Source organism: Balaenoptera physalus (assembly GCF_965194825.1).
Source record: "Balaenoptera physalus genome assembly, chromosome: 14".
In the NCBI taxonomy this organism is placed as follows: Eukaryota; Metazoa; Chordata; class Mammalia; order Artiodactyla; family Balaenopteridae; genus Balaenoptera; species Balaenoptera physalus.
In genome coordinates this window covers 91,674,588-91,746,676 of record NC_138893.1, presented here as the reverse complement: position 1 = coordinate 91,746,676, position 72,089 = coordinate 91,674,588, and the positions used below count along the sequence as shown (strand labels likewise).

The 72,089-nt window shown below is 37.6% G+C and overlaps 1 long non-coding RNA gene across 1 annotated transcript; it reads left to right on the top strand.

The window, feature by feature from the left end:
• The first annotated feature begins 13,526 nt into the window (after positions 1-13,526).
• LOC309642756 lies at positions 13,527-37,840 on the top strand. Its single transcript, XR_014253361.1, has 2 exons — positions 13,527-27,581; positions 27,618-37,840. It is a non-coding gene; the product is annotated as an uncharacterized lncRNA (long non-coding RNA).
• The last annotated feature ends 34,249 nt before the right edge of the window (positions 37,841-72,089 follow it).

The following is a 72,089-nucleotide window of genomic DNA, read 5'->3' as shown; positions in this document are numbered from 1 at the left end:
TAAACTTTAATATTTTGGTGCAATTTTAAATTTACAGAAAAATTTCAAGTATAATGCAAAGATTTCTCATTTATCCCTTTATCTAGATTCTCTACTAATATTTTTCCATATTTGCTTTATCTCTCTCATTTAATACATGTATAGATTACATGTATATTCATATGTATGATATATATATCTTCCCAATTCTGCATTCAGTGAATTCCCATTGGTAGCCTGAAATTGGCCATGGTGAGAACATTTATACCACAGAAATAAGCAAACACTACAAACCAGTGTTTTGATTTTTTTTCTCCAGAAATCTCATTTACCTGCAATACGACTAAATATTTCATGCCTCTAAGAATGATATTCTCTTACCCAACTACGGTAAAAAGACCAAGATGAGAAAATTTAACACTGATATAATGCCATTATGTAATCCAAGTCTATATTAAATTTCATCAGTGGCTCCAATAAAGTCCTTTATAGCTATTGCCCATCCCGATCCAGGATCCAATCCAGGCTTACACATTATATTTAGTTGCCATGCCTCTTTGGTTTTTAAAAAAAATTGGAATAGTTCCTCTTCCATTCTTTGTCTTTATGACTTTGATATTTTTGAAGAGCACAGGCCAGTTTTAGTTTTCCTGATACTTTATGCTTTGTTTGGCAGGAATATAATTTAAGGGACGGTGTGTCCTCAGTGCATGATATCAGGAGGCAAATGGTGTTTGTCCCAATATTGGTATGTTAACTTGGATCACTTGGTTAAGGGAATGTACACCAGGTTTCTTCACAGTAAAGTTGAATATGTTTCCATTTGTAATTAATCACTTACTTGTGGGGAAGTATTATCAACTAAAATTTGATAGGACGTGAAACATTACAGTGCATGACATAAGTAACAAATTATGAAAGATAAGTTTTATTTGTTCTGTAACAGTTGAAATGTTACAGGTTTTTGTTATTAAAACAGAAAAAAAAATTAAAATACCCATTGTGAGCAGGGTGTCCTGGAGAGAGTCTTCATGTTGTAATCAGAGGCTTCTACCTGTGAGGTGTGTAGGTATATGAAAGAGAAGAGCCGAGAAGAAAGCGAGAGAGACCGCATTGTGGTGTGCTGGGGAGGGGTGGTTGAGGAATGCCAACTCCCTACAGCATCCCCGGTCTACTCTGAAGTTGTTGCTGCTGCCAGTTTTACAACACATTCTCTGAGCTTCATTTAACTCATCTATAAAACTAGGATACTAGCTCTTCTCTCCGAGGAAGGTGGGGGAGATGAAGTTGGACAGTCATCGTAGCTAAATGCTATGTATGTGCCAGGCATTTGGAATGGGGTAGGTCATTTAATCCTCCTATGAGGAAGGCACTATTATTACCCTTATTTTACAGATGAAAAAAGTGAGGGAAAGCTCTGAGATGAGTAAGGGAAAGTAATTTGCTCAAGTTAGCACATGGTAGAGCCAGAATTTAAACCTATGGAATCTGACTGCAGAGTCCATGTCCTTCCTACTATGCTCTTGCCTGATTGTCCCCCAAATATGTATTCTCTTCCATTAATTTTACTTTACACACTTGCTAAGTGTAGAATAATAGAAAGTCATGTATTAGAGATCAAGCGATTGGGACGGATTAAGACTTTTATAGGCTCATTTATCACATCCTGCAGCCCTTTCCACCCCTCCAAAAAAGTAATTTTTGATGTTCCTTCTTGCCTGGTTTTCTAGAATGGGGTCTTTCAGCCTTGCACTGTTGGCTTTTTGAGCCTGTAATTCCTTGTTGTGGGGTTCTGTCTTGTGCATTATTGGATGGTCAGCAGCATCCCTGGCCATTACCCACTAGACACGAGTAACACCCTGCAGTTGTGATGACCACAGATGTCTCCAGAAATTGTAAAATGTCCCCTGGGAGGGCAAAATCATCTCCAGCTGAGAACCACAGCCCTAGGGCATTGCTGGTTATGCTTCTTGGGTCACCCAGTGCTGATGACAATTCAGTGGCTCTGCCCTTGGTGGCTGTGTGATCTTAAGCAAGTCACAGCCACCCTGGGCCTAATTTCCTTTGCAGTTAAATAAACCCTATTTTCTGACTCTCGTGTACATACCTCATGCGGACAAAGTTAGAGGGCAATTCAGAAGTTTTTAGCTCTTCTTCTCTAGCTGTTTGAAAAGCAAACTATTATTGTGTATTTGAAATAAGCAATAGTTAGACTAGAGTCCAACCCCTAGGCTCTGCTCTAATCCTCACTCTGCCTTGGTGCCCTCCAGGCCTCAGTTGTCACAGCCTTAAGGACGCTGTCCTACATTAGAAGTCACAAATGCAAATGTCGATGGGCAAGGCAGCAGTGTGGAATATGGAATCAGCTTGTGTAAGACAAGAAGTTCTGAGGCCCATGGAGAACCAAAAGTACAGACCCTGACTAGAGGCTTTCACATCACATTTTTAAAACACAAAGGTATATGTGGACCACATTTGGCTTGTGAACAGTGGGTTAGGGACTCCTGGACTAAAATTATCTTTACAATCTCTTTCAGGTGTAGAATCCCTTTTTATTTCTGCTAGTTGAAATATTCTTCAGTACTTTCCCCTATCAAGGCCTTCTAAAGTTTTAGATATCTAATCTGAAAAGGTGCAGATAGTTTACATATTTATTTATAATTCAGCACTCTAACAATCCAACCAAGGATATTCAAAGTTAAAGCTAAATGTGTTAATTTTATTGACCCACCAAATAGCTCTTGTTGTAGCCCCATGTGTGGTGAGTGTTTTGTACCATCACTTAAAATATGTCAATGAAAATACTCTCCTGTATTTATTCATTCATTTATCCCGTCAATAGATTTTTATGTAGCACCCATTCTTTGCTACTTTAACTGTGTGTGATTCGGTAGTATACGTGGAAGGAAAAAGATAAGTAGAATGTACAGCTAAATGGCATGTTTCAATTTTGTTCATGCAGTTTTATTTTTCTAGTAAACTCTGCATTATTATCAAGGACAAAGTATGAATCTTCATATTTGGTGAAAGGGCAAAAGAGGAGGGATCTGTAGCATTCCCCACACAGGCCTTCACTAGAGAATGATTTTTGTCTGTGCCAAAGTGGGAACCCAAGAGTTAATTTAAGAAAGCACTTAAAATCGGATACGAGAAATTTCTCTCTATAAAAAGAACAATATCCTGAGGCAGGCAATTATCTACTGAAATGAAAACAGAAAGACAAGCCTAGGATAACAGCTGAAACCACAAAACCCAGAACTATTTATCAGTGGTAATTTTAAAATAAAATACATAAAATTAATCTCAAGGTCCCCTAGAATTTTCTTTCAATTTATTTCTCTTTTTGGCAAAAATTCTGCCGGCCTGAGTAGTGGGCAATTTTATAAGTGATGTAGAAAACAAGGGCCCATCCTTTTTCCACTATTATAAGGGAAAACTGAGAGATATTTTCTATTGAAAGCCCAGATATATTTATTCTGATGCACACTGACTTTCTGAAACGACTGCCCTTTCTGAATGCTAAGATCTAGAGAGTAAAAGGATAAGGAAGCTATGACTAATCGTACGTAATTGCCATAAATTAGAACTGCACACCAGGGTAGCAGGAATAATTATTTCTGGAGAGTTTATCACCAGCAATTTTAAATCCAAGGGGACACCAGTGAGGTCAGTTTTCCATGTACAAGCACAATGACTGGTAACCAGGGTTAATAACCATTTGATGGCTACTGGATAAAGCGTGGGAGAGGGAGAACACTGTTTCAGTTCAGAAATTCATTGAACTGCAGCTTTGGAAGGATCCTTAGAGATCATATAATCCAAACTCTTCTTCGTATAGAAAAGGAAACCAAGGCTCCTAGCGGTAAAAAACACTTGGACAAGGCATAGAGCGTGGTCTTCCGTCTCCCTCCCAGTGTTCTTTCTTCTTCAGGTTGCTTCTCAAGATGGTCAGTTGCCTCTTAGGACAGATTCACAGTTGGAATTCAGAACCTAATTGGTTACTGACATTAATCTGGCATTCATAATGCTAAGACTGACATTCAGCCTGAATCCTTTCTAGGTCAGTTATCTGACTGCTAATTCATGTGGCTGCACCCCAATTGAAACATTCATTGGGTGGACTGGATTTTAAAATTTACTATAGCAGACAGAAACCTGAAGTTTATTTAAGTGTGATTTTTCTGTCTCAGAAACATTTAGATCATAGCCTTTGGAACGTCTGAAGATATTTATTTTACATTTTTGTATTTACTGAGTGCCTTGACATCTTCTAGACTGACTATGGAATTCAGCGGGGACTGATAACATTTACTTTTTCCATCTAATCTCTAAGAATCAAAGGTGCTCCCCTGATTAGTACTCAAAGCATCACAGCCCACTTGGACTACTGGATTTTTTTTTCATAGTAAAGTTTATCAATAGTATTCATAAAACAATGTCTAGGACTTAAAACATGCTTATAGAAACTGGAAGTTTGCAAGATAATGGTTCTACAAAATGATTGCAAAAATGATACATTTTTGATTTTAGTCTATTAAAATAAAAAACGTAGAATCTCAGGAACAATTTTTAGAATTGTTGGTTATTTATATTGAATCACTGGAAAGTATGATATGTTGAACACACTGGATAAATATATATTGAAATTTAAATGTCACATTTGATTTATTTTAATCTCCCCAAATCTGAATTGGGGATTTTTATGTTTTTATTGTATGATTATATAGTATAGACCTATTGTGAATGATTTTTCTGAATTTTTTTTACAAATTATAAGGTTGAAACATACTTACTAGAGAAATTTTGAAAATTCAGAAACATAAAGAAAGAAGTAACAAAAAATTACCCATAATATCACCACTTATAGCAAATCAGTTATAAAAGATATTTAAAAATTAATTCAGCACATTTTACTTAAGTTACTATCATAAGATTCCTGCTTGTATAGTTGTATAGGAGAGGAAACCATGTATACGAACTACAGATATACTATGTTAAGAAACTACTAGAAGTAAACCTATTTATATATGTCCTATTGTCTCATAGAGGATTTAGGATGTTAGAAGATTACATAAAAAGATAAGATAGCAAGTGGAATGAGTGGTTATAGAAGAATAAGGGTGGGATTATCAAGTGGAGGAGGAAGAGGACATCTGCCATCATGACCTCCGTGCTCGCCATGGATAAACACATATTTGGATATCAGAGTTCTAGCCAGTGAGCTGAAAAGAAACTTGGGTGATTGCATGATTCACAGAATCCATTATATACAAAATACATAAAGTATATATAACCTCCATGAACGTGTCCTGGACATTATTATGACATACGTGAGGATAAGCTTTTCTTTAAAATGATCCCTTGATAGACATCAGTGTTCTCTTAACAAGAATTAATTCATGAGAATCAGTTCTACTGCTGGTAGTGGTAGATGGTGGAGGCCAATGTAATTCAGTCTAGGTACCTTTCCCTCTGCTAGTTTGGCTTAAATCCTAAAGAGTGCTAGGTTATCCCATGGGGCAGACTAAGCTAGTGTTTAAGGCACCAACAAATTATATGTATATTAAAAAAGAAAAGGCAATTTCTGAAGAACTTATTTAATCAGAATATCAAGAAAAAAGGTTATTTTTAGTGTTCATTCATGTTTTATGTAATTTTGAAAATGATATATTTCAAATTGCATATGGCAGGAGGAGGCACCATAATCTTCTCAATTCTTATGGTCTTTAAAGTATTAACCTGGCCCTGATTCAGGAGCATATTTTAGACTATCTAGAGAAAGGTAAAATACTTGTTCTCCAAGCAATTGTGCTGAATGTTTTTTCTCTTGATAAAGTCTTAACAAATACTAAGTGGCCATGGGCTTGAGATCACACTTCCTGCCAAGAACCAGGAGGGTAGCTGTCATCAGACCTATATTCCTTAAAATACTTCAGAGCTTGGGACAGAACAGGTGACGAGAAGGCCTCTGACCCAGTCATGCCCAACCTCTGCACCAAGGAAACCAGAGGACAGTCTCAAGACCGACCAATATTCTCTTCAGACACTCTGAACTTACTCTGTAGCACAGACGTATGGATCTCTAGACACTCAAGTGTTACTGAATAGAACATGTCCACTGATATTTTGCACTAAAGATTTTATGGCATGTATAACTAACATCTCTGATGGTTAATTTCATGTGTCAACTTGACTGGGCCATGGGATGCCCAAATATCTGGTTAAATATTATTTCTGGAAGTGTCTGTGAGGATGTTTCTGGAAGACATCCAGAATGGAATAGCATTTGAATTGGTGGACTGAGTAAAGTAGCTTGCCCTCCCCAGTGTGGATGGGCAGTATCCAATCCATTGAGGGCCTGAATAGGACAAAAAAGTAGAGGAAGGTTGAATTCACTCTCTCCACCTGACTGTTTGAGCTGGGATATCAGTCTTCTCCTGCTCTTGGACTGAGTTACCAAAAGTGCTCCTCTTGGACTTAATACCATAAGTGCTCCTGGTTCTAAGACCTTCACATTTGGATTAGAATTTACACCACCAGCTTTCCTGGGTCTACAGCTTTAAGACAGTAGACGGTGGGACTTCTCAGCCCCCATGTTCACACAAGCCAGTCCCTTACAACAAGTCACATTTACGTTTACTTATACATATATAAATATAAAAAATATATTCATTTGTAAAATAAATCCTACTGGTTCTGTTCTCTGGAAAGCCCTAACATAATACCCTACCTTGTAACAGCCAAAAATATAATGCCATATAGCCCACAGAACTCAGCAGTAACTCCTAGCAGAGATGCCCACTGCTAAGTACTATCTACATAGGTGAGACAAAAGAGGGACAATGTATTTAATAAAAAGATAAAGAATATCTGAGAATAAATGAATCCTGCTGTTATCAGAGCTGGAAAGAATTAAGCTGAGAAGGCATCCTGAAGAATATAAGTCCATATATGTAGTATTATATTTAAAATGTGATATTGCATGCTGAATGACTAAATGGAAATCAAATGTCCAGAAAGTCTACTCTTCATTGAACGTTCAAATGTGAACCCACATAGGACTAGTACCAAACTAAAGAACAATTTCTGGATTAGTATTTTACAGATGTATGTTTGTAACTATCCTCTGATCATGCATAAAAAGCACATGTTACTAAAACCTGTTCTGAGAGAAAACTAAAAATATTAACTCATTTCCTAGAATTAAATTGTTTTTCAATTGTATTTCTGAAACCACCTCTTGTTATGTTGAAGTTAACATCATGTTGAAGTTTACTATCAGTATTCAACTAATGATGTAGGACCTTAAACAGTTATTTGGGAATGACTTTTTTCAGAGAAGCTGCCTGGAATATGTCCACAAAGATGGAAAATCCTTTCTTAGCAGAGAATGCTATATGAATGATTCCAAAACAAAAAGAGACACTATTTGCCAGAATATATCATGACACAATGCAGGCAAGTAAAGGAAAACAGACTCCATTAGTACTCAAATTAGTTGTGTAAATTTGATGCCACTTGTATTATGCATTGTCTTAACTGATTAGGATTCCTGCTGTCTGCTTAATAAGTTAAACTAGGATGGCAAAAGGGCACATATCTTTGGTCATTTGTCAGAATATTTTTTTTAAAAAAGCAACAGAACTGAGTGGTTAATTTGTTGTTATTTTGTCAAATCAATTAATCTGAAAAGATTCCATGGTCAAGGAATGACCTGTTTGCCGATTTAAAGGTCGCCATAGACAGCAGAGAAAAAGCAACTTCAATGGCGCAGTTCCGTGGGTCATTTTATATTTAGCACTGTAATTGGCTTTCTTCTTTCCCTTTATAAATGGTATGAAATTTGGGACGACTCAGGCTGCTGACTCCTTTGCATGCTGGTTTTAGAGATCAGAAATTCCCACTTAGGAGTGAAAATATTTTTGCTTAGCTTATTATACTTGTCTATGGGGTCAGTCTTACCTAATGGGTAAGCTGGAAGCTGCTGATACTGGTATGATTGAGGAGCAAAAAGAAAGCTCCATCATCCAGGGAGGAGGAAAGAACACAGTTTTTGTGTGATAATTAGCAGTTAAAAAGAGTCTCTGAATCTCATTTTCCTCACCTTTAAAATAGGGGTAAAGATCCCTAATTTTATGGTCATTTATGGATAAAATATAATAAATAAGACAACTGCTTGACATATAGTAGGTGCTCAGTAAAGACTAATAATTATATTGAAATAATTATCATCTCACTAACCTATGGCCAGTCCTTGAAAGGACTACTTCTGATTGAAATGCCTCTGGAAGGTATTTCACATTAAGTCTGTCTGAGAAGTCATTTACTTCTATGTGTCATTTACTTACGTGATCCCTTCAACTCAGCTGCAGAGAGGAGAATCCAAGGATGAAGTTAGTGGCCTCGGGGAGAGTTCAGTGTTTAATCACTGTCATAGCACTTGCTGACAAGAAAGAATAGAAAATCATGGGAAAGATAGACAGGCTAAAGAACCGACAGAAGCTTCCTTTGATTCTGGAAGCAGCAAGGCTGTCGCTAAGGAACAGGGACCAACCACTGTCAGTGGGTACCAGCTACTTCATAGGCAACGCCTTATGAGGCAGATGTTGCTCTTGGTCTTTAAAAGACCTCACCCTTGCAGTGCAGAAGAACAACTTAAACCTCAAGGCCAACTAAGTAAGGTCAGGATTTATTATGGAGAGAAAGTGGAAGGCACTGCTGCCTATGAGGAGTGGGGATTTAGCCACCTGCTAAGAGGGAAGGCAGGTGCCTTGTAAAGAGAATTTTCTCCCATCTGACAAATGGACACCAACTTTGTCCATAAACTCGTTGTTATCCAGTTCTCAGGAAGTATATCCAGGTTAAAATATTGTTTCCATTGTGTTCTCTAAACTAGAAATAGTTTGAACAATTCAGGTCAAATCAGCCATAGTTTTGTTCTTTGTTTACTCAAATTGAGGATACTTCTCCATGTCTTCATTTACAGATTTAGGAATCGATTTAAGTTTTTCAGCTTCCATAACCATTGGCTTTCATACAATGATTTGATTAGTAAAAATGTGATTTGATATGGGGACCTTGGTAACAATAATTGGAGGTGCTTATAGTCAATATGCTTCTTGGCATCCATCACATAGAAGGCTGGTCCAAGTGGTTAGTCGAGATATAAATCCACATTTATCATTGATTAAAGGCAAAAAAGGGTAGAAGCCAAAGGGAACAGATTGGTAATCTCAGATTATAAAATGTCAGGTATTGTTATAGCCTAAAATATGTGATATGTGTGTGTGTATGTATGTATACCAGATTATATGTTGTATATGTGTATGTGTTATACATATATGTATATATAATAACCTTTTTTATTGCAAGCACCTTGTGATCAGGACCAAAATCATCTTTTAGCTTTCAGTATAGTGTTGGCACATAACCAATTAGCAAATGTTTGTAGAATTAATTAATTTCATCCTTCTTTATAAGTAGTTAGTAAAAGTGAACACTCAGCCATAAAATGTTAACTGTGTGCCAGATACTATTCTAAGTACTTTACATATAGTAACCTGTTTTAGACTCACAAAAAAAGGCTGCAAAGTAGGCACTGTTACTATCATCCCATATAACAATTGAAGAAATTGAAGCACAGAGAGGTCAAGTAACTTGCTCAAATTTGCACAGACAGTTAAAGGCAGAAATGGAATTTCAGCCCAGGCAGTCTGGCTTTAGTGTTTGTGCTTTTAATTGTTTTGCCATGATGTAGAGATAAAGAATTTAATGCTACAGTGATGCTGAATTGGTCTGTAGGGGACCCCTGCAGTAGCCAAAGATAGCTTATGAGAAACCAAATGAATAAAAATAAGTTTCTGGCTGTCTATTACTTCCTCTTGTGAAAACATATAGATGCTAAGTATGGTCCAATTTAAAACACAACCTATAGGTCAGACACAAAATTCATTTAGGAGTCCTGGGTGGCACTTCAAAAATTGATAGTCAAGGGCAGGCAGCAGAAGCAAGAAGAATCCTGCAGCCTGTGGAACAAAAACCACATTCACAGAAAGATAGACAAGATGCAAAGGCAGAGGGCTATGTACCCGATGAAGGAATAAGATAAGACCACAGAAAAACTACTAAATGAAGTGGAGATAGGCAACCTTCCAGAAAAAGAATTCAGAATAATGATAGTGCAGATGACCCAGGACCTCAGAAAAAGAATGGAGGCAAAGATCAAGAAGATGCAAGAAATGTTTAACAAAGACCTAGAAGAATTAAAGAACAAACAAACAGAGATGAACAATAAAACAACTGAAATGAAAAATACACTAGAAGGAATCAATAACAGAATAACTGAGGCAGAAGAATGGAGAAGTAACCTGCAAGACAGAACGGTGGAATTCACTGCTGTGGAACAGAATAAAGAAAAAAGAATGAAAAGAAATGAAGACAGCCTAAGAGACCTCTGGGACAACATTAAATGCAAAAACATTCGCGTTATAGGGGTCCCAGAAGAAGAGAGAGAGAAAGGACCAGAGAAAATATTTGAAGAGATTATAGTCGAAAACTTCCCTAACATGGGAAAGGAAATAGCCACCCAACTCCAGGAAGCGCAGAGAGTCTCAGGCAGATAAACCCAAGGAGAAACACGCAAACACACATACTAATCAAATTGACAAAAATTAAAGACACAGAAAAATTATTGAAAGCAACAAGGGAAAAATGACAAATAACATACAAGGGAACTCCCATAAGGTTAACAGCTGATTTCTCAGCAGAAACTCTACAAGCCAGAAGGGAGTGGCATGACATATTTAAAGTGATGAAAGGGAAGAACCTACAACCAAGATTACTCTACCCAGCAAGGATCTCATTCAGATTCGATGGAGAAATCAAAAGCTTTACAGACAAGCAAAAGCTAAGAGAATTCAGCACCACCAAACCAGCTCTACAACAAATGCTAAAGGAACTTCTCTAAGTGGGAAACACAAGAGAAGAAAAGGACCTACAAAAACAAACCCAAAACAATTAAGAAAATGGTAATAGGAACATACATATCGATAATTACCTTAAACGTGAATGGATTAAATGCTCCAACGAAGACACAGGCTTGCTGAATGGCTACAAAAACAAGACCCATATATATGCTGCCTAAAAGAGACCCACTTCAGATCTAGGAACACATACAGACTGAAAGTGAGGAGATGGAAAAAGATATTCCATGCAAATGGAAATCAAAAGAAAGCTGGAGTAGCTATACTCATATCAGACAAAACAGACTTTAAAATAAAGAATGTTACAAGAGACAAGGAAGGACACTACATAATGATCAAGGGATCAATCCAAGAAGAAGATATAACAATTATAAATATATATGAACCAACATAGGAGCACCTCAATACATAAGGCAACTGCTAACAGCTCTAAAAGAGGAAATCGACAGTAACACAATAATAGTGGGGGACTTTAATACCTCACTTACAACAATGGACAGATCATCCAGACAGAAAACTAATAAGGAAACACAAGCTTTAAATGACACAATAGACCAGATAGCTTTAATTGATATTTATAGGACATTTCCTCCAAAAACAGCAGATTACACTTTCTTTTCAAGTGCACACGGAACATTCTCCAGGATAGATCACATCTTGGGTCACAAATCAAGCCTCAGTAAATTTAAGAAAATTGAAATCATATCAAGCATCTTTTCTGACCACAATGCTACGAGATTAGAAATCAGTTACATAGAAAGAAATGTAAAAAACAAATACATGGGGCTAAACAATACGTTACTAAATAACCAAGAGATCACTGAAGAAATCAAAGAGGAGTTCAAAAAAATACCTAGAGAAAAATGACAACGAAAACACGACGATCCAAAACCTATGGGATGCAGCAACAGCAGTTCTAAGAGGGAATTTTATAGCAATACAAGCTTACCTCAAGAAACAAGAAAAATCTCAAATAAACAATCTAACCTTACACCTAAGGAACTAGAAAAAGAAGAACAAACAAAACCCAAAGTTAGCAGAAGAAAAGAAATCATAACCATCAGAGCAGAAATAAATGAAACAGAAACAAAGAAAACAATAGCAAAGATCAATAAAACTAAAAGCTGGTTCTTGAAGAAGATAAACAAAATTGATAAACCATTAGCCAGACTCATCAAGAAAAAGAGGGAGAGGACTCAAATCAATAAAATTCAAAATGAAAAAGAAGTTACAACAGACACCGCTGAAATACAGAGCATCCTAAGAGACTACTATAAGCAGCTCTATGCCAATAAAATGGACAACTTGGAAGAAATGAACAAATTCTTAGAAAGGTATAACCTTCCAAGACTGAACCAGGAAGAAATAGGAAATATGAACAGACCAATCACAAGTAATGAAATTGAAGCTGTGATTAAAAATCTTCCAACAAAGAAAAGTCCAGGATGAGATGGCTTCACAGGTGAATTCTATCAAACATTTAGAGAAGAGCTAACACCCATCCTTATCAAACTCTTCCAAAAAATTGCAGAGGAAGGAACACCCCCAAACTCATTCTATGAGGCCAACATCACCCTGATACCAAAACCAGAAAAAGACACTACAAAAAAAGAAAATTACAGACCAATATCACTAATGAATATAGATGTAAAAATCCTCAACAAAATACTAGCAAACAGAATCCAACAACACATCAAAAGGATCATACACCATGATCAATTCGGATTTATCCCAGGGATGCAAGGATTCTTCAATACACACAAATCAATCACTGTGATACTCCATATTAACAAACTGGAGAAGGAAAACTATATGATCATCTCAATAGATGCAGAAAAAGCTTTTGACAAAATTCAACACCATTTGTGATAAAAACTCTCCAGAAGGTGGGCATAGAGGGAACCTACCTCAACATTATAAAGGCCATATATGAAAAACCCACAGCAAACATCATTTTCAATGGTGAAAAACTGAAAGCATTTCCTCTAAGATCAGGAACAAGACAAGGATGTCCACTCTCATCACTATTATTCAACATAGTTTTGGAAGTCCTAGCCACGGCAATCAGAGAAGAAAAAGAAATACAAATTGGAAAAGAAGAAGTAAAACTGTCACTGTTTGCAGATGACATGATATTATACATAGAGAATCCTAAAGATGCCACCAGAAAACTACTAGAGCTAATCAATGAATTTGGGAAAGTTGCAGGATACAAAATTAATGCACAGAAATCTCTTGCATTCCTATACACTAATGATGAAAAATCTGAAAGGGAAATTAAGGAAACACTCCCATTTACCACTGCAACAAAAAGAATAAAATACCTAGGAATAAACCTACCTAGGGAGACAAAAGACCTGTATGCAGAAAACTATAAGAGACTTATGAAAGAAATTAAAGATGATACCAACAGATGGAGAGATATACCATGTTCTTGGATTGGAAGAATCAATATTTTGAAAATGACTCTATTACCCAAAGCAATCTACAGATTCAATGCAATCCCTATCAAACTATCAATGACACTTTTCACAGAACTGTAACAAAAAATCTTAAAATTTGTATGGAGGCAAAATAGACCTCGAATAGCCAAAGCAGTCTTGAGGGAAAAAAACAGAGCTGGAGGAATCTGACTCCCTGACTTCAGACTATACTACAAAGCTACAGTAATCAAGACAGTATGGTACTGGCATAAAAACAGAAATATAGATCAATGGAACAGGATAGAAAGCCCAGAGATAAACCCATGCACCTATGGTCAACTAATCTATGACAAAGGAGGCAAGGATATACATTGGAGAAAAGACAGCCTCTTCAATAAGTTGTGCTGGGAAAACTGGACAGCTACATGTAAAAGAATGAAATTAGAACACTCCCTAACACCATACACAGAAATAAACTCAAAATGGATTAGAGACCTAAATGTAAGACTGGACACTATAAAACTCTTAGAGGAAAACATAGGAAGAACACTCTTTGACATAAATCACAGCAAGATCTTCTTTGATCCACCTCCTAGAGTAATGGAAATAAAAACAAAAATAAACAAATGAGGCGTAATGAAACTTCAAAGCTTTTGCAAAGCAAAGGAAACTGCAAACAAGACAAAAAGACAACCCTCAGAATGGAAGAAAACATTTGTAAATGAATCAACAGACAAAGGATTAATCTCCAAAATATATAAACAGCTCATGTAGCTCAGTATTAAGAAAACAAACAACCCAATTCAAAAATGGGCAGAAGACCTAAATAGACATTTCTCCAAAGATGACATACAGATGGCCAAGAAGCACATGAAAAGATGCTCAACATCACTAATTATTAGAGAAATGCAAATCAAAACTACTGTGAGGTATCACCTCATACCAGTTAGAATGGGCATTATCAGAAAATCTACAAACAACAAATGCTGGAGAGGGTGTGGAGAAAAGGGAACCCTCTTGCACTGTTGGTGGGAATGTAAATTGATACAGCCACTATGGAAAACAGTATGGAGGTTCCTTAAAAAACTAAAAATAGAATTACCATATGACCCAGCAATCCCACTACTGGGCATATACCCAGAGAATACCATAGTTCAAAAAGACACATGAACCCCAGTGTTCATTGCAGCACTATTTACAATAGCCAGGTCATGGAAGCAACCTAAATGCCCATTGACAGACAAATGGATAAAGAAGTTGTGGTACATATATACAATGGACTATTACTCAGCCATAAAAAGGAACAAAACTGCGTCATTTGTAGAGACGTGGATGGATCTAAAGACTGTCATACAGAGTGAAGTAAGTCAGAAAGAGAAAAACAAATATCATATATTAATGCATAAATGTGGAACCTAGAAAAATGGTACAGATGAACCAGTTTGCAGGGCAGAAATTGAGACACAGGTGTAGAGAGCAAATGTATGGACACCGAGGTGGGAAAGTGACAGGGGGTGGTGGTGGTGGTGTGATGAATTGGGAGATTGGGATTGACATATATGCACTAATATGTATAAAATGGATAACTAGTAAGAACCTGCTGTATATAAAAAATAAATTTAAAAAAAAATTGATAGCCTCCAGAAGAGCAAAAACTGTGGTATAAGGAGTGTTTGTGGGGAGGTTGATACATACCCACAAGGCATGTATAAAAGGACTCTGAGGCTGTATATTTTGGGAATAGTGCTATGTGATCTATATGCACTGTGTCATTTAATCATCACCAAAATATCAAGAAGTCAATGTCATTGCTTTTGTTTTTCAGATGGGGAAACTGAGACTCAGAGAGGTTAAATAACCTTCCCAAGGTCACAGTTAGTAATAGAGGCTGGATTCAAATCCAGTTATATCTGACTGTAAAGTTAAAGCTCTTAAACACTGTATCTCTCTCTCTCTCTCTCTCTCACACACACACACACACACACACACACACACACACACGCATTTTGATAAGTTTGGGAAGAAGTAGATTAGCAGAATAGAGAAGGAAGCAAATACAGATGGTAGTAATTTTTGATGACAGGTGAGACCTAGTAGAATTACTTCATTTTAAGATTTTAAATGAAAATTGGGTATGATTTTTAGAGTAGTCAATGAGAAGGTGGACTCTAGGATAATAACCTTCGGTGGTGGCTCATAGGTCTTTTGCCCATGAAGCCAAATCTTCTAGAACCATTTCAGTGGTTTGGGACTCAGGAGGCTGATGGAGGATAAGTGTTCTCAGTCTCCTGGCTCTCAGAAAAAAGGGGTAACATAGTAGCATCTCAATATGTTTTTTCCAATGGATAGTTTCTACTTCATTGGAAGAGAATCTGGTGTAATATTGGAGAGTAAGACCTAAACTTGGATCTGAACACAATTCAACTCCTTGACCCAAAAAAAACTATCCAGGAAAGTGTCCTAATCCCATATGCAGGTGAGGGTGTTTTCCTTTCAGAAACTGAAAGGTCTTTTCCAGGCAAGGTTGTCGCAACCAACCTAATCTAGGAAGAGGCTTTGCCTAGGCAACTGAGAACTGAGTTACCCTAACTCAGTTATTCATATTGAAAATAAAAAAGAAGGGATAACAGACTGTTGAGGGAAATCTAGGGAATGATTAGGACATATCTCTGATCCTTTGTAATGGCCACCATTACAAAATATTACAGGGCACTTTCTTCAGAGCTATGTATTTTGTATTTAATTCCCAAGAACTTTTTTTAGGTGCTTGTCAGGCACTGATTTAGGTGCTGAAAATATGACTCAGAATTCTTGGACTTAAATTCATATAATATTTTAGAGTTTATAGTGCATTAATATACATTATTTTATTGAACACTGTACCAATTCTGAGTTTAAAAGGGCACGTATGTTTGATCCTATTTTAAAAGTAAGGAAGGAGTGACTTTTTAGTATTGAAGTTTTTACCTGTGTTCTAGGCCTTGTCATCCTTCTCTTCAGTTTCCAAACTCTTAAAATTTGGTGATAATACCTCTTCTATCTATCTTATTGGATTCTTGTACCATTTAAAATCAGGTGACTGCTGTAAAACTAATTAATAAAAATAAAATTTATATACAAATCCAGCTCACTAATTAGACATAACTATTTTAAATTATTGATTTTAAAGCAATATCCTATTGCCTTTCATTTTCTATTTTTTCTCCTACAATAGAGAAGGCTGTACCAAAATAGTAGTTTTCCAATCCCACAGATGTAAGTAGTAAAAAGTTATGACCAAACCACAGTGTTTATATAGAGGTATCTGAGTATCATGTTTCTTTTCATCTAAATATTTAATTGGCCAACCTAATTTAAGAGGAACTGAAAAATGTGGGGCCACAGTATGGCGCTAATCTCTGGTATGGAACATCATGATAGCTGTGTCTACATAAAAGCAACATCTAACATGTTTAAATAGGCAATTTTGTTCCCCAACAATATACTAGAAACATAAACATTTATAATGAAAAATACATATGTTATGAGGGACGTGTGTTTACTCTAGAAACAGTGCAATTAGTGGATCCAACTCTCAAGCCTCTGAAAGTTTGTGGAGTCCCTAAATGGAGCTTAGGGTTTTAAATCCTACACTTTCTTCTAGCTACCACCATATTTAAAAGTTCCCATTTACTGCTACCTTTTTAAAAGAGAAATAGAAACTATGTATTTCCACTCCCTCATATTCCATTCATTCCTCAGTGAATTACAATCTGGTTTTCAACCCATTCACTGTCTTGCCAAGTTTATATATTAATTCTTAGATGGTAAAGCCAGTGGATTCTGTTGAATTCCTGTGTTTCTGATGTCCTGCAGTATTTGACACTATCTGTTCTTTTGAAACTCTTACCTTGGTATATGTGTTTCCCTTTTCTCCTGATTTCTCTTCTTTCTAGATGTGCTAATTTAATCTCATTAGTGAGCTCAGTTTACTTGGCCTACCTACTTTTTAAAAGTTGATGATGCAAGAGATTCTATTCTTGATCTTTACTTTTCTCATTCTAGTCACATTCTTATCTATTCCCATGCATTCATTATCACCTCTACATTCAGTGATTCCAAAACTTCTACATATCTGTATGTCTATATTCTAGACATCTCTCTTACATTACAGACCTCCATAGCTGTTTACTGAAACTGTGTAGTTCATTACTGAACATTTTCATATCAATAATTCCATTCATTCATCTATATGTCTATCCATTTATTCATGTACCATAGCTTTTTGTATATGTTCCATAAGCATCATAAACTAACATGTGAAAATCAAACTCTTCACATAGCATTTTTTTCTCCTTTATTTTCTATGTGGTGACTGGAAATGTCATCTACCCAGTTACAGAAGTTAAAAAACCTAGTGATGTATTTGATCCATTAAGCTGGAATCTCTAGAGTAGGAACCTTGCCTTGGTATTTTTTTTAACTCTCCTCAGGTTGAGAGCATCCAGGCTTGAGAGATATGAAGTAGATCAGTGCTTCACCAATTGCAGTGTGCAAAGAATCACCTAGGGATCTTGTTAAATTGCAGATTCTGATTGAGTAGATCTGGATCGTGGCCTGAGGTTCTGCATTTCTAATAAGCTCCCAGGCAATGACAGATGCTGTTTGTGGGCAAACGTTGAATATTAAGACTGTAGCTGATTATGTGATAATACCACCAGTCTACCTGCCCTCTCTTAGGGTTTCTTTGGTGGAATATGTGGAGCATTCCAAAGATAAAATGTGGGTTCTTTTACCCATGTTTCTAGCAGTGCACCTTTTGTGCCTCAATTTATTTATCAAGCTCTGAAGCTTCATGGATCTCTAGATATTTTTCCCACCATGAATTGGTTAGATTAAGCAGCAACATTAGAGTAAATTAGGATTAAAAGTGAATAGAGCAATACAATGGGTCTATTCCAATTATTATATTAGTTTATCCCTTGATGGCTCACAGGTCATCAACTCAAACACCTTTTTTTAATTTAAATTCTCAAACATTTTGAGGTTCCCTGGTAGACGAAGTTTAGAGCAAAAATATCATAGGAGCTTTGGAGTTTTCTAAGAAAAGAGGCTTAAAATAAAACAGAAGCTTTTATTTCAAAGATCATTCTTTTTTTTAACCAACAGAGAACAATCAGTGACTGCCTAGGGAATAAGAAAGTGGCTCACTCATGATGGCCAGTGGTGCCTCAGCTCCTGTCTTTATCCCAGAGATATTCTTAGTCACGACATCTGGCATTTGACACCATCCTGACATTGAACTTGGCCTGAGTGCCTCATCACATTTTGAACACTGCCGGTCACCATTAGCCTGAATAATTAAGAGTTGGATAAGTCTTCCCCTTCCAAGATGCTGTCACGAATTTGAAGGGTTTGGAAAGAATTTAAGTAATTTGGATAACTTGCCCACTCTTTATTGAGATTGATCAGATTAGACTCTAAACAAAGATGCTTTTAAAACAAAAGATTCACAGGCAAGCAAGTTTTCAAAATGGTTTCTTTCAGAAAAATCTTATAGTTAAACTTGTATCTAATCTTGATTTGTCTTATTCAAGAAATCTACAAATGAAATATACAGATTTTAAACTTCTATTCACCTCTCTCACCATAAGCTATTGACAATATACTTGCAGTCACTTAATATTATCAAAATCAATACCTTCAAACAAAAGGGACTATCTGTTTGCTAAAAGCCTAAGCAAAGCAAAGATCCGCTGAAAATGATACTTCATTTTAGGGGGATAAAATTTAATTGGCTTGAATAAAACTGAAATGTATCTGATCTTTGTGTTCATTTAAAAAAACTGAACCACTTGAACTGTGACTTTGACATGGTTTTATGGTTTATCAAGTTCAGGTAGTAACACTAATTTCAAAGCTTTAAAATTCCATTGACATGCAACCAACCAGTTTTCTAAATATTTAAGAAAATAAATGATGCTCCATCACTTCATAGGCTCTACAAGCTGCTGTACCCTGGGCTAGAAATGTTATCTTCTTTTTTTTTTTTTTAAGTTTTTTTTTTTTTTAATTTATTAATTTATTTATTTTTGGCTGTGTTGGGTATTCGTTTCTGTGCGAGGGCTTTCTCTAGCTGTGGCAAGCGGGGGCCACTCTTCATCGCGGTGTGCGGGCCTCTCACTATCGCGGTCTCTCGTTGCGGAGCACAGGCTCCAGATGCGCAGGCTCAGTAGTTGTGGCTCACGTGCCTAGTTGCTCCGTGGCATGTGGGATCCTCCCAGACCAGGCTCGAACCCGTGTCCCCTGCATTAGCAGGCAGACTCTCAACCACTGCGCCACCAGGGAAGCCCTAGAAATGTTATCTTCTATTGAGCCAATTCTTACTAAGAAAATAGCTGTGAACATCCTCTTTTCTGTTATGAGTATAACCTCCATGAAGATAGAGTCCTTAGACATTTTTGTTCACAGTTCTATTCCAGTTCAAGAATAATGCATGGCTCATACCAGACACTGAATAAATATTGAATGAATGTCAACTATGAGAGTGCCTCCTAGTTCCCACTCCAGGGTACTGTGGAAGTGCCAGTTGTCAATGAACTCTTTTAGAGTTCAGACTCCTACATGGAACCAGTTTATTGATTTAAAAATATGAAGCAGGGACTTCCCTGGAGGTCCAGTGGTTAAGACTTCGCCTTCCAATGCAGGGGTTGCGCGTTTGATCCCTGGTCGGGTAGCTAAGATCCCACATGCCCCGGGGCCAAAAAACCAAAACATAAAACAGAAGCAATATTGTAACAAATTCAATAAAGACTTTAAAATATGGTCCACATTAAAAATAAATCTTAAAAAAAAAAAAAAAGAAGCAGAAAGAGCTCCATTTTCTTTTCTATCTAGGGCTGGTGAAAAACCAATTTAAAAAGAACTGCATTTTCAACTCACCACAGTAGCAGTCCCCCACCATGCCCCCTTATTTTTCTTAATATTCATGGCTTCCCCAAAACTTTAGAGCTAAGTTCCAAACCATACCATGGTTTTCAAGTTCTTCCAGAAGTTACCTGTATAACTCTCTAGCCAAATGCAGCACAACTCTTCCCCATGTGCTCAGTGGTCCTTCCATACTAGTCTCCTTTCATCCACCAGTGTTTTCATTTCTCTAGATATTCTGTTTGGTTCTAGAAATATCTTCCATTTCTTCCTCACTCTGTTCACATTTTTTCCTTAAATACTTGGACATTTTTATAATAGCTGTTTCACATTCTTGCCTGCCAATTCCATTATCTTCATTATTTTTGAGTCTGTTTCTACTAATTTTTCTCCTGGTTTATGTGTCATATTTTCCAACATCTTTGCATTTTTTGATTGGGTGCTATACATTGTGAATTTTATGTTGTTGTGTGTCTAGATTCTGTTCTGTTAGGTGGTTAGGTTACTTGTGGTCCAGTTTGATCCTTTCCAGGCTTATTTTGAGTTCCATAAGGACAGATCTAGTATAATCTTTACTCTAGGGATTATTTAGCCCCATTACTAAGTTAGACCAGAAATATTGGTCTTCTTTCTCTTCTTCAGGTATGTTATACTCTTTCTTTCCTCTGGGTTTGGCACGTTCTGATCTAAGTTAAATTTGTCCTGTATTTGCCTCCATCAGACTCTGAACTTTCCATTTTGAAATTAAACCTGTGATTACATATATAATGAATGTAATTTCCTCTAGATTGTAAAGTCCATGACACAGGGGAAATTAGCAAAGGGAAGTCATCTTTTCCCATCAAACAAATGACATATTTCAGGACTAGTTTAGAGGTTATTTTCCTAATGAGAATTTGATCAGTGAAAAGATGAGTCAGTCAGGCACCAACACACTTACCAGGGAGAAGGTAGTAGAGATGCCAATTATTTCCTCTGTTAATAATTTCTTTTCTTTCCCCACACTTCCTTCTGAAATTTTTGCTCCCATGGATCCTGCTGAATGAGCAGTCATTCATTTGATTTCATCCTCCTGGTCATGACTGGCCAGACTGGGGATGGAAAAGTGTCATAAAGTAAGCCAACCATATTCTTTATTTCAGATATAATAATTAGGTTCTGTTTTTCTTCCTTGAGGCCAAACTATCTCCCCGGTGGGACTGAGCCACTGGGCAACAGGCCCAGTAGGAATCTTGGCTGTCTGTCAGAACATGATGCCCAGAGGGTATATTGATGTCAATGAGGCCCAGAATGGGCTAGCAGTTAGGTGTAGTGGAGGTAAGCAGGCCAAGTGTATGAGCAGAAAATATGAAGAGACACATGTACACTGTGATTATTATTAGGCAGCTCCTGGTATAAGGTACCATGTCCCAATTACAAAGTGAAGAGTTCATGGGAAAACTTAAGTGTTCCTTGTGATTGGTTATATTAATTTTCTAGGGCTTCCATAACAGATTACTACAAACATGGTGGCTTACAACAATAGAAATTTAATTGTTCAGGGTTCTGGAGGCCAGAAGTCTGAAATGAAGGTGTCAGTAGGATTGGTTGCTTTTGGAGGCTATGAGGAAAAACCTGCTCCATGACTCTCTCCTAGCTTCTGATGGCACTGGAAGTCCTTCACATTCCTTGGCTTGTAGGTGCATCATTCCAGTCTCTGCCTCTATCTTCACATTGTTTTTCTTGCTGTGTTTCTCCTGTGTCTCTCAAATCTTCTGCCCCTTTCTATAACAAGGACACCAGTCATTGGATTTAGGGCCCACCCTAAATCCAGAATTGTCTCATCTTGAGATCCTTAATTATACATCTACAAAGACACTAATCCCAAATGAATTCACATTCATAGGTATGGAAGTGGTTAGGACTTAGGCATATCTTTTTTGGTCCATAAGTGAACCCACTATATTTTTAAACGCAGGACTGAATTCTAACTTAGAAAAACAAGGGTCCAGATCAGGAACCAAGTCATAACTTTAGGCACAGAAAAAAGGAAACAGGAGTCTGATTGTGGGAACTCAACTTCAGGGTCAAAATAGGACCAGTAGTAAATGGAATGGAAGCCTAGTTACTGGTCTAGGAAGGCTCTTTTCACATTCTAACAGATTAGAAACAGACTTTGTCAAATTGCCTGGGACATGGAAAAAAAAAAAAAAATCCACCAGCTCCAGCAGGTGAGCCACATTATTAATCCCTAAATGAATGATCTGGGAGCTGTAGATTGAGTAAAATAAAGCAGACAAATTTTTTAACGGATTTAACAACTTGCTTACGGTTTAGCTAGTAGTCTGCACAGAAATTCTAACCGGCTCTTTGACGTTCTTCCTTTGTGTATTCCACAAATAATTTCCACCAAGTTAACACAAATTCTGACTTTCCTCTTTGCTCCAATCCCCAAAATAGGAAAATGGATATATAGCTTTTCAATTAGTCCCATTGGGGATTATGTAAAACAAAGCTAGAAATATCTTGATTAAACTTTAAAAATCTTCACAGATTTTCTTTTAAGCTTCCTTAGCATTTGAATCACTTAAAAAATCAAACTTCTTAGTACACAATTTTTAAAAATTTCTATCACAAATACCACCAATTCCTCATTTTCTCAGCAGACAGAAGTCTCCTGAACACTAAACTTCTTATTCCATTTTTAGGTAACTTCTTAAGCAATGATGTCCCACTTTTAAAGATATTAAAATATGCTCTAACAACACACTCAGAAACATATGTCTTATCATTCTAAATTGGGTCTTTTTTCCTACTGTCTCCCAAAAATGGAGAAAAAGAGTTGATGAAACTGAACAGCTTCATTTTTCTGTGAATGAGTAGTGCTGTTTGGAACAGACATGGGCATTAGTGATCACCTGAAGTCAAGGACTGGTGGGTCAGAGAAGCCTAATCACAGTTGCAAAAATCACTTACTTTAGGATATGATGACATTTCTTCCATATCCAAATAGTTTGTAACTTGGCATACAACATCTGTTCAAATGACAGGCAGCTTTCTGTCTTTAAGAGCAAATATATTTCCTCAGCTCGGAGTAATGGCTGTCATTGATTTGATGTTTGATGAACCAAGGTCTTTGGAGTCAGTGTGCACAGAATGCAGTCATGGCTGAGGTTTTGGCAAGATTCCCCACTGCCTCAGAAAATGACTAGCTGTCCCTTTAGGTAGCTTAAAGAAATAGCTCTCCGATGAGTCATCCGGAGGTTAACAACTCAAAGTGCTACATCTGAACAGGTTTTTGGTGTCATCACTGCCCATGAGAAGACACAGGCTTGAAACCCTGGCTACTGACAGCAAGTCAAAGGGTCACCTTCTCCCCTCCAGTCAGTTCACAAGAAAAGAACCCCAGATGACCACTTCACAGAAGCCCTTGCATAGAGCTTGCATTTTTTGATTTTCTCTCTCACTAGATACTTTAGAAAGCTTTTGGAAAATGCATTTAACATATTCCAAAGGTCACAGCGACAAAGGTTTCTGCTCCATTGCTATATCCATGCTTGGCCAGGCCTTAAAATTTCAATCTTTGTGGATATTTTTTTTGACATCAGCTGTACAGCAGTGAATGAACATTACTGGTGTTCAAGGCTGCAGATGAAACAGGACAGACTGTTGCTCTGTGTGTATTAGGCTGTATAGAAATAGAGTTCCCATATTTTCTGAACTGAAAGTCAATTCTGTTGTCTGACAAATATGAATGACCTCATGGGAACAATGGGACAGAATATTTGAAATCAAGAATGTTATGGACAATCTGGGATGTGTGGTTTCTGTACATACAAGGGACTTGACTTCATTCAAATTTGATGAAAGCTAAATGGCTCTTTGTATATGTTTAGGTTCAAAGCCTGGGTAGACTGTTAACTGCATGTTACTGCTCGCTTTCCTTCTCATCACCCTCTGAGCAATGTTAACAGTATATAGTAAAAGGCAGCTTTCAGAGGTGCCACATGTCCTCCACCAACCATTAATAATGGGGAAACGCAATGCCTATTTGCTAATCAAATGTAATGAGCAGGTTAATGAAAAACACATTCCAAGTTCCTCTAAGTAATGATCTTACCTCTGTCTCTCAAGTCATCAGGGATGGTTTGACAAGCAGGTGTCTTAGGGTACTCAGTGATATGAATTTAGTTAATTTGCTCGGTTTCCATCCTAAGGAAACTATGCAAACAGCACTTTTCATTTTAAATACTGGTCAGGTTTTTCAAAATCCCAATGTTATGACAATGGTGAGAAACAGAAATTGAGAGATAAAGAGTTGGTGAATGGCCTTAGCCCATCAGACTGATGAGAAAGCTAAAACACACTAGGGTTATGTGGTTGATCCATGCTGGGTACTGAGAACAGTCAGATATGCCTTGCTTTTGGTCAGGTAACAGTAACACTGACAATAATAATAATGTGTGCTAAGTGCTTTTCATTAATTATTGCAATCAATTCTCATAGTTACCCTGTGAGTTAGAATATAATGTTTTCCTCAGACTTAAGGCAATGAAGCTGGGGATCAGAAAGGTTAAATAGCTTCTTCATGGTCACATGATGTGTAATAAGTGGTGGAACCAGGATTTGATGTTGAAGCAGCTTGCACATGTTCTCTGAGCCTCTCTGGTACTTAGGCAGCCATTTCTTAACAACCAGTGTGAGGACTGCAAATAATTATAACTTCTCCCTGAAAGATTTTCGTCTTACTCCTGATTTACTCTACAGCAAGCACTGTATTTTGGTTTCTATTGTATAAAGTGCTTTGCACACAAAAGGAGCTCAATAAACATTAGCAGAATGAATTTAATTTTTTAATCTTGTTTTAAGACTTTACATTCCAATTGTGTGCTCAGAAAGATGCAGACAGATGCAAAGGGTGTGCATGGATTAGATAAAATCAGGCCCACTACTTTTGCTCTGGACCCTGGGATGATGGTGTAGGAAACCTGATGCCAAGTGCTAGTCTCAGAAAATGCTCAGATCAGGCAGTGCTCTCTAAATGTGGATCAGCTAAGCAGGTTAAGAGCTCTGTATGGTCAAGAGAAAGGTCAAATGCCTTCAGTTACAACTAACCTTCCACAGCAGCAGGTGAGGTCAAGAAGGCACAGTGAACATTGTTCTTAGCTGGAAGAAATCTCAAACAATCCTCTGAGAAAATTCCTGGCATCCCCCAAATCTAATTGTGCTCATTAAATTTGCCTTCAGTCAGAATTAGAGGTAAAAGAAGGTTAATTAGTTAATTTATTGCTATCTTCTCCAGAGGCAGCAAATACATTTTTATCTTCACAACAAACTCACTCCCGAAACCTACATGAGACCTTGAGATTCATCAGTAGCTCTCATGTTTGTCAAGAAATAAGAGCCTCAAATTCTGTCCATTAATCTCTCTCTTTCTGGACCTGGGGGCATGTTACCCTGTGGCCTGTTATCGGTCAAATGTGCCCTATGTCAGACGATTAGCTAAGCACTGCACTTGAGCTACAGTTTCTCCTCAGCCTAATGAAAAGACAGCCTCCTCTTAGAGATACAGAGTTAACCTTTCAGTCATTTTTTTCACCAGAGCTTTGGTAAATTTTCTGTTACAAGGGGATTTTAAAAAGTTGGTGTTAGTAGCCCTGAGAAGTGAAGTTGGGGCCATTACAAACTTACAGTGAAAAGAATGACATCCTTTTGGCATTTCAGTGACAAACTTGCTTTTCCTCAGGCGAAGGAGGTCCAGCAGGCTTGTCAATGGGTTTTTTTCTCAGAGAGTTCTAGTGTGAGCATTGCTGCCTGGGCAATTACATTGTGACTGTAAGATAGCTTCTATTTCCCAGTGGACCATAACTAGAAATGCAGTGCCCATATTTTTCAAGCAGGAAATCGTGACAGCTGGCATGGCATTTAAGAGGGTAACAGGACATAATTTTTTATATCAAAACTCTAGCAAAATCCACAAATTTCATAAACAAATATCTATATACTTTGCTTATGCAATCACAAAGAATAATATTTATTATACTAGCTAATCCTACTGAAAGTTTACTATATACGAAATACAAACCATTTGATCCTTACAATAGCACTAGACACTAAATGCTATTACTACTATTCACATTTGGATGATGGGGAAATTGAGATAGAGAGTGGGTAAGAATTTCACCAACTTCACATAACCAGTAAGTGGCCAAGTTAAGATTTCAACCTAAGAAATTTAGATGGAGGGAATATACTCTTAACCATTATGCTGTATTGCTTGTTTTAACTAGAGAACAAGGTTATGCAAACAAAAGACCTCAATAACAACAACTACAATTTACATTTATTTACTATTATAACATTCAAGGTACTTTTAAAATCTTGCTATGCACATTTTTGTATTTAATCCCCTCAACAATTCTATAGGTAGGTATTATTATTATCCTCATTTTGTAGATGGAAAAACAGAGGCACATGAAATATGAGTAACTTTACTCATGCCAGTTGGTACATAAGTGGTATAACTGGGATTCAAACCCAGGTAAAGCCATTCTGACCCATGTCTCTTAATTTATGTTTGTTGATGTTGAAGTAATATTTTGAAAAATGGATCCCAATTATTAGATTCTTAAATTCAATAAAAAAAGAATTTTCTTTACATTGGTCATTTATAATTCAAAACAACTCCAGAAACTTTCTTCTATAAATTAGGTATCCTCTAACATCAATTAAAATGACTAAACACAAAACTACATAAATAGAATCAAATTAATTGTCCAAGAAAGACAAGTGGACCACTGTCTTTCTTGTCTCTCTCTAGTAAAGTTATAAAAGCATAACTTCAAAAAGAGGGAAGTAATATAGTGACTGATTTTCTACTACCCACGGGAATGTTTTCAAACAGGTGACAATGTAGATAAACTTGCAACTTCATGCTTAATAGAATTTCTTTATTTTTTAATTTTTTATTGACTTACAATATTATAGTAGTTTCAGGTGTATGACATAGCAACTTGACATTTTTATATATTGCAAAATGATCATCATGATAATTCTAGTTACCATAAAAACTTATTAAAATATTATTGACCATATTCCCTATGCTGTACATTACATCCCCACAACTTATTTATTTTATAGCTAGAAGTTTTTACCTCTTAATCTCCTTAACCTACTTCACTCATCCCCCCACTTTCCTCCCCTCTGGCAACCACCCATTTGTTTTCTGTATCTGTGAATCTGTTTCTCTTTTGTTATGCTTGTTTGTTTGTTTGTTTTATTTTTTAGATTGCATATATAAGAGAAAAATACAGTATTTATCTTTCTCTGTCTGACTTATTTCGCTAAGCAGAATATCCTCAAGGTCCATCCGTGTTGTTGCAAATGACAAATTTTATTCTTTTTTTATGGCTGATTAATATTCTACTGTATATATACCACAATTCCTTTATCCATTCATCTGTTGATGGACACCTAGGTTGCTTCCATATCTTGGCTATAATAAATAATGATGCCATGAACGTTGGGATCCATATATCTTTTTGAATTAGTGTTTTCACTTCTTTGGATATATCAATATATGCAGAAGTGGAATTGCTGGATCATATGGTAATTCTATTTTTAATTTTTTGAGGAACATCCCTACTATTCCATAGTGGCTGTACCAATGTACATTCCCACCAACAGTATACTAGGGTTCCCTTTTCTCCACATCCTCACCAACACTTATTATTTGTTGACTATTTTATGACAGCCATTCTGACAGTTGTGAAGTGATGTCTCATTGTGGTTTTGATTTGCATTTCCCTGAGGATTAGTGATGATGAGCATCTTTTCATGTGTCTGTTGACCATCTGTATGTCTTCTTTGGAAAAAAGTCTATTCAGGGCCTCTGCCCATTTTTTAATAAAGTTTGTTTTATTTTTGATGTTGAGTTGTATGAATTCTTTGTATATTTTAGATATTAACTCCTTATTGGATATATCATTTGCAACTGTTTTGTCCCATTCAGTAGGCGGCCTTTTCATTTGTTCATAGTTTCTTTTGCTGTGCAAAGTTTTTTAGTTTGACGTAGTCCCATTTGTTTGTTTTTGCTTTTGTTTCCCTTGCCTGAGGGGACGTGTCAAAAAAATTATTGCTAAGACTGATACCAAAGAACATACTGCCTATGTTTTTTTCTAGGAGTTTTTATCATATGATTTTTATCTTTCATTGTATCAATATTAATGTGGTGTATAACATTTATTGATTTGCATATGTTGAGCCATTCTTGCATCCCAGGGATAAATTCTTTAAGTGTTTGGTAAAACTCAACTGTTAAGCCATCTGGTCCCGGACTTCTGTTTGTTGAGAGTTTTTTTAAAATTACTGATTCAACTTCATGACTCGTAATCAGTTTATTTATATTTTCTATTTCTTCCTGATTCAGTCTTGGGAGATTGTGTGTTTCTAGGAACGTATCCATTTCTTCTAGATTGTCCATCTTATTGTTTTATCATTGTTCATAGTAACCTCTTATGATCATTTGCATTTCTGTGGTGTCAGTTGTAACTTGTCTTCTTTCCCTTATGAATTTATTTACTTGAGCTTCCTCTCTTTTTTCCTTGTTGAGTCTGGCTAAGGGTTTATCAATTTTGTTTATCTTTTCAAAGAACCAGCTCTTAGTTTCATGGATCTTTTCTATTGTTTTTTTCAGTCTCTATTTCATTTATTTCTGCTTTGATCTTTATGGTTTCTTTCCTTGTACTAACTTTGAGTTTTGTTTGTTCTTTTTTTTCTAGTTACTTTTGGTGTGAGGTTAGATTGTTGCTTGAGATTTTTCTCATTTCCTGAGGTAGGTTTGTATCACTATAAACTTGCCTCTTGGAACTGCTTTGGCTGCATCCCTTAGATTTTGTACCATTGTGTTTCCCTTTTCATTTGTCCCTAGGTATTTTTAAATTTCCTCTTTGATTTCTTCAGTGACCCATTGGTTGTTTAATAGCATGTTGTTTAGCCTCCTTGTGTTTGTGTTTTTTGCAGTTTTTTTTCTTATAGTTGCTTTCTAGTCTCATACCATTGTTGTCAGAAAAGATCCTTGATATGACTTCAGTCTTCTTAAATGATTGAGACTTGTTTTGTGGCCTAGCATGTGATCTATCCTGGAGAATGTTTCACATGCACTTGAAAAGAATGTGTATTCTGCTGTTTTTGGATGGAATGTTCTATATATATCTATTAAGTTTATTTGATCTAATGTGTCATTTAAGGCTAGTGTTTTCCTATTGATTTTCTGTCTAGATGATCTGTCCATTGACGTAAGCGGGGTGTTAAAGTCCCCCACTATTATTGTGTTACTGTCAATTTCTTCCTTTATGTCTGTTATTATTTGCTTTATGTATTGAGGTGGTCCTATGTTGGGTGCATGTATATTTACAATTGTTATATCTTCTTGATGGATTGATCCCTTAATCATTATGAATGTCCTTCTTTGTTTCTGACTCCAGTCTTTGTTTTAAAGTCTATTTGTCTGACATAACTGTTGCTACCTCAGCTTTCTTTTTGTTTCCATTCACTTGGAGTAACTTTTTCTATCCTCTCAATTTGAGTCTGTGTGTGTCTTTAGATCTGATGTGAGTCTCTTGTAGGTAGCATATATATGGGTCTTGTTTTTTAATCCATTCAGCCACTCTGTGTCTTTTGATTGGAGCATTAATCTATTTACATTTAAAGTAATTATTGGTAGGTATGTACTTACTGCCATTTTCTTAATTCTTCTTTGGTTGTTTTTATAATTCTTTTTGTTCCTTTCTTCTTATTTTACTCTCTTCCCTTGTGATTTGATGACTTTCTTTAGTGTTATATTTGGATTCCTTTCTCTTTTTTGTCTATTTATTATTGATTTTTGGTTTGTGGTTACCATGAAGTTTATATATAGCAGTATATATATGATTATTTTTAGGTTGATGACCTCTTAAGTTTGAATGCATTCTAACAATTCTGCATTTTTACTCCCCCACATGTTGAATGTTTTTGACATCATGTCTTACATCTTTTTATTGTGTGTATTCCTTAATTACTTATTATGAATATAGATGATTTTACTACTTTCGTCTTTTAATCTTCCTACTAGCTTTATAAGTGGTTGAGCTATTACCTTTACTGTATGTTTGCCTTTACCAGTGTGATTTTTCCTTTCATAAGTTTCACATTTCTAGTTGTGGTCTTGTCTTTTCCACTTAGAGAAGTGCTTTTAACATTTCTTGTAAAGTTGCATTAGTGGTGTTGAACTCTTTTAGTTTTTACTACTTTGTAAGACTCTTTATCTCTCCTTCAAATCTGAATGATAACCTTGTTGTGTAGAGTATTCTTGGCCGTAGGTTTTTTCTTATTATCATTCTGAATATATTATGCCACTCCCTTCTGGCCTGCAAAGTTTCTGCTGAAAAGTCAGCTGATAGGCTTATGGGAGTTCCCTTGTACATAACTAGTTGCTTTTCCCTTGCTGGTTTTAAGATTTTTTCCTTATCTTTAATTTTTGCCATTTAATTACAATGTGTCTTGGGGTGGACCTGTTGGAGTTCATCTTGTTTGGGATTCTCTGTGCTTCCTGGATCTGGATGTCTGTTTCCTTTCCCAGGTTAGGGAATTTTACAGCTATTATTTTTTTCAAATAAGTTCTTTGCCTTTCTCTCTCTCTCTTCTCCTTCTGGGACCCCTATAATGTGAATATTAGTATGCTTGATGTTGTCCCAGAGGTCTCTTACACTGCTATCATTTTTTAAAGTGCTTTTTTCTGTTTAGCTTGGGTGATTTCCACTACTCTTTCAGTTCACTGATCTATTCCTCTGTATCATCTAATCTACTGTTGATTCCATATATTTTTTTATTTCAGTTATTGTATTTTTCAGCTCTCTTTGGTTCTTTTTTATATTTTCTAACTCTTTGTTAACTTCTCCCTGTGTTCATCCATTCTTTTCTCAAGTTTGTTGAGCATCTTTATGATCATTACCTTGAACTCTTTATCAGGTAGATTGTTGGTCTCCACTTCCCTTAGTTCTTCTTTGGGGTTTTGTCTTGTTCCCTCATTTGGAACATATTCCTGTCTCTTCATTTTGCCTAATTCTCTGTGTTTATTTCTGTGTTTTAGGTAAGTTTGTTATGTTTCCTGATCTTGGAGAAGTGGCATCATTTTGGAGATAGCTTATGGGGCCCAGTAGCATAGCCCCCTCTGGTCATCAGCACCGTATGCTCTAGGGCTGCCCTCTTTGTAGGCTGTGAGGGCCCTTCTGTTAAGGTGGGTAGACCACTGTGGTGACAGTGCTAGGCAAGCTAGCCCATGGCCTGGTTGGCTTCCAGGTCCTGCTGCTGTGCCGTGGCTCCAGCCTATTAGTGGGCAGGGTCGGATTCTGGCATGGCTGGTTGTGGGGCCTGCAGGGGTTGGGGCTGGTGCCAGCCTGCTGGCGGGGGACTGTGTCCCTGCATGGCTCCCTCTAAGGTGGAGTTCCTGGATCTGGTGCCAGCCCTCTGGTGGATGGGTAAGCCCCTTGCACTAATACGCTAGAGGGAGGACTCCAAAATGGTTTTTGCCAGCATCTATATGCCCAGGTGGAATTCCAGTTGCCTCCTGCCTGTCTGTGAGGCTCTCCAAGATGAGCAAGTGGATCTGACCCAGGTGCCTTTAAAAGTACTGCCTCTGTCTTGAACTCCAAGCAAGTAAGATTTTGTGAGTGCCCTTTAAGAGCTCTCTTGTACACAAGCCCTGCTGACCTTCAAAACCTGGTATTCTGGAGGGTTCATCTTCCCAGTGCAGGACCCACAGGCTAGGGAGCTTGATGTGGGGCTTGGATCCCTTGCTTTTTGAGGAGAACCTCTGCAGTTGTGATTACACTCCGTTTGTGGGTCACCTACCTGGGGGTGTGGGTCTTGACTATACCACATCTCCAGCCTTCCTACTCGTTTCATTGTAGTTCCTTCTTTATATCTTTAGTTGTAGAACATCTTTTCTGTTAGTTATCAGGTCACTCTCATAGATAGTTGCTTTGTAAATAGCTGTAATTTTGGTGTGCCCATGGGAAGAGGTGAGCTCATGATCTTCCTACTCTGCCATCTTCGCCATATCCCCTAACAGAATTTCTCCTTTTTTTTTTTAAACATATCGATTGTTTCTAGGTAGTCTTTGTTACTTTCCTAGTTGAGTAAAGCTAAATATTAAATATATTGCCATTTATTTTGTGACATATTTCTTTTGAGGAGAACCTGTATAAAATAGTTGTTGATCACGTTCCTGATAGACACAAACCCAACAAATTATAGCTATATGTGTGTGTCTTCATTTTCAAATACATAATAAATACTTCTGCTCAAATACTTCTATTTTAAAAAATGGAATGCATAAACATAGATTCTGGCAAACATACTTGGTAATCATCAAACAAAACATACCAATCAATTCTCTCATTAATCATAGTATATGAATATTCCAGAGTTACATCAAGTGCCTAATTAGAATTTCATTATTCCTTTACAAATGGAATTGTACTAGATTTTGATTGTTTTAGATATTATGCTTCTTAGTAGGTCCAAAAGTAGACACTTAGTAACACATGATCCTACCCACAACTTTCTTAGCATAAATAACTAGACGAATAATATGATGCTATCCTCTGTATTCTCTTTCCAAATGTCATCTGAAGACAATAAACAAAGAAGTGTTGCATGTGCTATTCATGTTTAATTGTTAAAATTCACCAGGTGGCACTGACTTAAGCTAGGCATTAAGAAAATTGGTATGGAAATTAGGAACCGTAGCATGTGGATCCTTACGGTAAAATTAAAGGATGCCAGAGCTGGAAAGGGCCCTTTTTTTTCTTTTTATAAATAACAACTTTATTGATACAAATTTCACATACCATACAATTCACTCATTTAAGTGTACAATTCAGCAGTATTTAGTATGTTCACAGAGAGAGTCTATAACCATCACCACAATCTAATTTTAGAATATTTTGTCCTCCCCGAAAGAAATCCCATACTTATTAGCAGTCACTCCCCATTGCTTCCCTCCCTGCAGCCCCTGCCTAACACTAGCTACTTTCTATCTCTGTAGATTTGCCTTTTCTAGACATTTCAATATAAATGGAATCATACAATATGCCGCCTTTTGTGTGACTGACCTCTTTCATTTCACATAATGTTTTCACATAAAGTCACATATGTCAGTACTTCATTCCTTTTTATTACTTGATAATATGAAAAGGGCTCTTTAATCTAATTCAGCTGTCATTTATGACTGATGAGTAAATTGAAGTCTAGAGAAATTCATCACCCAACCCTAGATCACTCAGAGAGTTAACAGCAGAACCAGGACTAGAACTCAGATCTATGGAGTCAGTTTTAAAGAATCTGCCTCAGTTAGAAGGACATGGTACCTGTAGATTCTGCCATTAGCAGTATGACTTTAAGAAAGCTTTTTAATTTCTCTGACCCTCATATTCTTGTATTTCAGAGATTAAATTAAAATTAAATTGTATATGCTGTTATACTACTTTGACCAATTAAAACACATTTCTTTGCCTTTGGCTGCAATTATAACAATATTCAGGGACATAGCATTGGTTACCTCATGTTACTGAAAGGTTCTCAATGGAAGCTATGTGTAAAAATGTGAAAGCGAGTTATAGAGCAAGAACTATTCTAAGTATTCATCTCATTTTTTCATATTAAGAGTATAATATGCTATTTTGCATATGAGAAAACTTCAACCCAGAAAAGTAAGGATGTTGTTTGAAGTCCTCTTGCTACTAAGGCACAGAGCAAGGATTCAAAATGTGTTTTGTAGGACTTCAAAACCACATGAAACTTTCTTTTTGAGAGAAACAATACAGGACCAGTTGGCAAGTAAAGAGACTCAAAGAAATCACAGTGACAATCACAATGACTCAAAAACAAAAAAACTCAGGGTCATCCAATGCTACTTAGAGTGGGGTCAAGCCGAATAGCCTTTGAGAATATCTCTGTATCATAACAGGGCAAGATGATTGTTTTTCAAAATGATGGCCTTGAATCATCAGTAAAGAGTAAATTCTGGTCTACACATTCTATTTAAGAGAGATCATAAAATTCAAAATCAAATGTGTTAGATATAAGCTTATTAGGAAAGCACAGTTATTTAAGATGATTCATTTTGGAAGGTTCCAGGTGGCAGAATGCTAGTACTGGAAGTTATTTCCATAAAAATATCTTTGCTGTTATTTTAGAGAGGAATATTGTGGACTGTATTGTTTTTTCAGGTGACGAGGTTAAATTTGAGGTTTAATCAATGGTCCAGTCATCCAAAATGCTACATCTTTGCTTTTTCCTGCTGTACCTATTTATAGAGTTTATGAGCTGTGTTAGACCTTTAGAGTGGGTGGCTCAGTTGAGTGATTTGTCAGAGAGAAGTGGGAGTTGTGTTGTTTTTTCTTTAAGGTTAGTGGAATAATGTTCATTATTTAAACTTAAGGATCAGGTTCCACCCAAATTGCCTAAATAATTTTTATTTTGTCATCCCCCCCCTCCGCAAAGAAGTTATTAGTGCATCTAAATGGGTTTGCTGTATATTTTCATTAGTATATTAAAAGAAAATGTGAAAATATCTTTCTACAGTGCTGATAAATTAGATCCCTGAAGTTAGTTCTCATATGACCCTGGCTAAAATAATAGAAGGTAAATTACAGCGCTCCTTGAATTTCATCCTAGTTAAAAATAGCAGTCTGTTTTGCCTCATGTCCATAAACCTAGTGGTATAATTTCAAATATTTCCAGCTAATTAGGCAATCTTTATGTCTAAATCCTTCATACCTCTTTCATTACATTTGATAGATTTTGAGAAAACAGCTGGAAATTTTTATCAATGAAAACAGATTTTGTTTTATTATTATTAAATTTTTAAAATCTCTGCATGTCAGTAGGATGTGCTGCAAATTATTTTAAAGACCTATTCAAGCTGGACATAGTGACATTAAAATAAAAGCAGAACATTTTGCTTGCAGATATTAAAGTTGATTTACTAACAAGTTTAGCATAAAAGACAGCTAAAATAAGTTATGAGAGTGAAAGGAAATTGGATTATATTGTTTGTGGTTTGAGCTGACTGGGGTTGAACTAATTTTACTTCATAACAATAAGACAAAAATGAACATTGACCTTAATTATCCTAAATCATCAATGAAGCAATGATGTGACATCTTATGAAAATAAGTGCAAATAAAAGTTACAGCATCTCTATGGGTCTGTCCTTTATGTAGAATCAGGCAAAATACTAAGCTTCATCCGGGACAAAGACATGTATCTGTGCCATGTGGTTTTGGTAGTCAATCATTTAATCAATTCCAGAGATAAACTTGTCCTTAGACAAAGTTTGAACTGCTGTAGAAATTCTCTGCTAGGTCTTTAAACAGGGAGGAAGCAGCAGATTGGAGATTCAGAGTGAACCAAAGAAAGGGGAGAGGAAGAATAAGAATCAAGCACCTAATATATACCAGGCACAGTTCAAGATTCTTAATAGGTGCCATCATGGAGTTCTCTCAATCACCTTGACATACCTTGATAACTGTTATCATACCTATTCAAAACACCGTTGTGGTCAGCTTTGCTTTCATCCATCTCACTCAATATCATTCCATCCTTCATTCATCTACTATACTCCAGGCATGCCATCCTCCTCTCTTCTCTGGAACACTAGAAAAATCTTCCCTTCCTTGGGGGCTTTGTATACACTGTTCCCTCTGCCTTGAATACCCTTGCCCCTTCAGCCACTACCTATAAACCCCACTCTTCAAATGGCTAGTTCCTGTCATCTTTAAGTTCTTGCACTATTTTATTTTGGGGACAGAACAAAGCGAGTCTGTAATACTGTGGCTTAATAATATGGAAGTGTATTTATTTTTCATGTGAGAGCCCAAAGATTGGTGATCCAGGTTTGATAGGCAACTCAGCAATTTTCACACTTGACTTACATTTCTGACTCTAAGTCCCAGAGTGTGTCATCTTCCAGCTAGTTGGCAGGGGAAAAAGATGGTGTGCATGTTCAATTGCACTGTACTGTGCACTTAAAATTTTGTTAAGAAGGTAGATCTCATGTTGTGTTCTTACAGTAACAATAATAATAACAATAATAATAACAATAGTAGAACAATACACAGAAATGGCAAAAATTGCTTCTGCTCACATCCCAGTGACTAGAATTTAGTCGCTTGGTTATACTTAGATGCCAAGGAAGCTGAGAAATAGAATATTTAGCTGGGGAACCATCATCCTAATTAAGACCACATTAAAATGGAAAAGAAGGAGACCAATTATTGAGGAGCACCTAATAGTCTAGACAGGATCTGGTAGAGATATCATCTTTACAGAAAATCCTTCTTTGATCACTCTATCTAAGTAAGTCTCTTATGTTATTTTGTTTTCTTTATCACTGGATCTTGTAGGCTTTCTTTATAGCAATTTTAATTTTTTGATTTTATATTCATGACGTTACTTTTTAAATTCCTATTTTTTTTAACCTTAAACTCCTTGAAAGTAGCACTGTGTTTATTTTGTTTTCCATTTTATCCTTCATTCCTATATGCCTGGAATATGTCATATATGAAAGTCATATTTGACACAGTAAAGATTGTTTGAATAGAAGTCCAAATAAATCTCCAGACAGATAACACCTCAAATCAGATGGATTTATTGACTGAAAATTTGAGCAATTCATAGGGGAATCAACAAATTTAACTTCAAAAGGACAAGCAATATCCCTATCACAGTGGTATCTAAAGTGTTGGTCAGCTATCCACTAGTAGGTTACACAATCCATTTACTGAGTCATAGCCAGCATAAAACTTTAGTTTCAGTTATATGTACATGTGAATGTTTGTACATTCTGAGTCTCAAGGTAGAATGTAATTATTACTGTGAATGATGTGAATAAGAATGAAATGCACTACCTAGCGCACTTAGAAGATTAGGCTCAAAGGCAAGGCAGATATGGGAGAAAAAAAGTTGATCCTTACAGAGCTTAATGTGACCTGCCTCACAGGCTAACAAAATGACATCAAATGGTGAGTCATCTTTTCACCGTTTCCATGATTTTCAAATGCATCTTTTCCAGCAATGTGCTATCAAAGTATGTTTCAAAGAAGAGAAGAATGTGTGTTTCAAAGCATTGTTTCATCTTATCAATCATAGTGGGCTATTATCTAAAGTATGAAAACTTCAAAAATAACTTTGAATTAAGTTCAACTTGAGAACATCTTTTTACTTTTGAAATTCAGATATACCCAGGGAACTCACGTACTTGCTCTGGTGTTTGGTTCTAGTTAATTGATCAGTGGTCTTTTCTAATGTGCCCGCCTGTGAGGACCCCATGTTTTATTTAGAACAAAGTTTAGTTGTCTCCTTTGAGCTTTTTGTGTGAATGCGATTTTGCTCTTTGTTGACTTCCTATATTGGTAATAGACTTTTTCCCCTTTCTCACTTTTTTTCTAACTAGATAAATCTGAAATGAAAATAGTATTCATCTATTGACTTTATTAAGATTTTAGTCTTTTATTTTACTCTCTCTTTTTTTTTTAATAAATTTATTTATTTATTTATTTATTTTTGGCTGTGTTGGGTTTTCTTTTCTGTGCGAGGGCTTTCTCTAGTTGCGGCGAGCGGGGGCCACTCTTCATCGCGGTGTGCGGAGCTCTCACTGTCGCGGCCTCTCTTGTTGTGGAGCACAGGCTCCAGACACTCAGGCTCAGTAGTTGTGGCTCATGGGCCTAGTTGCTCCGCGGCATGTGGGATCTTCCCAGACCAGGGCTCGAACCCGTGTCCCCTGCACTGGCAGGCAGATTCTCAACCACTGCGCCACCAGGGAAGCCCTTTACTCTCTTTTTAAAATCAATACAGTGTTTTTCTTCTGGCTCCGTCAGTTTTCACGGGACTTATCAACTCCCAGGTACTTTATAAAATGTGTTCAATGGACAATATCAGAGCCAGAAGTAAGAGTGATACTTCCCTAAGCACATGGCTTATTCAGAACCTAACCTGCTGCTCCACACACACCTACATCTTTTAAATCAGCTATGAATCATTTCTACCACTGGGAGGAAGTGCAAAAAAAGTGAAAATGACAAGAATTTTCTTCCTTCAAAATCAGTTTCATTTGTTATTCTCTGAACTGATTCAGGACTGATTCTCTGAAATAACTGACCTAGGGGAATCCTAAAATGTCTATCGGAGCTCCTTTAAATGAACCTGACTCTCCCACTCACTCACCAGCACTACACCACAACTAGTGACAGGACGTTGTTGGAATTCAGCCATACCTCTACCAATTTATATACTCTTCCTTGCTTTCAGATATACTGGATCCTCAGCTCTCTTTCCTTCTTACTTTTGCTTAGAACCTCATCCAGTATTAGCATACAGTTTTATTTAGTATTTATTTAGTGCTTACTATGGTTCAGGCATTATGCTAAGCCCTTTACTTGCATAATCTAATTTAATCCTCACAACAACCCAGTGAGCTAATTTCGAATTAATTATCTATTGCTGCATGACAAATACGTGTAAGACTTAATGGCTTGAAACAACAAAAATCATTTATTCTCTCTCAGAGAGAGGTGGTTTCTGTGGTTCAGGAATTTAAAAGTTTCTTAGCTAAGAATTCTGGTTTAGGTTCTCAAATGAAGTTGAGGTCAGTCCGTGCCTGAAGCTGGGGTCATCTTGAAAACTTCTTCACATTCACATGTCTGGTGCCTGGACTGATCAGCTGAGGCTTCTCAGGCATATCTCTCTATCTTTACATGATCTCGTCACAAGGTCTCTCCAACCTGGTGGCCTTAGGATGGCTAGACTTCAAGGTGCATGTCTCGAGAGAGACAGCAAGCCAGATGAAAGCTATTTTAACTCTTCTAACTTAATCTTGGAAGTCACAAAATGTCACTTTAGCTTCATTCAATATTTTTCAGAAGCAAGTCACTAAGACCAGTTTTATTCAAAAGAAAGGAGATTAGATTCCACCATTTTATGAAAGGAATGTCAAAGAATTTACAGATAGCTCTTAAAACCACCACAGTCTTGTCCTTTGGCCACAAATTATTTGTATTTGTCCCACATCAAAATATACTCACCCCCACTCAAGACCCCCCAGAAGTCTCATCTATTGTGGCTTCAGGATCAACACTGAGGTCATCCAAATCAGATCCAGGTACAGATGAGACTTATAGTCTGTACATCCTTGAATACAGCTCTCTGGGTAGAGTCCCTCTCCATCTGAAGCCCTAAGACCTCAAGAGATAAGCTGTCTTTAGTCCACACCGTCAACGTATATTGGTGGAGCAGGCACAGTTGAACTGATGTAGACCCTCCTGTTCAAAAAGAGGAGAATGGGAAGCACACAGGAATTCCTGGTCTAAAATCCTCTTCATCTCATGTTGTCATTTCCTTGATCAGAACTCAGTCCTAGTACCTGGGAATGATTCTCCACAACTTTTGGTTCTGCATGCTGGGACACATTTTTCCTTCTCCATAGGAAATGGCTGGTGTTTGCAGCTGAATAGTTTACTCAGCCTGTTCATACCATTCTTTGAAGAACTTTATGGGCCTGCTATGAATCTTGTTGGAGTCACTCCATTGGACAACACACCCACAAATCTCATTGGCATAAGCTTTATCCACCTTGGGCTTCCTGTAAGGCAGCTATCGGAAAATATGCCTAAGATTATTAGAAACCCTATTAGTTTATGAAGAGGATCTACAAAGCATGTTCTTAAGATAATTGGAGGGGCTTTATATTTCTCTGTTTGAGGCACCCATCTTAAATTTCCTGAGGTTCTAAAGTCACACTTGGCTGCATCTTTTGCTCACTTTTCCTATGACATCTAGAATTGATCATTTCTAGAAAGCCATTTATTTTTTTATATATAAATTTATTTATTTATTTATTTTTGGCTGTGTTGCATCTTCTTTGCTGTGCACAGGCTTTCTCTAGTTGTGGTGAGTGGGGACTACTCTTTGCTGCGGTGTGCAGGCTTCTCACGGCAGTGGCTTGTCTTTGTTGTGGAGCACGGGGTCTAGGCGTGTGGGCTTCAGTAGTTGCAGCACGAGGGCTCAGCAGTTGTGGCCCGTGGGCTCCAGAGCGCAGGCCCAGCAGTTGTGGCGCAGGGGCCCAGTTGCTCTGTGGCATGTAGGATCCTCAAACCCGTGTCCCCTGCATTAGCAGGCGGATTCTTAACCACTGCACCACAAGGGAAGTCCCTAGAAAGCCATTTATTAATTTTAGCATCATTTGCCATCTGAGAGATGGAGACTAAGAAACAATTTTATTTTCAAATTCAGAAAGTCCTAGCTCCCTTATATATATATATTCACACACACACACATATATATATTATATAAAATCGTTATTTCATTACTTTACCTCTATCCTCTCACACTTTACTATAGGCTACACACACGCACACAAAGAAAGTCAGGTAGCACCTTCAAATACTTTGCCTGAGAATCCCCTTAGCTGATCATCCACCTCATTAGGTACATTTTCTATTTTCCAACTTACTGTAGGCAACAATGCTGCTAAATTTCCTGTCACTACAAAACAACTGCACATTTTCCTCCAACTTTCAATAACATTTTTTAAAACGTTTTTTAAACCCTCATAAACAGCCTCTTGGTTCACCAAGCTTTGGCTAACAGTCTAAGTTATTCCAGCTTCTTCCTCTATCTAGTTCCAAAGCCACTTATTTTAGATTTTATTATAGCAGGACTCCATCTTTGAAACCAAAACACAGTGGCTTAAAATAAAAATAAAAAAATTATTTTTGCCCACAAATTTGCAATTTGGGCAAAACTTAGTGGAGTACCACACTTTTCCTATACTCAGTGTCAGGCTGGGTAGCTCAAAAGCTGGGGTTCGAGTCAGCTGAAAGCTCACTTACATGTACGCACCTGGGTCGGGAGGACTCAAATATCTAGGACCAGAGAGTCTTCAGATATCTCTCTATCCTCATGAGGTCTCTTTATCTGGTTTCTTCAGTATGGCAGATTCAGTGTTTATATACGTTTTACATGGCAGCTCAGGACTTCATAGGCACAAATCTCAAGAGGGAGAGAGCCAAGGAGAAGTTGTATCACTGCATCATCGTTTATAACCTAGCCTTGACAATCATTCAAGGTCATTTCTGCCACATTCTGCTCAATAGAAGCAAGGTGAGAGGGATTAGATTTAACTTGTCATGGGAGGAATGTCAAATAATGTACAGATATTATTTAAAACTACCATAGTACTATTTATTATTATGCCCACTTTTATAGATGAGGAAACTGAATAGAGAGATTAAGAAACTTGCCCAGTCTTACACAGCCTGCAAGGGTCAGAGCCAGGTTTAACCCGGTGCCTCAGCCAGAGTTAATTCTCCAGAATTATACTCTTTTATTGCTCTGTCATGTTCCCTAAATTCTCAGGGCCAATATGACAGTGGACCCTAATGGGGATCCTATTCCTGGCTTTGGTCATAACATTGCCTCCAATATGAATCTTCATATGCTTTCCTTGGTCTGTAACTGCAGTAATCAACAACCCACAACTTGCAACCTTCCCACGTTCCTGTGTGACCATCATCATTTATTACACTTGGCCCTGCCCATCAAGGAAGGGTGGGTTAGAAATCAGATAGATCATTTCACCTAATACATTTATTAGGCATCAATTCTGTGCTAAGGGTTTTGCAATCATGAGGCACTTGATCATGCACAAAACACAGTATCTGACTTCAAGGAACTCACAGTCCAAGAAGGAGGCAACTTATAATAAGTAAATGACTGAAATAGAGTGGTTAAATATAATAGTAGACATATGCGCAAGGTACAAAGGAAACTTGAGCAAATGGATTCTACAATGAATCTATAGAAGGCTTACCAGAAAAGGGACTATTTAAACTGGAATTTAATATATGAATAGGTATTCACCAAGTAGTCCAGAGGGGGAAAGGGCATTTCAGGCAGAAAAAACAATATGTGCAAAAGGATAGAGATGTAGTAACAGCATGGTATGTTTGTTATAATGTTCTCTCACTCAGAACTTAGGGCCTTAACAACATGCCAAATATGTTGTTAGTGAAATATTCGTTAATTGAGTGAATGCTAAGTGTGGAGGTGTCTGGTTATAAGGCTGGAAATATAGACAAAGTCTGGATTAACTGTGTGACCCCTAAAATTCAATTATTCCTTCTGTCTTGCTCATCTCTAGGGCTTAATTTCTGTTAATTCAGAGCCTTTTAGTTTGATGTAGTCCCACTTGTTGATTTTTGCTTTTGTTTTTTGTGCTTTAGGGGTCAGATCCAAAAAATCATTGCTAAGACCAATGTCAAGGAACTTTTCCCCTATGTTTTCTTCTAGGAGTTTTATGGTTTCAGGTCTTACCTTTAAGTTTTTAGTTCATTTTGGATTAATTTTTGTGAGTGTTGTAAACAGGGGTCCAACTTCATTCTTTTGCCTGTTAATATCCAGTTTTCCCAGAAGCATTTATTAAAGAAACTATACTTTCCCAATTGAATATTCTTCGCTCCCTTGTCAAATATTTATTGACCATATGTGTTTGGGTTTATTTGTGGGCTCTCTATTCTGTTCCATTGATCTATGTTTCTGTTTATGTGCCATAATATTTTGATTATTATAGCTTTGTAATATAGTCAGGAAGTGTGATGCTGCCCTTGCTCTTTATCACATTGCTTTGGCTATTTGGGCTCTTTTGCGGTTCCATACACATTTTAGGATTATTTTTTTCTATTTCTGTGAAAAATGTAATTGGAATTTTGATGGGGATTGCATTGAAGTTGTGGGTCACTTCGGATAGTATGAACATTTAAACAATATTAAGTCTTCCAGTTCATGAACATGAGATATCGTTTGTTTTTTGTGTGTGTCTTCCTCAGTTCTTTTCTTCAGTGTCTTATAGTTTTCAGTGTATAGATATTTTACCTCCTTGGTTAAATTTATTTATAAGTATTTTATTTTTTATGCCAGTGTAAGTGAGATTGTTTTCTTCATTTTTTAGATAGTTCATTGTTAATGTATATACAATGACATTAAGTAGATGTCACCAAAGAGGACTTCTTAATAGAATCAGGCAGGAGAATGGGTCAGAAACAAGTATGAGGCATAAAAAAAGATCTGACAATAGAAGGGAAAAGGATTAATTTAATTTTATTGTTCTCACTTTCTGATCTAGTTAAATTAATAACTTCATTTCAGTGAACACATGGCCTCTGACTTTAACACCTATTATGAGAACTTAAAAAAATTATTCATCATTTTTCCCTAGGAAAATCAGTCCAAATCATTAAACTAGAGTTCATAAAATGGACATTGCAATGATGAGGAAAAAGGGACAGGACTAACAAGCAGAGAAAAAGTCTACTAGGAAATAAGAGAATGAATACTTTGCTTTTCAAAATTTATCTCAATATTTAAAATGCCTTATATTACACATATGAGAATAATTAACTCTTTAAAAATTCAAATTATACAGACCCATACAGAATAGATTACAAAGGTTTTTTACACTTCTAGGCCACTCTTATTTTTGCTGGGGGCTGAACATGATGCTGAAGAGGGTCTGTTTTCAGTGTATGTACTGAGCCACAGCAAGAACTGGGAGATTTTTTACTTCCATTTCTTATCTTCCAGAGCACAGTTACCAACTCAAGCCAACCAGTGTTAGTTGATCTTAAATGAAACATGCCAGGGTATCACCTCAGTTCACCGGTAAAGGAAAAAACACAAAAGATGAGCAGTAAGGAAGGGGTTCGATCAAGATAAGGCTATGACACCATTTTAGAACCAATGCTTACATCACACTGTTTTTACTTTTTAGATTTATTTATTATTTATTTATTTATTTGATTTATTTTTGGCTGCATCAGGTCTTAGTTGCAGCACGCGGGATCTTCCTTGGGGCATGTAGGATCTTTCGTCGTGGTGTGTGGGTTTCTCTCTAGTTCTGGCACACGGGTTTTCTCTCTCTAGTTGTGGTGCATGGGTTCCAGAACACACGGGCTCTGTAGTTTGTGGCACACAGGCTCTCTAGTTGAGGCGTGGGAGCTCAGTAGTTGTGGCTTAGTTGCCCCCCGGCATGTGGGATCTTAGTTCCCCAACCAGGGATCAAACCCACGTCCCCGGCATTGTAAGGCGGATTCTTTACTGCTGGACCACCAGGGAAGTCCCTAGTGTCACACTTTAAATAAACTTTCCTCTTGAGTCCATGGAAGAACATATAATCCAATGCCTAGCTGTGGGTTTTAACCAATTATACTCTCCAGGCTCAGCTGCTTTTATTGCACTACTGTGATGTAAATGCAGCAGGTTTTAAAACTGTTTACTCTTTAAACAGATATTCTGTATTTTGGTACTTGGAGCAAAGTCCAGTTCTCCAGCCCTGGTAACAGCTCAGCCTCTGACTTTATCACAGAAACATGGTACATTAAAATAGGGTAGTTTCCCCAGAGTTAAAAAGGCTCATATTTTCAGCCAAATCCAGAATTATTTGCTTGATTTTCAATACCCTTTACAATCTTTTTTTTAGTTTTTTTTTTGGCTGCATTGGGTCTTTGTCACTGTGCACGGGCTTTTCTCTAGTTGTGGCGAGTGGGGGCTACTCTTTGTTGTGGTGCACAGGCTTCTTATTGCGGTGGCTTCTCTTGTTGCAGAGCACAGGCTCTAGGCATGCAGGCTTCAGTAGTTGCAGCACGCAGGCTCAGTAGTTGTGGCAGGCGGGCTCAGTAGTTGTGGCACACGGGCTTAGTTGCTCCGTGGCATGTGGTATCTTCCTGTACCAGGGCTTGAAACCATGTCCCCTGCATTGGCAGGAGGATTGTTAACCACTGCCCCACCAGGGAAGTCCCCAATACCCTTTACAAGCTGACACCTTCTCCATCTTCACATCTACTGTTCCTCTAATCTGATGACTGTTTTCTGGCTGTCCCAGGAATATGCTATGCTCAATCCTGTTCTTTCTGTCTCTTCCACTTGAAATAGCATCTCTTTTCACCATCTATTTCAGCCGAACATTTTTCCTCCTATATGTTTACTATGACATATCATGTTCAAAAATTTAAAAATGAGGTACAGCTGTGTGTCCTGGTGAGGGAACATGATCAAGGTATACCATGAAAAAAAGAATTGTAGTAAAAGTAAATTCTGATATGTGTACATATTTATAATAAGAGGAGAAAAAGATAAGAGTATAAACCATATCACTAACAGTAATTATCTCTTGAGGAGTGTGATCTTGGGGAGGAAATTTATCTTTTCTTATATTTATACATTGTTTGAATTCTTTAAAGTGTATGTATTACATTTGTGATAATAATGCTTGTTAAAAAAAGAATTGAAAAATTGTAAATACTTCCTCCACAAATCCTTCCTTGAGAGCTGCAATCCTTACTGACATGTTTCTCCTAAACTCCTATCTAACTTATACTAATGTTTACCTCTAAGAGTTTGTATAAAGTCTTCTATTCATTCTTATTTGTGTGTAGGTCTTGCTCCTTTCTTCACAGAGCTCATAAGCTTTGCTTGGGACAGATGCAAATACTAATGCTGAATCTTTTCAGATTCCTAGAAATGGTCTAAACAGGTTGCAGGTTCTCAGAAAACACAGAACGGTTGAGCTAGATGCAGAGAGAACAGCATTGGGCTTGTAAAAATCAACATTTATTTATTCTGACTTCTTAGCTGGCACTGGCAGGGTGCTCCCTAAGTGTAAGGACAATGAGACATCACAGACCATCAAAGAGGGTTGGGGAGAGGTTGAAAGAAATGACAAAGATGAATAATATCTGAGCTCTTGCTTGGCAGGAATGGGTTTTCTAGTGGAGGGAGAGGGTCACTGACACATGACATGTTTTTTATGACCTTAACACAAACTAGGTGAATGCAGCAGAGAAAATGTTTTGGGTTAGTAGGTATCTTTCTACCCTCCACTGATGCCAGTGAGGAAAGAGAAAGGGACTCTCTCTTGAAGAAAGTCCTTTCCTTCCCCCAAATCCTGAGGCATTGCCCACCCATAGGCTCTCTGTCCTTTTAAATATATATACCTTCTTGCTTCACATGGAATATATATGCCTATAACAAAGTCCTATCCCTTTTTCCTGACCCTGCCATCCTACCTGGCTCTTGTTGGATCCAGTCTAGATAGGGTTTCTAACTTCTGAGTTTAAATTCCATGACCTATTTCTATCCCAAATTTACTCACAGTAATTCTCTTTTTGGAAGCCAGTAACCTCAGAACCTGAGTGAAAATTAATATCACCATATACCAGGGACAAGCAAATGGTCTGTATAGACAGGTAATTTTGCACATTGACTTATAGGAGAATTGATGCTCAGTAAGGATATGAGGGAATGTGATGTCAGGGTTGAAAAGTCCGTTTGAGGATAGACCAGGTTAAAAGCTTTGATCTCCCTGTAAAGGTTTTATGCATGGAAAGAGAGGATGTGGCTACTTTAATATCCAGATCAGATAGACTTCCTTCTAACATGACTGCTGTTGAGCTGTTTGTATCTTGGAATTAGGAACAATCTTGTCCTGTGCTCTCAGAAGTCTTATTCCCCCAGGAACTTGGACAATATATATTTTCCCAGAGACTGAGTAGAGAGAACTCCCCCTTCATGGCATCACAGACATATGTGGTCCTGCCTCAAAAATTTAAGATGTTTCTCTCTCTCTCTCTCTCTCTCTCTCCTCTCTCTCTCTCTTTCTCTCTCTCGTCTCTCCCTCTACCCTGCTTTTGGTGTGGTGAAATGTGGTCTTTCTAACTCCTCCGAGTTTTTAGTCCTCCCACTTGGGTCTCCTCCATTTGGACCTATTCAACCATCATTGAGTTGGGTGAGGATAATCCACTCAGCAAAATTTGTTGGGCAAGAATCTGAGTGATCCAAGCATAAGACATACTTCTTATTTTTTTTCATGATCTTTGAGAGAATATCAGACTGCCTCCTTCCCAAAGTAATGATTTTATTTGCATAGAGACCTTTAGATACACCTAATGTTATAGGTTGACATGGGAGGGAAGTATGGGGTGATAACTTGAGTATAGTCCTGTGTAGGTAAGGAGGAAAGAAACAAGTATTTGAGGCTGAGTGGGAATTTGTGAGTTTCTCGATCATGCTCATGCTTTGAAAGGCTGAACTATCATTATGGTTGGGCAGGCTAGAGGATTTCAATACGTAGGAATAAACAAGTGACAGACTACCCAAGAAAGCTTCAGAGTTCTCTTTGCATCTTCTCTGAGGTGTTTTTATGTTTCAAGCCAAGGCTGATCAACCTTTTATGTGGAGTTGGCCAATATATTGGGTGAATTAGCATTGGTCTCCTATCAGTTGCAGAGTCTCTTGTCAAAGGGTTGTAGAGATGAAGACTGCTATTTGATGAATTATTTCAGTCACCTTCAGCTTGTTTTATTGGCTCACGATTTGAGCTAGCCCAACAATTAGTTTAAGAAAAGATGAATCATTGTTGAGTCATTGCTATGGAGAAAACTAGTTTCAGACTAACAATACCTTTCTCTTAGAGGTTTGAACCTTAGTGGCCTTCAAAGAAGGCCACAAAAGATTTCTTCAGTGTTTGTTAGTCTCTTAGGCTGGTGTCTTGGAATATTTTGTGTAATTGATCATATTTTTCTTAGCAAAAAAATAAATTCACCTTTCCCTATTTGAGCTTCTTCTCAAATGAATCACAACTGACAATGTTGTCAGCTTTCCTACTTCCCACTGAGGATTTTATTTTTTCAGACCTTGCCTCTTTTTAAAAAATATTTGACTTTTTTTCTGACATAAACTAGTTTTACTAGCAAATTTTATCTTATTACAAAAAATACCCATCAATTCCTCACTCCTTGTTACCTCCTGTGCTTAACATTGTGTTTCTGCTCTTTTCTTCTGCATCCGGAATACGTGAATTCCATTATCTCCACAATTTGCATTTCCTCTCAGTTTCGAGAAAAATAACGATTTAGGTGAGGTAAGGCCATCATTTTGAATCAAATAAAAAACATTATTTTTGGAAAAAATCAGCTAATTTGGAAAACTAAACTTAAAATTTTTAAATTGGATTTTTTGGTTTTAGAGGGGAGGTTATTTTCATTGCTTATATTTTTGGCAAATCTTAGAGTAGTTAATAATGAAATCATCATCTGTGGAAACCCAAGACTTCTACGGTAGAGTTATCACAAACCTCTGATATTATTATTATTTTTTAACATCTTTATTGGAGTATAATTTCTTTACAATGGTGTGTTAGTTTCTGCTTTATAACAAAGTGAATGAGCTATACATATACATATATCCCCATATCTCTTCCCTCTTGCATCTCCCTCCCTCCAACCCTCCCTATCCCACCCCTGTAGGTGGTCACAGAGCACCAAGCTGATCTCCCTGTGCTATGTGGCTGCTTCCCATTAGCTATCGATTTTACATAAACTCTGATATTATTGAATGAAAATCTCAATTAGATTTTTCTGAAGTTCCTTCAAGATTATCATTTCTCTATTCAACTTTATTAATCCCCATCTACAGTTGCACTCATACTAAACTTTTGGCAATTTATCTTATTGAATGGCAGTAGTATTTAATTGTGGCACACGTGGGATGTTCCTTGGTGAGCTGGAGAAAGGGCTGACCAAGTGAAGGGATGGGATAGACCTGGCCTTATAATTTATTGGTAGACCACAGAACTCATTAGCATTCTTGGTTGTAAGCAACAGAAACCCACTCTGGCTAATTAATCTAAAAGAATACTGAGTAATCTACAGAATCAAATTAAAAGTTGAACAATTAGGTCATGGGAAATTAGTTTAGATGCTGGAGAGCTTCAGGAATCTGGATAGTAGAAACGAATTGACCATCTTTTTTAGGGTACTGCCAGTGTATTCTCAGACCCAACTACTTTCAATCATATATTACTCAAGTCAGGATTCTGATTCCTAGGAGATAGAATATCATTGACTTCACGTGGTATCATACTACCAAACACAGCAAGGGGTGGTGGTGAGATACCCTGTTTTACAGTACCAAAATGACAAAGAGAAAGGGGGTACTGATACTAAAACACAGGGGAAAGATCCCAAGCAGGCCAAAACAATAGATATTCACTTCAGCCATGTAATAGACATGTAAACATGAACAGATGAACTCCTCTGAGGCTAGATTATTTATTTTTTTCATTTGTCAAATGGAGAAAAAAATTCTGTTCTGCCTTTTTCATGGAGCTATTAATGAAATATCTTTAAGTGAGCTATCTCATTAAATGAGATAATGAGATAACTTTAAATGATATCTAAATGTGAAAGCACATTGAAAATTGTACAGAGTTCAGATATAGGAATATTTTAATTTCATGGTATTCTTTGCAGGACATTATAAAATGTTTATTAATGAAATCTAGCATTCTCACCAGTACTTCATTATCTGGCTGAAAATATGACTATACTATGTGTATTCAGATCTCTGCACTTTTAAGTGCCTAACGTATTTTAAAAACATTGTGTTTCTAAGTTTAAAAATGTATATATTACATGTACATTCATTTTGTCATCTTTTAGTTTCTGTTAACAGGTAAAGGAAAAGGTAGTAGATATATACGGTTTCTTGTGTGAAAGTAAATTTTATTCCTTTAAAATATTAATTGAAAGAAGTACATAAATCATAGGTATACACTTCATTGAATTTTCTCAAATGAACATACCCATATTGAAAACTGAAATTTACTAGCACCTAGAAAGCTGACTCTCTTTACCCTCTTAGTCACTACTCTACCAAAGATAAAAACTCTTGATTTCTATCACAATAAAATCTGCCTATTCTTTTTATTTATTTGTTTTTTAAATCTTCATTGGAGTATAGTTGATTTCCAATGTTGTGTTAGCTTCTGCTGTACAGCAAAGTGAATCAGTTATATATATACATATATCTACTATTTTTTAGATTATTTTCCCATATAGGCCATTACAGTGTATTGATTAGTGTTGCCTGTGCTATACAGTAGGTCCTTATTAGTTACTTTCTTATATATAGTAGTGTGTATACGTCAGTCCCAGTCTCCCAATTCATCTTCCCCACCTGGTAATCATAAGTTGTTTTCTACAGCTGTGACTCTATTTCTGTTTTGTAAATATGTTCATTTGTACCATTTTTTAAGATTCCACATATAAGTGATATCGTATGATATTTGTCTTTGATGTTCTCAGTATGACAATCTCTAGGTCCATCCATGTTGCTGCAGATGGCATTATTTTACTCTTTTTTATGGCTGAGTAATTTCCATTGTATATCTGTACCACATCTTCTTTATCCATTCATCCGTCAATGGACATTTAGGTTGCTTCCATGTCCTGGCTATTGTAAATAGTGCTGCAGTGGACATTGGGGTGTATGTATCTTTTCGAATTATGGTTTTCTCCAGATATATGCCCAGGAGTGGGATTGGTGGATCATATGGTAGTTTTATTTTTATTTTTTTAAGGAATCTCCATACTGTTCTCCATAGTGGCTGTATCAATTTACATTCAAACCAACAGTGTATGAGGGTTCCCTTTTCTCCCTGCCCTCTCCAGCATTTATCGTTTGTAGATTTTTTGATGATGGCCATTCTGACTGGTGTGAGGCGATACCTAATTGTAATGCATTGATTTGCATTCCTCTAATACTTAGTGATGTTAAACATCCGTTCATGTGTTTGTTGGCAATCTGTATATCTTTGGATAAATGTCTATTTAGATCTTCTGCCCACTTTTTGATCGGGTTGTTTTTTTTTTTTTTTTGATATTGAGCTGCATGAGCTGTTTGTATATTTTGGAGATTAATAATTTGTTGGTCGCTTCGTTTGTAAATATTTTCTCCCATTCTGAGGGTTGTCTTTTTGTCTTGTTTATGGTTTCCTTTGCTGTGCAAAAGCTTTTAAGTTTCATTAGGTCCCATTTGTTTATTTTTCTTTTTATTTTCATTACTCTAGGAGGTGGGTCAAAAAAGATCTTGCTGCGATTTATGTCAGAGAGTGTTCTGCCTGTGTTTTCCTCTAAGAGTTTTATAGAATCCGGCCTTACATTTAGGAGTTTAATCGACTTTGAGTTTATTTTTGTGTATGGTGTTAGGGAGTGTTCTAATTTCATTCTTTTACATATCATATAGCTGTCCAGTTTTCCCAGCACCACTTATTGAAGAGACTGTCTTTTCTCCATTGTATATTCTTGCCTCCCTTTTCATAGATTAGGTGATCAAAATCTGCCTATTCTTTAAGTTTATATAAATGGAAATATATTATATGTACTTTTTTTTGTAACTACCTTCTCCGTCTCAACATTATGTTTGTAAGATTCATCCATAATATTGCATGGATCAAATTCTCATTGCTATATAGTGTTACTTTATGAAACCATATTTGCTGGTGGGTATTAGGGTCCATTTCTAGTTTTATGCACCATAAGACTGCAAATACTCTACTCTGTTTTCAGCTATTTCTATCTATATTTTTAATTAACTTTTTGATTGAATTATAGTTGATTTACAATGTAATATTAGTTTCAGGCATACAGTGGAGTAATTAGATATTTTTATAGATTATACGCCATTTAAAGTTATTATACAGTATTGATAATATTCCCTGTGTGGTACATTACATCCTAGTACCTTATTTATTTTATATCTAGTAGTTTATACTTTTTAATCCCCTTCCCCTATCTTGTCCCTCCCTACCACCCCTCTCCCTCTGTATTATGAGTCTGTTTCTGTTTTGTTATATTCATTCCTTTGTTTTATTTTTAGATTCCACATATAAGTTAAAACATACAGTATTTGCCTTTCTCTATCTGACTTACTTCACTTAGTATAATACCCTCCAGGTCCATCTGTGTTGTGGCAAATGGTGAAATTTCATTCTTCTTTGTGGCTGAGTAATATTCCATTGTATAGATATACCACATCTTCTTTATGTAGTCATCTGTCGGTGGCACTTAAATTGTTTACATATCTTGGCTATTGTAGCTAATGCTGTGAACATTGAGGTGCGTTTATGTTTTCAAATTAGTGTTTTTGTTTTAGTTGGATATATACCCAGGAGTGGAATTGCTGGATCATATGGTAGTCACATATTTTATTTTTAAAGGGAGCGCTATACTGTTTTCAGTAGTGGCATACCAAGTTCCATTCCTACCAACAGGGAACCAGGGTCTTTTCTCCACATCCTCACCAACATTTATTATTTGTTGTCTTTTTGATGATAGCCATTCAGACAGGTGTGAGGTGATATCTCATTGCGGTTTTGATTTTCTAGTTCTTTGTTAAAATTCTCACTGTGTTCCTGTATTCCTTTCCCTAGATCAGTTAGCATTCTTATTACTATTGCTTTGAACTTCCTGTCAGGTAAATTATTTATCTCTGTTTCATTACGGTTTTTCTCAGGGTTTTTTTCCTGGTTTTTTGTTTGAAACATAGTCCTCTCTTTTATGTTTTTGTTTAACTTTCTCTGTCTCAATGTAATTACATGGAATAGTTAGAGATCCTGGTCTTGAAAGGGTGTGTTTTTGTGGGAGTGTCCCTATGCAGTCTGCCAGTGACTCTGGTGGGAGAGCTGATCTGAAGTGAGCATGGGCTGCATCTTCTGGGGTTTGCTGTCAGCCACTGCCTTTGTGGCAGGTATGGCTGAAGTTGGAGGGACTACAGCCAGAGCCAGATATGAGCCAGGGCTGCTCCTATGCTCAGTGACCGTTACTGCCCTATCAGGGGTGAGGATGGGGCCTGAGGGGCTGGAGCCGGAGCCCTGAGGCAGTCGGGTTTCTCCAGAGTGTGATGGCAGTCTCCCCATTGGTTTGGGATGTGCCTGGGGCCTGAGGACTTTGGGCTGCATTTCTGTGCTGATTTCACTTTTTCTTCTGGGGCACACACGCCTTGGTCAGAGGGTGGGTTAGGGCTTAAGGGGTGGTGCCACACGACCGAGCTGGCCCCACTCCCTCCCAAGTGCACACAGAGACCCACACTCTGGCTGATAGAAGTCTCCACCATGCCTAGCTTTGCTCCCTTCTGAGTGTGCCCAGGGAATGGGGGTCTCCAACCTGGGGCTAGCCTTGCTCCCTTTCAAGTGTGTGCACCACAGTGTGTGCTGGCAATGGCTGCCTTGGCCCTGGGCAGAGGCAGGGCTGGGGTCCACACTCTGTTATTGGCCAGGGCAGGCTCCATCTCAGTGGGGAGCAGTGCCGAGCAAGAGGTTTTGGAGCAGGAGCCTGGTGAGGGTGAGGGCTGGAGGTTGCGCTAGGAGGGTCCTGGCAAGCCAGCCAGAGCCTCAGGCAGTGTTCAGTCCCCTGCCTCCACGCTGTGCTCTCATCTTGAAGAGCAGAGTCTCAGTTTCTTACAGCCCTCCGGTAAGCTGCACGGGTTTTCAAGCCAGCTCAGGGGTCTAACCTTCCCGGCGTCAGACCCCGGTGCTATGTGCCTAATATATGGCTTGAACCCCTCATTCCCCAGGGAGGTCCCCCGAGCCTGTGATAACCCCCTCCTCTTCTGTGTCCCCTGCTAGGGATGTGGGTCTCCACCAGATTGCTTCTCCTCCCTTTTTACCGGACTGTGTGTGGATCTTTTTAGCCTTGGTTGTAGAAAAGCTGTTCTAGTTCCCAGCTGTTTGATTTCAGCAGGAGTTGCTCTGTCTATATGTGGTTGCAGTTTTGGTGTGTTCATGAGGGGAGGTGAGCCCAGTGTTCTCTTTCTCCACCACCTTGAGCTCCCCTTGTTTTTCAGCTACTACTTATTGGCTTTCCAGCCTCTTGCCCTGTGGTAGCTTAAAAGTATTTAGCAAATATACTGAGGGGAAATACACTGTTGGTCTTATGTCTATGCATCTTCCTTCTTTAGGAAAACTTGGTCCCTCCAGTCCTGCCTAGATCAGCAGCCAAATCTGTAGTTTTTATCTCCTCAGCTCTGAAAGCTTCTGAATTCTCTGATGATTTCATAGCTGCCACCGTCTTCTTGGTTTCTCAACCTCTCCCCATAGCCAAGAAAATATGTATGCCATGAGGAGACAGGCTGGACACAAAATACTTGATTCATCTCACTGAGTTTATTCTCTCCTGGATTTTGACCTCTGAAGTTTCATTTTCTCAGTAGCAATCGAATTTCTTTAAAGAATTTTCAAGTATTAGCTGAATTTTTAGTTGTTCTTAAGAAGAGTGTAGGTCTGCCACATCCAGTATAATCAGAAGTGGAAATCACTGCCCATTTTTTTCTTTACTATTTATTTATTATTTTAGTTGATTTATAATTTACATGCAGTAAAATGTACTATCATAAGTGTACAGATCTGCAGATGGATAGATCAACTTTTTACTGTGTAACAGATCACTGTTATTTGGCTTTATTTTATTGGTGGAATGCCTTACTTCAGCACCTTCAAACTCAAATTTTTATGGAAGTGTATTCTTTGATTCATTGAGTTTATGTAAGTGTAAAATATTATTTTCCTTAAAAGCACATGAACTTGTTGGTCCTTGTCTTAAGGAGTTGACAACCTAGATGGATAATTAAGGTTTATGCACAAATGTGAAATTTTGGAAACTCACTTTATCTTATGAATTACATTACCCAGGTACTAACTTTCTCGCTTGGACAGTCAGGATAATAAAGTGGAAAAAACAAAGGCCCAGAGAGTTAAAAGAACCTTGGATTTTGTCTTATGCCTAGAAATTCTGAATGTTTCTAGGGCAAGCTACTTAAACCCCAGTGACCCTCAGTTTTTCCATTTTACAATTTAAATGGTATCTATACTGTAGGATCATTGTGAGGACGAGCTAATGTATATAACAGTCTATCACAGCGTCTGCTACATGGTAGTGATGTATTAATATTAGTCACAACTCTCTTCTCTACTCAGCTTTTCTCACCAGCTGATACCTATTGCCTTGCTTCCTCTCCCTTCTTTCCTTTACGTGATTATGATTTTGCAGGTGGTTTGCATTCCTTTACTATTTCACCCATGCTCACAGTCATGGAAGACACTAGCATATTATTGATGACTAGTATTAGCCACCAATCTCTTCCTCTCCATTGCTGGGAGTTGGTTGGACACAATTTGTGTTACTCATGTGTAAAAGTGGACCGTGGAGGAGTGAGTTGAGGGCAGATGGATGCCCTTCGATTGAAAAAAATTGACTCCAGTCAGCAAGAATGGCATCCTTTTCACAGAGTGTTAATTCTCCCATTTTCCTCCATTCTGAGCCTCAGAGGTTTTAAACTAGGGCATCTGGCGTCATTGCCTTTTTCTTTCTCGTTGAGGCTCGGATCAAACTTTCTCTGACTTCACTCCTGGAGGGCTTGGGGGTTGTTGTCAAGCATGCATTTTTAATTTGGTAAAATTAAATCTCTTCAGTTAAATCTACTGTGAAATTAAAACCTTGACTCAAACCTGACATTCAGTAAAATCCCTTTGAAAGTGTCCTGATTTTACGTGAACTCAAATGGCCACAGTAGGCCTTGGATCGCTTTCAAATATTTCAGGCTCAGCTGCCTGATGGGAGATGCAAGATTGTTACAGAAGGACAGAAATACATTTCCAGGTGTGGAAAGAGCAGGCTAAAGTTGATATTCCAAATGGAATGTGGGGATATTCTCTCCTTATACTTGTATTTTAGGGTCCTTTGTTAAGTAGCTTGGGTATTATTTAGTAACTGGTTAGTGAACTATGTGCACAGTGATTCTGTTACCACTGGACCCTTTTCTGCTTAGTGGTATTACAGTTTTCTTTTTTTAAATAAAATTAATAATAGTGGCACTGAGCTCCTTTTATTTTTTTTCCTTTGGAGGCAACGTCATCCATCTAGAGTGTAAAATGCTAATTACTTTTGGTCTGATGTTCTTGGCTTTCTCTAGCTACAGAATTTTAGTATGCTTAAGGAGACACTTAATTGGTATTACCTGATTAAGACTGCATTTTCCAGGCAATTTGTTTAAATAAACAGAAGGTTGTTTGATTTCCTGCCTTCACAGCATTAAACAAGGCTAAGTTTAAAATTTTTTCTACCTTTAAGAAAATGTGTATTTTTTAAAAGGCACAGGGTTTTTTTTAATACCTTAACTGGTAGATTATATTTACATGTGGAATAAAAACATACCTCAGTGGGTCAAGACTTGTACTAATGTGTGGTCCCTAAGGGTCCTTATTCCTCCTGAGGGTAGAGTTGGGAGCTTGGGTCTATGCTTCTAGGATTTTCCTTGGGACAAGATTACCATTAAAAAAAAATCTGTTTCTAAACTGTTGACTTTTTAAAAAAAAATAAACATTTTATTTTAGAATACTTTGGGGTTTAAAGAAAAATTGTGAGGGTTGTACAGAGAGTTCCCATATACCCTGCATACAGTTTCCCCTAATATTAACATCTTGCATTAATATGGTACATTTGTCACAACTGATGAACAATATCGATCTATTATCATTAAGTCCATACATTACTCAGAATTCCTTAGATTTTTCCTAATGTCTTTCTTTTTTCTGTTCTAGGTCCTAACCACATTACATCTAGTAGTCATTCTCCTTAGATTCCTCTTGGCTGTCATAATTTTAGACTTTGACTTTTAGAGTTCTGAGCGTCTTCTCCCACTTGTAAGATATGAACCTACATTGTCTGTGGCTCTTTCTTTTTTGGCCCTTGGATTTCCGCTTCCAGTTTACATGCACACTCTCTCCTCTCTTTCTCTCTCTCTGTACCTGTTTGTTCTCTTCTACTCACTTGAGATCTCCCCCTTGTGGTTTTCAGATATTTCTGCTTTCTCCTCAGCTCGGACTTGCTTAGTGTTTCCCTGCATTGAATATTTTCTAAGCTAAAGCAAAAGCTAAGGGACCTCCACTGATATGTGTATTTCTTGAGTAGACAGCTTCTTAATGCCTTTTCCTGATTTATACATTAATTCAAGATCTAGAACAGACAGGTATTTGCTGTGTGACTGAATAATTAACCTCTCTGAATTGACATTTTCTTATAATAATGACCTCTGAGAATCCCTGTGAGGAGCTACATGATGACATAGTGCTTACTATGGTGTTCCTTCTCTCCTCCAACCCTCCCTTCTACTCTGTAAGATTCACTAATTGAACTAAAATATAATAACATGCTTGCTTCTGATCATTGACTTATGCTTTCCATTTGATGATGGAGTCAAATTTTATTAGACTAGAGAAAGCAAAAATGTTCCTACACATGTGGCATAAAGGAAGTGGTCTAATTTAACCACTTTAAGGAAAATCAGAGAGATTAATATACCAACAACATGATTTCATAAGTATAAATACCAGAGGAGTGCTGCCTATTGTTTACCTGAAGACTCTTCTAAAATTATTGCCTTGCAATGACTTAGTGGGTTAGCCTGGATCAGAGGCTAAGGCTCAGAAGAAATCAGACTACAAGAAACAGGAGTATAATTAAAATAGAGAAAAAGATTATATGGTATTGCAATGACAGACCAGACATAGAAAGATTTAACTTGTTCTGATGCATTGTGATCCATCCATTCAGTAGTATAAAGTCTATTTGAAATGAGTTACAACAAATGAAACCAACAATATCATTTTGGTCCTGTCAAAACTGAGGATCAGGTAGGTTAAATATGTTACTCAGGGTTCTACAGTAGTAAGCTTGAGAATTTGAATTTGAATCTTTGTGAATCATAGCTCCTTATCTCACAAATTTTTATCTCTTTCACGATTGGGCTGCAGAGTTCATGGGCACTATCTGCCCAGAGAAGGGCCTTCACTGATTCAATCCCGTTAAAAGAGATTGAATTCAGATGTCTTTATCAGTGTCTCCTTGTCTCAAGAAGAAAGTGAGAGAAAACTAAAAGACCGATATTTAAGAGAAGTGCAGACATTGGTAACTTTGGAAAACGAGAATTAGGCTGGATGAACTTAAAGGAAGTTGTTGAGGCTCTGAGCAACGAGCAAGAAGTGCTAATGTGGCATTTAACACTTGTACTGCATGATAGGTGGCCCCGGTTCAGAAGACTGGGTGCAGTCAGCCAAGAAAATATTTAGAAATTGAACTTTATCACAGTTTTAAGTGACTGTGCTGTTTGCACTTGGTAGGTATACTTTGTTACTCATTCCTTTATATTTGTATGGTTTATGTATTTTAAAAATGAACTTACGTCATCTTTGGGCCTTTCTTTGTCCCTGTGAAGTAACAGTAAGTAGAACACTGCTTGTTTGTTTTTTTTTCTTGTGGCTTTTTGACTCTGAGGAGATTCTTACTTCTCTGGTAGCATAATAAGTTCTATGGACAGGTTTAGGTGTCATCCTTTTTTCTTTTTTTTTGCTGCGTTGGGTCTTTGTTGCTGCGCATGGGCTTTCTGTAGTTGTGGTGAGCAGGCTTCTCATTGCAGTGGCTTTTCTTGTTGCAGAGCATGGGCTCTAGGTGCATGGGCTCAGTAGTTGTGGCTCGCAGGCTCTAGAGCACAGGCTCAGTAATTGAGGTGCATGGGTTTAGCTGCTCTGCGGCATGTGGGATCTTCCTGGACCAGGGCTCGAACATGTGTCCCCTGCATGGGCAGGTGGATTCTTAACCACTGTGCCATCAAGGAAGCCCCATCCTTCCATTGTTTGCACTTAATAAAAATATGGTTTCTATGGCACCACTGACAAAGAATCATCTGGTCTCTGTGTTAGTACCTCTACGGGTGGGATATTATTACAGCCTAGACTCAAACAGATCTGGGTCTTCTACTCAGTTCCCTTATAAGTACCATCTATGACCTCGGGAAAGTTAAATCCCGTATATGACATGTGGATGATAATAATAATATCTACTGCACAGGGATGTGTGTGTGTGCAATGGAATAATGTATGCAAGGCAACTGGTCCATAGCCTTACTCAATTCATGTTAGCTCTGTTGCCTTTTAGTTGTTCATTTGTATGCTGAGCTATAATCTTTCTTTTTTATCTTTTACCCACTGGTAAGCCTTCTATCTGAATTCACTTTAAAATAAGGTACCTACAAAATTTTTTTTAAAGTGTTTTTCTTACATGTTGTGCTTCCTTTTGGATTTGCTTCTGCCCACAGTTCTGGCTTATAAATATCGTGATGCTGTCATACTCTTGTCAGTTGGCTTCACCTACCCTGGATGTTCAAGCAGTAGCTTTGATAAGTAAACATGGTATATCTGTTTTGTTTAACTGTTTTGTCGGTGATAGAATTTGGCAGCAATCTGCTTGCAGTTTCCTCCAAGAGGACACAGAGTCATATACTTCTATTTCCTAGCCTTGAGCTCCCATTTCCCTTGACTGATCAGCTGGATCCTGTGAGGCAGAAAGTGGAGCATCTTCTATGCACTGCTTCTGTGCTAATGTTAAGGAAGTTACAAGAATAGGTAAGATATGTGACCTCTCCTTTTTGAGCTACAGTGTGGCAGACATGTAAAATGAGAAAACTCAATTCAGCATAAAGTGTAATACGAAAAGTTCCACAGAAGGACAAAACATATGCTACAAAAGTTCCAGAGGAAAGGGAGGCTATCTAGGATGAGAGAAGAAAGGATTCATAAAGGATATGGTATTTTAGATGGGGTCTTAGAGAATGGGCATGGAATGCTAAACTTCAGAGATATCAATTTTCAAGTAATAATTTGACAGAAATGAAAAAAATTAACACATTGTAATTAGAAAAGGTGTGGAGAAATAAATACTTCCCTTCATATACTGTTGGCATAAGAGTACATTATTACTTTTGGAAAGTAATCTAGCTGTCTCCTATTAGAATTTAAATTGTGAGTGCCTTTCAACCCAGGAATCCATTTCTGAGAATGGATTTGAAAAAAAAGTAATAAGTTATAAAGGTTTACATACAATGATATTTATTTCCGCCTTGTGTGTAATAGTTAAAAAGGGATCAAACTGAATGGTCATCTATGGGAATGACAGAATAAGGACTACTTATAATGTCGAATCTGAGGCTGTTATTGATATGAAGGAAGCAAATCTCTATATACTGAGGTAAAAGGAGTCTATGTGAATTGTATGAGAAAAGTTAGTTGCAAAATAATATATATGTATATTTTATGTATATATAATATACCTTTATAAACCAAATTATTCATCATTATATCTTTGTGCATATATTTTTTACATATAAAAGAATGTTTATTTAATCATGAAAATAATTATAAAATTCATCTAAACAACCATTATTTATTAATAATGGCTGAGTATATTACAGAAACATGGAATATTATGGTGAGATACTGTGTTATAATTTAAAATAATGTCTTCTCACGAAATGTCATGGGGATGTAATATACAGCATTACAACTATAGTTAATAATGCTCTCGCAGATTTGAAAGTCACTAAGATGGTAAATCTTAAAGGTCTCATCAGAAGAGGAAACAATCCTGTAGTTGCGTGTGATGACAGAGGTTGACTAGGCTTATTACGGTGATCGTTCTGCAGTCTATACAAATGATCAAGTGATGAGTCATTATGTTGTACACTAGAAACTAATATAATGTTATATGTCAATTATAGCTCAGTATAAAAAAATAATGCCTTCTATCTACTGAACTAAAAAGGTATTTTAAGTGATTAAAGCTCCAGTTTGTCCAAGAAATGCATAGAAGAATAAAACTGTAGGGCCCTGTATATTTTTTCATGTTTTTATAAATTTAAGGAAAATGCAAATAACTATTTGCCAAGTCAGTAACACTGGTTTACTTAAGGATGGACTTAGAAAAAGGAGAGTTAGCTTTTTATTTTCACACATTTGTATTTTCAGTTTTAGTTGTTGAAAAATGCATTAATTGTCTAAGGAAAACAGAATAGAAACTTTGACTTTCAATTTAAAATAAAGAAAGAAATAATCTGGCTGAGGAAATCTATAAGAATGTTAATAATTAAAAGGGATGGAAATAGAATTTGCCCCTGAAATATGTTTCACCAATGGAAATCAAAATAAAAAGCTATGATCATGTTTAGGTTCTATAGATTCAGACAATTTCAAAATAATTAAAATTGGGTAAGATGAGAACCTTCAAGTTTCCATGTAAGCAAATGCTTTCTGTTCAGATTGGCTGACTAAGTTTATATATTTCTTCCTCTCCATCTTTAGAACCATGATTATATATTCCTCATATTGAAAAATGCTTTAAGTGCCCAGAAAAAATGAGTGATTAAGGAACTAAGAATCACATCATCTGCCATCTGCAAACTGGAAACCCAGGAAAGCCAGTGGTGTAATTCCAGTCCCTGTCCAAAGGCCTGAGAACCAGTATAACTGATGGTGTAAAGCCCAGTCCAAGGGCAGGAGGAGACTGACGTCCCAACTCAAGCAGGCAGGTGGCAAGAAAAAACAAGGTACGTCTATTTTTATGTAGGTTAAAGAACACTTATGGAAGAAAACACAATGTTATTCCCATAGAGTGGTAGAAATAGAGAAGGGTAGGGGAACTTGTTACAAAAATAATATAACACCTTTGTGATTCAAATAACTGGCAATAAAAATATATATGTCACTTAGTGAGGAAGAAAAAAAATGAGTAGGTTGCTGGTAATCGAGGATGGTTTGGGCATCAGGAAGGAAGAACTGACTCTAGGCATGACTCCTGGGAGGAGGCTCAGGGACCAGCTTTCCAGGGGGGCAGGCCTGGGTAACACACAGGTGGAACAATGTCTGGAGAGGCAGATGAGACAGAGTGAATGTGGCCTGAACAGCTTGTATTTCTTTGGGTAGCTAGTGGGCAGCAAGTGAAGCTGTCTGAGCAGGGGAATGACATGACTCCAGATGTTTTTGCAGGAGCATTTTCCAGCCCTGCTTTCAGGGTGGACTGCACATGGCAGAGCCTTGAAGCTGGCAGACCCATTGAAAAGCTATTTGCAATAGTTTAGGCAAGAGATAATGAACTGTGCTAGAGGGGTGGCAGCAATTTGGAAAGAGAAAAATGAGAATGATATGTTGGAGGGAGATTGCACAGAGTCGTCAACTTACTGATGTAGACAGTGGGTGGGGCGGGGAGGAAGAGTCAGTGGTGATTGAGAGAATCATGATATCCTTGACCGAAAGAGAGGGGTCTGAAGGTGGTTTGGAAATTAAGGTGACAAGTGTGATTTATGGCAGAGCAAGGGACCAGTTGGCAACTGAACATTGCCACTCAGATGGAGGCTACAGTTCTGATTGTATGAGATTTTTGCACAGATAGATAGAAGTTTGCAAGGAGTGGATACAATCTACCAGAGAGAAAAGAAAAGGGACAGAAGATAGGACTTTGATATTTACATTTTGAGTCAGAAGCATTAAATCAGCCATTGAGAAGATGTACCCAAAACAGCTGGAGGAAAATTAGAAAAGCTTGGGTGATGGAGTCCAACTCATGTTTTGCTAAAATGTCTGTGTGCTTAGATAAAAGAGAATCTCTTTATTCTCTTTTATCTAAGTCAGTTTTGGGGAGATTGAGGTGACCACCATCAATGGATGCTAGAACCATTAAAAAGGTGAAAGAGGAACTTCATAATGGGAGGGTCATGCTGACCCCACTTACACTCCCAATCCCAGCATCACTAAAGGCGCTCTGAGTGGTACGTTGTTGTATCAGGATGTGATGTAATAGTAAGTGTCCAGTGCAACCCATGAAGTAGTCTAGTCAAAAGGAAAAAACAACTTGAACCAGAATCAATGGAGCCTTCAAAGCTACAGTAAGTCCCGTACATACAAACAAGTGCTGTGAGCACATTTGCAAGTCCAATTTGTTCATAAGTCCAACAAAGTTAGCCTAGGTACCCAACTAACACAATCGGCTATATAGTACTGTACTGTACTAGGTTTATAATACTTTTCACACAAATAATACATAAAAAACAAACAAAAGATAAAGAAAACATTTTTAATCTTACAGTACAGAACCTTGAAAAGTACAGTAGTGCCAGCTACATCACCGCTGTTTTACGCTTGCTTCCGAACATCCTGGGCTTTAAATAAAGATACTGTACTCTATACAGTACTGTATGGTAAAGTACACAAAAAAGTACAACCACTTGTAGAGGATGCAAGCACCTGACAGTGTATGCCAGACACATGCATTAGATGTGTGAACGAATGCACGTTCACATCTATGAAAGTTCACAACTTGAAGGTTCATATGTAGGGGACTTACTGTATATCATTTTACAGGAAACCCAGTGGCTATAGGAAAAAGGTAATCAATAGTACAAGGAAGTAATCAGTCAAATGAGAATATGAGATACTTGATACTCTATAGGCCAAAAGACTCAGCTTTACTAACATATAAATGGCAGAGAAAAGGAAGGGGGACTGTTATAGAATAAGAGAGACTTAAAACTCATAAGAATCCCCTATGCACTCTCCCCCTCAAAAGGAAAAGATATAAGTTGGTTCAGATAGCATCACTGATCAACCTTTCCCTCACCGCCTTCATCAAATCCATCACTAAACCACTAAGATGTGGTGATTTTGTTCCTTAAATATCTCTCAGTCTCTCCTTTCTGCTCCAATGACACTGCACTATCATGGTCCCAAATGTCATCATCTCCTGCCTGGACTATTACAACCATGTTACAACTGATTTTCTTTCCTCTGCCTTGTTTCTATGTTCTCCATATTGTAGCCTGTGTGAGTTTTAAAAATGCAGATCTGGTCATGTGACTGACTTTCCTGCTTAAATCACCTCAGTAGAGAAAGACCGAAATCCATCACATGACTTAGTGGGCTTTCCATGATCTAGCCCCTGCCCATCTCCTACTGGCCTGCCATCTTCCTGCTTTAGCTGGCACTGCTATTTCTTGAATGGGCTGTAGACTTTCCCATTTCAGAACTTTTTCATATGTTGCTCTCAGTCTAGGGGATCCTTTCTATATACACACACACAGACACATACACACCACACGTTAACTCTGCCTCAGGAAAATTCTCCCCTGAGGCCCCATTCTAGGTCATGGCCTCCTTGTGCTAGGCTTCCTGTGTTTTTTTCTTCACAGTATTTATCACAAATTTATGATTATATGTTTATGTGTAGGCCTATTTATATTGGTCAGTCTCAGGAGGCTATAAGCTCGCTGAGAGCAGGGGTTGTCAGCTGTGTCAAACATTGTGTTTCCAGTGCTCAGCACAATGCTTGTCACCTTAAAATGTATAATAAATGAATGACTGGTTTTAGTGAATCTTCTGGACACTATGGCACTGTTAGTACAGATTCATACAATTGTCTTCTCTTCACCTTGGTTTTGTGTTTCTTCCACCATTACCCCCACCCCTTTTTGTTAATTTGTGCTCAGAGAGAGCTCTCAAAATTTTAGTTCGTGGGGTACCTTTTATGTGGCATTGAGATTATTTAATGCATGTAGCCAGATTTATCTCTAGTCTCTCTTCATGAATTATTCAGTTGTCTTTGTGGATTTTCCAGTGAAGATGTCCTAATACTACTTCTGTTTCTTCATGTTCTAAAATCCATGTTCCTAAAATCTCCAGCTTATATCCAGCTCTGCCTAGTGTTTTCTTCCATTTTTTAACAGATTCCAGCCAAAGGAGGCAAGAATATACAATGGAGAAAAGACAGTCTCTTCAGTAAGTGGTGCTGGGAAAACTAGACAGCTACAAGTAAAAGAATGAAATTAGAATGTTCTCTAACACCATACACAAAAATAGACTCAAAATGGATCAACAGACCTAAAAGTAAGGCCAGACACTATAAAACTCTTAAAGGAAAACATAGGCAAAACATTTTTGGCATAAATCGCAGAAAGACCTTTTTCTATCCAACTCCTAGAGTAATGAAAATAAAAACAAAAATAAACAAGTGGGACCTAATTAAACTTAAGAGCTTTTGCACAGCAAAGGAAATCATAAACAAAATGAAAAGACAACCCTCAGAATGGGAGAAAATATTTGCAAACGAAGGGACCACAAAGGATTAATCTACAAAAATCTACAAACAGCTCACACAGCTCTATGTCAAAAAAACCCCCAAACAACCCAAATCAAAAAGTAGGCAGAAGATCTAAACAGACATTTCTCCAAAGAAGACATGCAGATGGCCAACAGGCACATGAAAAGATGCTCAACATTGCTAATTATCAGAGAAATACAAATCAAAACTACAATGAGATATCACTTCACACCAGTCAAAATGGCCATCATCAATAAATGCTGGAGAGGGTGTGGAGAAAAGGGAACCCTCCTACACTGTTGTTGTTGGGAATGTAAATTGGTATAGCCACTATGGAAAACAGTATGGAGGTTCTTTTAAAAAACTAAAAATAGAGCTACCATATGATCCAGCAATCCCACTCCTGGGCGTATATCTGGAGAAAAACATAATTCAAAAAGATACATGCACCCCAATGTTCACTGCAGTACTATTTACAATAGCCAGAACATGGAACCAACCTAAATGTCCATCAACAGAGGAATGGATAAAGAAGATGTGGTACATATATACAATGGACTATTACTCAGCCATAAAAAAGAAAGAAATAATGCCATTTGCAGCAACATGGGTAGACCTAGATATTATCACACTCAGTGAAGTCAGACAGACAAAGACAAATATCATATATTATCATTTATATATGGACTCTAAAAACAAGATACCAATGAACTTATTTATAAAAAGGAACAGACTCACAGACTTTGAAAACAAACTTAGGGTTACCAAAAGGAAAACATGGGGTGGAGGGATAAATTAGGAGTTTGAGATTAACATATACACACTACTATATATAAAATAGATAATCAACAAGGACCCACTGTATAGCACAGGAAACTCTACTCAATATTCTGTAATAACGTATATGGGTAAAAAAATCTGAGAAAGAATGAATATATGTATATGTATAACTGAATCACTTTGTTGTACACCTGAAACTAGTACAACATCGTAACTCAACTATATGCCAATAAAATTTTTAAAAAATAAAAATAAGTCACTTGTTCCCAAAAACTATGTTTAGAATAACCATGAAAGCTTCATGAAATATTAAGCAAAGTCAGCCATCATCCCAAGCTATTTTTCTTGCTGACAAATTTTGTAACAGAGATAAGAAAAACTTATTTGACTTTTGGTAAATCTAGGTAGGATACACGTTTTATATTTAATGCTGATAATTCTAAAGACATGCCTATCTTAATTAAACCAATAGCATTAAATTTGCTTTTATTTACTAAAGATTAATCCTAGATCATATGAAATTGAAAAACATTAGGGCTAGTTTCTATTATACTTTTGAGAATTTTTATATAAGTGTTTGTTTGTTTTAGCCAATTAAATAGAGCTCCTTTACAAATTAATTTTACAATAGCTTCCAAAAGTAGAAAATACCCTATCTATAACATACACACATGGACATACAAACACACAAAACCAGAGATCCCCTAGCTTTCACTTTAAAACTGTAGTCATGAATCAGGTATAAAAATATAAAACTCACTAGTTTATAAAGAACAGTCAGAATAAGTTAAGATTATCTGCTCAGATGGCTAAGGAATTTTACTGTTTGTGGAAAAGACTTTAGAGATTTATATTTGCCCTTGAGAAATAATCTTAAGGAGGCTATGAGTTAGTTAGGTTTTGGAAAAAGCCTTCTTCCTTCTTTTTTTCTTTGATTCTTAAGTTCTACTGACTGAGTTAGCCAAACTCTGCCCCAGGAGACTGTGCACTGTGTTTTACATTCCTGATTTTGTAGAGATTTGTGAGACAAAGACAGTTGTTTTCAATTCGGGAAAGAACTGGGCTGCTGAATAAATGATATCAAAAGGCTGATCCACCCATCCAACTACATTTTCTTTGATTCTTTATATCAGGGCGAAGATTTCCAACTAAAATGGGAATCAAAAGATTTCTGTGTTCTAGAACTTCAGGTTTCAATGCATCACACCTTCAAAAAGTCTGCACAAGTTGTTGTGAATGCACAGTTTAACCCCAGACCAATTCCCCTGAGGGGCAAAAAGCCTCCACTATTGCCCCAATACCAGACCCCAGATTCCACCTCACAATGAGTGGGCTCGGGCAATCCTATTGGTTCCCTTTAGCATGTTCAGTGAACACTGTCTGAAGGGTGGATATGTGTGTCCTGTCTTATAATACCAGGCAGGGAAAACATTCCCCAGTGAGACACAAAGTCCATCCCCACAATATAATCAGGCAAAAAGAGATGCAACCACCTACCTAAAACCCATTCAAATATACCAATTTTCTTATAAACTTTTACCTCAATTCCATCAATTGGGAGGAAGACCTTCCAGTAGGACCACACCAACAAGTCTCTGTCTTACAGTATTGGGTAGGGTAAGTGTTCCCAGACAGACATAGCACCCATTCCCATAAACCCTCAGGCAACTGTTGATATAAACCTCTTCACATAGCATTCCAACCTTTATAATCCTATCAACCCTTGCACTTTTATGTTTTCTCAATTTAATTGTAGCCCATGTCAAGTTTCCTCCAATGTGTTTTGGTACCTCAGCTCATGGGGTTCCCACATCAAGGAGTCCCAGAAACTTCTCTCCAACCCCTGGCCATTTTATCCACTACTATGTAAAAGGCCTTGGATCCCCAGTGAGGGAAGGATTAAGCCAAGGGATCCAGGCCCTTTTGTCAATTTTTAACTTGATTAATCAGCCTAACTGTTGCCATAAGCAATTGCTGGTCAGATTTCTCACAGTAATTTTTGCCTTCCAGCTTTTAAAATTTCTGCAAACTGGGGTAAATAGAGCAGAGTTATTTGGGGCCCTCTAAGGTTGGGGGACCAATAGGGAGTAACTTTGGCCCAGCCAACCATAGGTAGTGCTGTACCAAAACCTTTGCTTTAACTCTATGAACATCCATTTTATTCATCCCATTTCTTACTAACCATCCAAAAATTTCTACCCTGCTGGGGATGAGTCCCATGACTTCCCTTTATGATTCCTCTTTGTTCTGTCTCCTTCAATATTTGCTTTATTTACCTTATTTCTTGATAATCCTTGAAAAATTTCCACCTTGTTGGGAAGAGTTTCCTGATTTTTCCCCCAGCTTGTTCCCATTATCTTGTTAGTTAATGTAATATTTTTATTAGCATCTGTAAGACCCATGAAGGGAACCTGAAGCCACTATTTGGTAAGGCTTCCCAAACCATTATTTTTTTTCCTTATTGAAGGAATTCTTAAGGTTAGCATTTATATTTCTTTGTATCCACCTTTTAGTTTGGTTTCTCAATAGATACCAATAAATCAGTTATTTATGATGACAGCTCTCTAAAAATTTACCAATTTAGAAGTTTTTCCAATTCAAAGGCTGCATCATCTGGTCATTAATTAGTAGGATCGGAGCTTCAAGATGGCGGAAGAGTAAGACGCAGAGATCACCTTCCTCCCCACACATACATCAGAAATATATCTACATGTGAAACTGCTCCTATAGAACACATACTGAACGCTGGCAGAAGACGTCAGACCTCCCGAAAGGCAAGAAACTCCCCACGTAACTGGGTAGGGCAAAAGAAAAAAGAAAAAAACATAGACAAAAGAATAGGGACAGGACCTGCACCAGTGGGAGGGAGCTGTGAAGGAGGAAAGGTCTCCACACACGAGGAAGCCCCTTCGCGGGCGGAGACTGCGGGTGGCGGAGGGGGAAGCTTCGGAGCCACGGAGGAAAGCGCAGCAACAGGGGTGCAGAGGGCAAAGCAGAGAGATTCCCGCACGGAGGCTCGGTGCCGAGCAGCACTCACCAGCCCGAGAGGCTTGTCTGCTCACCCGCTGGGGCGGGCGGGGCTGGGAGCTGAGGCTCAGGCTTCAGTCGGATCGCAGGGAGAGGACTGGGGTTGGCGGCGTGAACACAGCCTGAAGGGGTTAGCGCACCACAGCTAGCCGGGAGGGAGTCCGGGAAAAGGTCTGGAGCTGCCAAAGAGGCAAGAGACTTTTTCTTGCCTCTCTGTTTCGCGGCACGCAAGGAGAGGGGATTCAGAGCGCCGCCTAAACGAGCTCCAGAGATGGGCGCGAGCCGCGCCTATCAGCGCGGACCCCAGAGACGGGCATGAGATGCTAAGGCTGCTGCTGCCACCACCAAGAATCCTGTGTGCGAGCACAGGTCACTATCCACACCTCCCCTCCCTGGAGCTGGTGCAGCCCGCCACTGCCAGGGTCCCGTGATCCAGGAACAACTTCCCAGGGAGAATGCACGGCGCGCCTCAGGCTGGTGCAACATCACGCCGGCCTCTGCCGCTGCAGGCTCACCTCGCATCCGTACCCCTCCCTCCCCCCGGCCTGAGTGAGCCAGAGCCCCCAAAGCAGCTGCTCCTTTAACCCCGTCCTGTCTGAGCAAAGAACAGACGCCCTCAGGTGACCTACAGGCAGAGGCGGGTCCAAATCCAAAGCTGAGCCCTGGGAGCTGTGCGAACAAAGAAGAGAAAGGGAAATCTCTCCCAGCAGCCTCAGGAGCAGCGGATTAAATCTCCACAGTCAACTTGATGTACCCTGCATCTGTGGAATACCTGAATAGACAACAAATCATACCAAATTGAGGAGGTGGACTTTGGGAGCAAAGATATATTTTTTTCCCCTTTTTCTCTTTTTGTGAGTGTGTATGTGTATGCTTCTGTGTGTGATTTTGTCTGTATAGCTTTGCTTTTACCATTTGTCCTAGGGTTCTGTCCATCCTTTTTTTTTTTTTACTTTAAAAAATTTTTTTCATAATTATTTTTTATTTTTTATTTTAATAACTTTATTTTGTTTTATTTTACATTATTTTATTTTATCCTCTTTCTTTCTTTCTTTGTATTTTTTTCTCCCTTTTATTCTGAGCTGTGTGGATGAAAGGCTCTTGGTGCTCCAGCCAGGCATCAGGGCTGTGCCTCTGAGGTGGGAGAGCCAACTTCAGGACACTGGTCCACAAGAGACCTCCCAGCTCCATGTAATATCAAACAGCAAACATCTCCCAGAGATCTCCATCTCAATGACAAGACCCAGCTTCACTCAACGACCAGCAAGCTACAGTGCTGGACACCCTACGCCAAACAACTAGCAAGACAGGAACACAGCCCCACCCATTAGCAGAGAGGCTGCCTAAAATCATAGTAAGGCCACAGACACCCCAAAACACACCACCAGACATGGACCTGTCCACCAGAAAGACAAGATCCAGCCTCACCCACCAGAACACAGGAACTAGCCCCTCCACCAGGAAGCCTACACAAGGCACTGAACCAATCTCAGCCACTGGGGGCAGACACCAAAAACAATGGGAACTACGAACCTGCAGCCTGCAAAAAGGAGACCCCAAACACAGTAAGTTAAGCAAAATGAGAAGACAGAAAAACACACAGCAGATGAAGGAGCAAGGTAAAAACCCACCAGACCTAACAAATGAAGAGGAAATAGGCAGTCTACCTGAAAAAGAATTCAGAATAATGATAGTAAAGATGATCCAAAATCTTGGAAACAGAATAGAGAAAATACAAGAAACGTTTAACAAGGACCTAGAAGAACTAAAGCGCAAACAAACAATGATGAAAAACACAATAAATGAAATTAAAAATTCTCTAGAAGGGATCAATACCAGAATAACTGAGGCAGAAGAATGGATAAGTGACCTGGAAAATTAAATAGTGGAAATAACTACTGCAGAGCAGAATAAAGAAAACAGAATGAAAAGAATGGAGGACAGTCTCAGAGACCTCTGGGACAACATTAAACACACCAACATTCGAATTATAGGGGTCCCAGAAGAAGAAGAGAAAAAGAAACAGACTGAGAAAATATTTGAAGAGATTATAGTTGAAAAACTTCCCTAATATGGGAAAGGAAATAGTTAATCAAGTCCAGGAAGCACAGAGAGTCCCATACAGGATAAATCCAAGGAGAAACACGCCAAGACACATATTAATCAAACTATCAAAAATTAAATACAAAGAAAACATATTAAAAGCAGCAAGGGAAAAACAACAAATAACACAAAAGGGAATCCCCATAAGTTTAACAGCTGATCTTTCAGCAGAAACTCTGCAAGCCAGAAGGGAGTGGCAGGACATATTTAAAGTGATGAAGGAGAAAAACCTACAACCAAGAGTACTCTACCCAGCAAGGATCTCATTCAGATTTGATGGAGAAATTAAGACCTTTACAGACAAGCAAAAGCTAAGAGAATTCAGCACCACCAAACCAGCTTTACAACAAATGCTAAAGGAACTTCTATAGGTAGGAAACACAAGAGAAGGAAAAGACCTACAATAACAAACCCAAAACAATTAAGAAAATGGTAATAGGAACATACATATCAATAATTACCTTAAATGTAAATGGATTAAATGCTCCAACCAAAAGACATAGACTGGCTGAATGGATACAAAAAGAAGACCTGTCTACAAGACATATATGCAGTCTACAAGAGACCCACTTCAGACCTAGGGACACATACAGACTGAAAGTGAGGAGATGGAAAAAGATATTCCATGCAAATGCAAATCAAAAGAAAGCTGGAGTAGCAATCCTCTATTCAGACAAAATAGACTTTAAAATAAAGACTATTAGAAGAGACAAAGAAGGACACTACATAATGATCAAGGGATTGATCCAAGAAGAAGATATAACAATTGTAAATATTTATGCACCCAACATAGGAGCACCTCAATACATAAGGCAAATACTAACAGCCATAAAAGGGGAAATCGACAGTAACACAATTATAGTAGGGGACTTTAACACCCCACTTTCACCAATGGACAGATCATCCAAAATGAAAATAACTAAGGAAACACAAGCTTTAAATGATACATTAAACAAGATGGACTTAATTGATATTTATAGGACATTCCATCCAAAAACAACAGAATA